Raw genomic sequence first — 72,089 nt, 5'->3', positions numbered from 1 at the left:
TGAAATAATATTTTTAAAGATTGCTTTACTACTGTAATTTGTATTTTCTTTTGTTCATTCTAGTATTTTGAAGAGGTTGTTGTGTTAAACTTTGGTTTTGATTTGTATTTTAAGAAATAAAACTTCACAAATCAACTGTTTTTGTCTTTTCATTAACATGTGTCTTTGAGCCTATTATCAATAAAAAAAATGAAATGTGGCTGTTGTTGGTTTAAAGAATGTAACTATGCCTAAATTAAATAATACACATAAGTTTGTGTATTAAAGTTGAAAGAGTCGTGTTGACAAAATAAAAAAATATTAATATTTGAGTTTTAAACAAATAATTTAAGTAAAACGAATGAGTTGTGTTGCTTCTGCAGTACCGCGCTTTGGTCAGCAGGTGGAGTAATATCTGCACATTCAACGCGCACTTTTCTGCCCTGTTTTTGATCAGCGCCTTTTAATGGGAATCAATTTAAACAAAGTTCACAGTGCAAAAAGAGGAAAAAAGAGATTTTTCATTGTGGACACGCCGCCAGGTGAGATTTAACTTTATGGATATATATTGAGGATGTCATTAGATTATGTTGGTTATTTGTGTATAACAGACATTGTCTCAAAGCAGCTTTACACAAATCAACAGTGAAGGTGAACAGTGTGTATTTATCCCTGATGAGCAGCCGTGGTGACTGTGGCAGGGAAAAACTCCCTTAGATGTTATGAGGAAGAAACCTTGAGAGGAACCAGACTCAGAAGGGAAACCCATCCTCATCTGGGTGACATCAAGAGTTTGATCATAAATCTTTCAACAATACAGAACACTGGAGAGTGAGAACTAACATGAGTACTGGAGTATAAGATTATTATTGATGTTCTTTCTGCAGTCTTAAACAGTCTATATGGTTAGTAGCTCCGAGTTTTATGAGCTCAGCATTTGTGATCACCACAGATCCAGCATCAGCTTCTCCATGCCAGAGCCTTTAAACACTCCAGGAGGTCCAATGTCAAACTTCACACATGTAGCGGGATCCAAATGGCACTGGTACGTCTCTAGATGGTTCGGGATGTTTGTGAGTTCGGCATCTACTTCTTCAAAGGTCCGTAATCATCACGAGGTGGGATGTGACTGGAGCTGGCCAAACCTCAGGGTGTCTCAGGATGGGGAGAGAAAGAGAAGCAGTGGAGAGGAATTAGCGTAGCTGCTGTTCATGATATTAACAGCACAAGTTGATTATGTGCATGTGATCAGATGTTCTGGAGCACAAAGTTATGATATGTGATGTGTGTTATGTGTAGGCTTTGCTAAAAAGATATGTTTTTAATCTACACTTAAACTGGGAGAGTGTGTCTGAGCCCCGAACACTGTCAGGAAGACTATTCCAGAGTTTAGGAGCTAAATGTGAAAATGATCTACCGCCTTTAGTGGACTTTGCTATTCTAGGAACTACTAGAAGCCCAGAGTTTTGAGATCTCAGGGAGCGTGGCGGATTGTAGCAAGTTAAAAGACTGGATAGATACATGGGAGCCAAACCATTTAGTGCTTTATAAGTGAGAAGTAATAGTTTGTAGTCTATTGAAACTTAACAGGAAGCCAGTGCAGGTATGATAAGATCGGGGTTATGTGATCATATTTTCTTGACCTTGTAAGAACTCTTGCTGCTGCATTCTGGACTAACTGAAGCTTGTTTATTAATGATGCAGGACATCCACCTAGTAACGCATTACAGTAGTCTATTCTGGAGGTCATGAACGCATGGACGAGCTTCTCTGCATCGGATATGGACAACATATTTCTTAGCTTAGAAATCTTTTCTAAGGTGAAAGAAGGCTGTTTTTGTAACCTGATTGATGTGATTTTTGAAAAACAAGTTGCTGTCTAAAATAACACCCAGGTCTTTTACCGTTGAACTAGTGGTTACAGAGCATCCGTCTAAACGCAGGTTGAGATGCTGGAGCGTCTGTATACTAGTTTTTGGTCCGATGAGCAAAATCTCAGTCTTATCGGAATTTAAAAGTAGAAAGTTATGGGTCATCCAATCTCTTATTTCCTTAACACACTCAGTTATCCGGGTTAATTGAGCTGTATCACCTGGTTTAGATGAAATATATAGCTGAGTATCATCAGCATAACAATGGAAGCTAATTCCATGCCTTCTAATAATATTTCCTAACGGAAGCATGTATATTGTGAACAGCAGGGGTCCTAGAACTGAACCTTGCACGCCATAATTTACTTGCATTAGCCTGGATAGCTCTCCATTTAAATCTACGAAATGGTAACGATCGGACAGGTAGGATTTAAACCAGCTTAATGCCTGTCCCTGAATGCCGATGTAATTTTGTAATCGATCTAGGAGGAGATCATGGTCTATAGTGTTGAATGCAGCACTAAGATCTAGTAAAACCAACAGCGAGATGAAACCTTGGTCTGAAGCTAAAAACAGGTCATTAGTTATTTTAACTAGAGCAGTTTCTGTGCTATGATGGGGCCTAAAACCTGACTGAAATTCTTCAAAGATATTGTTCTCTTGCAAGTGGGAAGATAACTGGGCAGCGACAATCTTTTCTAAAATCTTAGACAAAAATGGGAGATTTGAAATTGGTCTGTAATTTGATAACGTGTTTGGATCCAGATTAGGTTTTTTAATGAGGGGCTTAATAACTGCTAACTTGAGGGATTTAGGGACGTGACCTAAAGATAGTGAGGAGTTATTAATATTTAGAAGATGTTCACCAGTTGTATATAACACTTCCTTCAGTAATTTGGTAGGAATTGGATCTAACTGACATGTTGTCGATTTAGCTTTGGCAATAACATTATACAGCTCTTCCTGTCCTATACATGGAAAACAGTGAAGCTGTTGTGGAGTTGAAGGTAACACTGTCTCAGGAGATGCTGTCAGAGGTTGAACTGCCACAATTGTTTTTCTAATGTTGTCTATTTTTTCAGTGAAGAAAATCATAAAGTCCTCACTACTAAACTGTGATGGAACACAATTTTCAGAGCCCTGATTTGTAGTTAGTTTAGCTACAGTACTGAAAAGGAACCTGGGATTGTTTTTGTTGTTTTCTATGAGTTTGCTCAGGTGTTCAGTTCTAGCAGCTTTTAGCGCCTGTCTGTAGCTGAGCATACTGTCTTTATACACAATTCTAAATACCTCCAATTTAGTTTTCCTCCATTTTCTCTCCAGATTACAGGCTGTTCTCTTGAGGGCATGCGTATGTCTATTATACCAAGGTGCAAGTGTTTGTTCTCTAACCTTTTTTAACCGGATGGGGGCAACAGTGTCTAATGTTCTAGTGAGGATAAGGTCTATGTTGTTGGTCATTTCATCAAGATTATTAGCAGTTATGGGTTTAGTGAGAAATTGAGATAAATCAGGCAGGTTATTTATGAATCTGTCCTTAGTGGTCGGAACAATAGTCCTACCAGGTCGATAACGTGGTGAAACACGGCTAATCTGCTCTACCGGTAGTGTGTACAGTATGAGGTAATGGTCTGTGATGTCATCACTCTGAGCTAAAATATCTATATCAGTGACGTCTGCTCCGTGGGATATTATTAAGTCTAGTGTGTGGTTAAAACGGTGAGTTGGTCTGGTGACGTTTTGTTTAACCCCAAAAGAGTTTAATAAGTCGACAAATGATAATCCTAGAGCATCGTTTACATCATCTACATGAATATTAAAATCTCCTACAAGCAGCACTTTATCAAAATTGATCAAGAGGTTTGATAGAAAACAAGCAAACTCTTGAAGAAAATCAGCGTAGGGCCCTGGGGGTCTGTACACGGTGACCAGAGCGAGTTTTCTATGCATGTCTGAAAGTACAATTTTAAGAACGAGCACTTCAAATGATTTAAAACTGAATCCTAATCTCTGACTGACATTAAGAGAGGCACTAGAAATTGTACAGTGTCACGTTCCGTCTCGGGGAGAGGGGTGAAGCGGTTCTCGGTTTGAGATCTCGAAGGCCGGTGGTGGTGGCGGGGGAGACGTCTTAGACCGGGGCTTGGCTCGCGGCTTCCGCTGCTGCCACAACCAGGGTCCGTGGTGCACTGGTGCCGGAGTGGACGATACCTGGGCGGGCCGCGTTGTAGGTGTGCTGGGTCTGGGCAGAAAAACACGCGGAGTGGAGGTGCTGGGAGCGTTAGGTTCCACCCGGGAATTTACCTGGGACGAGTGCACGTCGCCCGGGATGTTTCCAGCGCCGCTTTCCGCTCTCGCAGCTCGGCATGCTTAGCGTGCAGCTCGCGAATCTGTTTCTCCAAAGCCTCCATCTCCAACTCCACCGTTTGCAACTCGAACGAGTCCTCACCTGTGCTCAAAGGCAGACACTCAGCCGGCATAGTGCTTATAATCACGAACAGAGTTAAGATACAGAGATATGAGTGAGAGGCAATGAATATAGTAAACACTAGTGATAGTCGAGTTAACTGACTACAGGCACAAGTCAGGAGATTCAGTAACGTCAGATCCGGTGTTATGCGCTAAAATCTAAGTAGGCGTGGAGGATCATACTGGTGCAGAATTTCACTTTGAAGTTAAAAAAAATACTGTTTTCATGAAGATGTCTGGAATCAAATACTATCTAAAAATAATAAGGTCCAAGATTAACTGTTTCTGATGGACTATAAAGATGGCTTTTATTTTAAGGAACATTTATTCTTTAGAGAACATCCAGATGCTTAAAGACTTCATTTATATGAAGAAGAATTTGAAATAGTTAACCCTTTAGTTCCTAAGAGAATGAAGTATAAGTTGTGTGGATTTTACTACACAGTAGGAAATTTAGGTGGAAAGTATCGATCTCATCTTAAGCACATTCATTTAGCTCTGCTGGTTTGTCATTCTCATTTAAAAGAGTTTGGTATGGATATCATATTAAAACCATTGATAGATGACCTAAAACAGCTTTCAACTGATGGCTTCACTGTGAATGTCTGTGGAACAGAACACAAAGTTTATGCTGCTTTAGCAACGTTTTCTGTCATCGCATATGATTGGTGACTTTCGCATGTGTTTCAACTCGGGTCGAATTTGTCGTTATTGTATGGCAACGCATTCAGAAATTAATAAAAATTCCAGGAAGATAGTTTTGTTCTAAGAATAAACGAAGTCCACGAATATCATCTCCAGTGTGTCCAGCATAACAAAGAAAATGCTGCTTTGTATGGTGTACGCAGCACTTGTTCATTTGATGCGCTAGGTTTTTTCGATGTTACCAAATCTTTGCCCCAGACATCATGCATGATATGTTTAAGGGAGTTTTTCCACTGACATTAAAGCATGTTATTCACGAAGCTCATAAACAAAAGTATATAACTATAACTGAGATAAATGAAGAGCTTCAAAAATTCTCTTTTGGTCAGAATGACAAGGCCAATAAGCTTGTGCTGTTGTCTGAACGACTTCTTCAAACCTCAGGGATCATAGGAACAGCTGCTCAGAAATGGTGTCTTTTCAGATTGTTGCCATTTATAATGGGTGATCGTGTTCCTCCTGGCACCAGATATTGGCACGTGTTCTTATTATGTAAAGAGATTGCAGATATTGTCATGGCAGCTAAGTTGAGGAAAGATGAACTAGCAAATCTAGCAGTACTTGTACATGCATTGCTTTCAGAGATGACAGAAGTATTTGGAAGTGTTTTAACACCTAAATGCCACTATCTTATACATTATCCCAGATTAATGTTAATGTACGGTCCTCTTCGTTCTTATCGGTTTATGAGATTCGAAGGAAAACGTCAATATTTTAAGAATCTGACTTATAACTGTCGAAGTTTTGTAAACGTAACAATGACGCTGAGCAATCGGCACCAGTTCAAACAATGCTGGGAACTTTCACCAGACAATATCTTGGGTGATTGTGAAAAGGTGCCAGGTCGAAGTATCTGCACACCCTTATTGTCTCTACCCATTGATCTTCAGACTGCTCTAAGAGAAAGTGGCAACTTCAGGGATGTAGAATTTGATGGCAGAATAATGCAACGTGTCTCTCAACTGACTGCAGACAATATCAAGTATACTGTTAGTGATGTGTTGACGTTAGACCTTTTACATGTTGAAAAAAATGTCCTGTGTTTGGCCAGATCAAGTACATTCTTAACATAGATACCACATGGGTGCTTTTGCTCAAACCTGGAGATGAGTTTGACTACACATCACTTGACACATATACAGTTGATGGTAATCTGTATGTTGGATTGAGACATTTTGTATAAATGCTTGTAGGTTTTTGGCAAGGTCATATGAAGAGGATGCTTAGTGTACAAGTATTAGAGAGAATTGTTCCCCCCTTTATACCTGCCATCACAGTCATAGTTCAACCAAAAATCTAACTTGTCATTGACTCACCCTCATGTTGTTCCAAACCTAGATGAATTCTTTCTTCAGAAGATATTTGAATTATATGAATTCTTTCTACAGAAGATATTTTGAATAATGTTGGTATCCAGACAGTTGTTGGTAGCCATTGACTTGCGTAGTATTTTTATTGTTTTCCTAATATGGAAGTCAATGGCTACCATTAACTGTCTGGCTTACCAACATTCTTCAAAATATCTTCATTTAATTAGAGGTTTGGAACTACATGAGGATGAGTAAATGACAGAATTAAGTTTTTGGGTAAACTGTCTGTTTAATGCAAGTCTTCCGTCCAGATATTATCAGATATGTGGTTTTAATGGTGGTCTAAATGTGGTCTAAAGAGGGACAAAAGTAAAAACAAGTCTGCAAAAGTGAGGATAGGATGTGTTAAAATGCTTGAGAGTTTAGTATTTAAAACTGATTAATGAACTGCTCATTGGGCCTGATGATTTCAGTTTTGTATTTAAGCTCTGAAGGAATTGAAACGCATTGTACATGTTCATTTGAAATATTTTTCACAGGTTTAATACATAATATCCAGTATATGAGTAACATTTGATTTGCTAATGTTTTGTAATTTATATTTCTACAAAAATTGTTGTATTTTGTTAAAACACTTGTAAAACATGAACTACACGTGTGTTTAGCACACAAAACTGATTAATTGTTCATTGGGCATGATATCCCGTTCTGAAGGAACTGAAACATTCTAAGTGTTAATTGAAATTAAGTTTTTGTGTGAACTGTCTGTTTAATGCAAGTATTCTGTCCAGATTGTCAGAAATGTGGTTTTAATGTTCAAAATACTTATATTATAGCGATGGCTGGTCTAAAGAGGGATAGAAGTAAAAAAAAAAGAAAAAAGCTCAAGGATAGGATGTGTTAAAAAGCTCTAGAGTTTAGTATTTAAAACTAATGAATGTGTTTATGCTCTGAAGGAATTGAAATGCATTGTACATGTTCATTTGAAATATTTTAAGCGGTTTTATACAGAACATCCAGTCTATGAGTTGAATTGCTAATGTTTTGTATTTTATTTAAGAATTGTTACATTTTGTTTAAATGCTTGTAAAACATGCACTACCTATGTTTAGCACATAAAACTGATTAATTAACTGTTCATTGGGCATGATGCTTCCATTCCTGAAGGAATTGAAATTCTATGTTAATTGAATTGTTAATGTGTGGTACAGAATATCCAGTATAAGTTATAAAACTGAATTGAGAATGTTCTGTACTTTTATACTCAGAAATGTGTTACTTTTGTGATAAAAAAAAAAAAAAATGCAAAATTATTTTTTTTGGGACAAATCAGTTCAGCTGGATATTAGTGACGGGCCTGGGAGAATACCAGGATGTAATTTTAAACTGTAATATAAAGGTACATTTCTATCACAAAATTGTTTTTTTAGAGGAACAAACAAGAAGGTACAAAAATGTACCAGTGTTCAGAGGTACAGTGAGGGTACAGAGGTACCTGCTAGGCTACAGCTGGGGGGACAAAGCATTTGTAGCTACCATTTATAGTGCCTCTCTTAATGTCAGTTAGAGATTAGGATTCAGTTTTATATCATTTGAAGTGCTCGTACTTAAAATTTTACTTTCAGACATGCATAGAAAACTCGCTCTGGTAACCGTGTACAGACCCCCAGGGTCTGTACAACTTCCTCATTACATCTAAGGGAGTTTTTCCTTGCCACAGTCACCACGGCTGCTCATCAGGGATAAATGCACACTGTTCACCTTCACTGTTGATTTCTGTAAAGCTGCTTTAGGACAATGTCTGTTGTGAAAAGAACATAAACTTGACTTGACTTGACACAACAGGGATGAAGAAGGGGGTCTTAACTGTCGTTGAAGATGACGTTGCCACCATCCATTCAAACCCAAATGTAAGGTGCCTGTCTGTATTTTTAGAGTTGTGCTGGATAATGTGCAAGACGTCCCTACAGCTGTTTCTCTCCTATATGACTTGATTTATGCCATCAAATTTGATATCCTGAAGAAAATACACCTTTGAAACTATTCAGAAAGTGTTTATTGGCTTTGACCCCCAGTGCTCTTCAAGAGTCCAATGATTTAAAAACAAATTGGTAAAGTTTAAGTAGCTGCAGTTCAAATGGCTGATCAAAAGTGCAAGTACTGATTTGTTCCTGTTTGTTTAGTCGCTGTGTAACAGTACAACATATTAAAAAGTCAGTTAAGTTTTATTGTAAGGTTTTATGACTTTTAAGTTTTGTTTATAACAGTTAATACTTCATTACTCTAAGGAATGTGTTGAAACTCTGCTTGTTTATTGCTGGAGCATTTTAAGATTATTCTGGCACTTTGAGAAAAAAATTTTTACTCCAGCACTTTAAAGGCATTACAAGATTGACTTTTTTGCCTTTTATTTTATTTCAATTTTATGTATATTTTATTTTGAATTATTTATTTTATTTTTATGACTAGAGTAAAAACTATCTGAATCCACTTCAGTTCATGTTGACAGGAAATGCGTCGCTTGGCAAAATTGTAAAAAAGAAAATTCTCAAAAAAAATGTTTGTCTTTTTTATTGTGGTTACAGTATGGTTTGCAATCTCTTTGTTTGATTTTTAATGTGAATGCCATACAGGAATTTGTGGAAGAAGTTTACTTGTTTTGCTCGACCTTAGTGCAGCTTTTGACACCATTGATCACACTATACTGCTTGCTAGACTTGAGAACATTGTTGAAATAAAGGGAACAGCTCTCTCTTGGCTCAGGTCTTATTTGACTGATCGATATCAGTTTGTTGAAGTAAATGGTGAGTTCTCCACACTCCCTGAGGTAAAGTTTGGTGTTCCTCAAGGATCTGTCTTAGGCCCACTGCTTTACTCTTTATATATGCTGCCTCTTGGTAAAATTATTCATAAACATGGTATTCGCTTCCATTGCTATGCTGATGATACACACCTGTATATTTCAGCAAAGCCAGATGAGAGAGATCAGCTTAACAATGTTGAGGAGTGTGTAAAGGACATTAGACAGTGGATGCTCGATAACTTTCTTCTGCTCAACTCAGATAAGGTGGAAGTACTTTTAATAGGACCAAATGCAGCTAGAAGCAAACTTTCCAATTACGTAGCATCTCTGGATGGTGTTTCTGTTTCAGCGTGTACGGCTTCCAAAGACCTTGGTGTTATTATTGACCCGAGTCTTTTCTTTGAGGATCACGTGAATAATATCACCAGGATCGCCTTCTTTCACCTTAGAAATATGATGTCGTTACAGGATGCAGAAAAACTAGTTCAAGCTTTTGTAACATCTAGATTAGACTACTGTAACGCTTTACTGTCTGGGAGTTTGAGTAAGTGGAGAAATAAGCTTCAGTTAGTTTAGAATGCAGCAGCAAGAGTCCTCACTGGATCTAGAAAATATGAGCACATCACCCCTGTTTTAATCATCTACACTGCTCCCAATCAAATCTCGCATTAATTATAAAATACTACTACTGACGTATAAAGCACTTAACGGTATCGCACCAGTATAATCCTCCACGCCTACTTAGATCAAAAGGTGCAGGCTATCTGTTGGTTCCTCAAATAATGAAGACTACAGCAGGGGGCAGATCTTTCTCTTCTAAAGCCCCACAGTTATGGAACAACCTTCCAATCAGTGTTCGGGACTCAGACACAGTCTCAGTGTTCAAGTCGAGGTTGAAAATGTATTTATTTAGTCGAGTCTTTTATCAGTAGATTTTTTCTTAGGTAAAGGTGCAGATCTGGAGGGATCATGGATATAGAGTGTTTGGTGAACTGGGATATTTGTATGCTGTCGTCCCCTCACTTTCACACGTTCACTCAGGTTTGATGACGGTGGTGTGGTGGGTCGTCTCTTATCCCAGAGATCCCTCATTTCTGTGTTACCTTCTGGTTCTCCCTTTTAGTTATGCTGCCATAGCGAGTCTTGCCGGAGTCCAAACTGCACAGTGACATTAACTTTCATACAACAAAATAAAGACACTTAATAATCCATATCCATCTCTTCCTGTCACCCTCTTCTCTCTCTCTCTTCTCTCTGTCTCTCTCTCTTTCTGTCGAGTTAAACATGCTCCTGAGGTTCCAGTGACCACTGTTCCTGCCCCTCTCCCCTCCGTGGATCTTCCCACTTCGTCCAGGCCTGCCTCTGGATAGTAGTGTTCTCTTCGACTGGAGGAAACTCTGTGCAGCTTGGGACTGTTTCTCATCAACGCCTTGTGTGGTTCCATGAAATTCCAGAGTAAGAACGGGAGCTTTGAGGATGGATTGGACTGTAGTTAATGTCAACAGTCTGCTACACTGACTCAGGACTACATTTCACTTCTGATCATCATCACTGAACCCTGCAACATCGTATATCTGCTATAAATGGACATTCGGTGCAACCCAGATGAGGACGGGTTCCTCTTGAGTCTGTTTCCTCTCAAGGTTTCTTCCTTATGCCGTCTCGAGGAGTTTTTCCTTCACCACAGTCGCCACCGGCTACTTCATCAGAGACAAACTTACTTATAAAGAACATCTTCACTTTTAATCACCACATTATCTGTGTAAAGCTGCTTTGAGACAATGTTCATTGTTAAAAGCGCTATACAAATAAAAATGAATTGAATTGAATTGAATTGAAAGATTTAAAGCTGTAAATTAAAAGAAGTAAATTAAGTTGAACCAACTTAAAAAATTTAGTTGATTTGCTGTAAAGCTTTTTTGAGTTTGCTGAACTTCAGGTCTGTAGTTCTCCCTACTCGTTTTTTTTAAAGTTCACTCAACCCCCTTTATAACTTTAAACAAATTTATGATGACTAGTTAGATGTACCTACTGAGGAAGGTTAGATGAACTTACTGAGGAAGTTATACCTAAATTAATTTAGCAGTTTCAATCCACTTTCTACAATGATTTGGCGTAACGTTATCCACGGAAGTTGAGTAACTCAAAATCGCTTTGCAGCAAATTTACTAAATTCTTTAACTTAACTCAACTTTTTATTTTATTACAGTGTACCGACCATGTTCATTCCTTTTAATGTTGGTTTTGCATTGTATAACTGATGCATTGTTAGCTTTTTTTTATTCAGTTTCAAGAGAGAAATATTAGAAAATAAGACTTTTGTATTATTATTTGTTTTGTATTATTTTGTAAATGCTTATAGTTTTAGTATTTTTTGTAATAAGTAAAAAGAAATGAACTTAACATTCTTGATTTAGTTTTAATATATTACGTTGATTTAACTAAACAACATTACATTAACTTTATGTAATTAAATAAAGTTTACTGAAATAAATATTGTTACTTAAATGCAGCCTCACTGAGTTACGTGGAGCCTGTTGACATAAAAAAGTTAAGTAAGGCCAACAAATAATTTTTTTGAGTCTATGTACAATACGAGTCAAATACTCAAGAACTGTTCAAATCAGATACTTGAAGACTTTTCCTAAATTCATATTGAAATTGGTGACTTTTCACTTTTAATGAAGGGAGTTTTGCAGGAAGGTATCTATACTTTTATGATGATATGATGAGTACAGACTCACACACAGTGGACAAAAAAGGCATAAAGAAGTCATAAGGTAGACTGTGTTCATCTACTGTTTATAATGATTTAGTGTTAAACACTGTGTATGTTGGTGTTAAAGTAATAAGGATAAGACGTTCACGTGTACATTTCTGTATGTGTTTATTTAGCGCTTCTGGTGAATTTCAGGAGTTTACACTGAAATTTCATCCTGTGTGATGGATAATGAACTTCATAAAACTCATCAGTAAAGCTTGAACATCACTCTGGAGGGGTCTGCTGCAGTGCCTGTTTGGAAACTTTCATTTTCCTCACATATTCTCGGCGATCTTCTTTTCTGATCTCTGTGGAAAAAAGCGAAAATATTTCCATACTATGATTTTATTCAATGCATTTCAGTAATATTTGTGAGAAGAAGAGCAGGAATAACACACACCTACTACACCTGGCATTGGTTCAGTCGGCTTTTAAAAGGAAAAAGAAAAAAATCATGTTACCAGAAACAGACAATAATGACCAGGACAAGAAATAATTATACCTGATATTTACATTATATTTACACATTATATAAAGAAGGACACATGATAAACCATACAGCTGTGTGAAAATAATCCATTTCCGGTTCTATGAGTCTCATAATAGAGGACAACATTAACATTAGAGACTGCAGGGGTCTTGGTTATATACCCGGACGATAGCTTGAGAACATTGAAAATCATAAATTGTTTAAAATTGCTAATCAGTTTTTGGGCATATGATTCATAAATATTACTCACCGGCACATACTTTTCCTTATTGTATTTCTTATTATACTCATTTTTGGAAAAGTTATTAAAGGCTTTCTCCTTCTCTATGATCAACTCTGTATTCCCGTATCTCAGAGCCAACGCCAACTCCACTAGCTCCTTTGATGGCGAGACAACTGGAATGTTGTCCATGAACGCGACCCACACCGTGTTTACGGTCTCAGTTGATGAACCAGATGCAGAGTCCATGCTGTTACACCGTCTCTGTCTCTAAAACCTGCAAATGAGCAGCACATCTAACACTTGGTATCTCATCTACTGGCAGAACAATGAAATCACATGGTTTGATCTGGTTTACACACACACACACACACACACACACACACACACACTATATACACAGAGCTCTGAAGTTTTATTTGTAGCAGCGGCCCCTCTGCACTGCCCGATTCTCTAAAGTTTATGCTTTCACTTTGACCTATTGTTCAGAATTGACCAGCACAAATGGAAATGATAGCAACTTGTGAATCTGATCAAATGCAGACAAATTCATCCAATTAAAATCAATTGTTTAATATATTTCAAATATACAAATGTATCAAAAATATCAAAGAAATTTGTCCCCAAATGAGTGAACTGAAGAGCAGAGCTCAATGTACATGTACAACACCACAGCTCTCCATGTCTGCAACAGAAATGCTTCATTCAAGCACTAATTCATAAGGATTCCATGCTACATAAGTGTTTTTATTATTATTATTATTAATAATATAACCTACAATGTTAAGAACTTTAATAAGAATGATTAAGAATGTTATTGCAATAACAGAAGCTGAAGTCTAAAGCTGTGTCATGTTACTTGGTGACTGAAGGAAGTGTCTTTGTTCTGATGACTTTTACTTTTTATAAGTCTGATCACATCTGTCACACCTTAATGTCCACATGTCTGCTTTATATTCTAAACATGGCTGAAAAGAGTATGAATGCAGTAGATTTTAAAATGAAATCATCAACAAAATCTCTTTCTCTTTCAGCTTCCATGTTGCCTAGTAACGAACGTGCTCGCAGCGGGATCACGGAATTTACCCGGAAACAACAAATCCGGATTTCTGATTGGCTGCTAGGCGGCATTTAACTCTATAGCGCTCGAGACAGCGATGAACTCGACATAGAAACTTCTCTCTGTCTGTCTGCGTCTCATCCATTCATACAACATCTCCCTCCGAACAAGTTCTCCCTCACTTCTCAGCGTGAGAAACACAAGGTGTGGTGTGTGAACCGGGTAAAATGTGTGTCTCAAGGTGAATGTGTGAGACTTGAGATTCCTGAATTATTATTATTATTATTATTGTTATTATTATTATTATTATTATTATTATTATTGAGAAATAAATCTATGGAAGCATAGAGGTCAGTAAACCTTCTGGTCATTTCAGAAAGAGAATATGAAAAAGGTCGGTATTTTCATTTTTGTAAAACTCCAGAAGCAAACCAATGTAACGGAGCGTTTTGAAAAGGGGGAAGTTTCCTAAATACTTTTCTCTAAGAATATAATAGAAACGGAAGCAGGATCCTGTGAAACAAACAGTCCGACTTTTGATTGTACTTCATGTTATGAACAGCATCACTGTGCGCATGTGCGATAATAAATCTCTCTCTTGCTTACGGCAAGTCCCGAGGGACAAAAGAAAACTATAATACAACCATAAAATGAACACAGCGCCCTCTTGAGCTATCACACACAATTACACCCAAAAACTCTTTTACACTACTAAAGAACAAGTGATTTTCCTGTTGAAACAGAGAAAACAGGAAATGACGATTTTAATTGATGACACAGAAAGTTGACTTTTTATGTAATCAGGGGAACACGCCAAAATGAGGAACAAGATACTATAGCTGGAAGATCAAAACAGGTTATTCAGTATGGAACCTCACCTTAATATGATGTTAGAATGGGGAAAATATGAATATCAGACTTCTTGTCAGACTATCAGACTATCTCAGACTATCTCTTGGTTTTTCAGCAAGAAATGCAAGACTTTGTGCTGAATGCTACTGTATATAGACAGTATAAGCTCCGCCCACTTCTGACCTGAAACCACTGTGACGTAATAGAATGAAGACTTGCTTTATACATACAAATAATAGGTTGTGCCCTGGTTGATGCAGTAGCATGCTCTACTTTATATTAATGTTTTTGCTTTACAGGAAGCCTGAAGCAGAACCCTTTGCTGAAAACTGTCAGTAAGGAAGAGATGGAGACAGCACTTGGTAAATGGTTTACAAATGCAAGCGACAGAGAAGGCAACCGTGCTTTGAGAGCGCAGCGGGACCATGATTGCAGGGCAGTACAGCCGGAAGTGTAAGTCATATAACCTTATAGCTAGTGCTGCACAATTAATCATGTTTTATCCCAATCACTTTTTGCTGCTGTTTAAACGTTTTCTAAACTTGCAGTGTCAATAATGTCCAAAAGAGGGCAGTGTTCTCATTATGAACGCTCAAAGAGAGTACATTTCTTTTCGCGCACGAGACCTCAATCATTTCCGGTCTGCATGCAAGGGAAGCGGGAAAGTCTGTTTTCACCGTGAGAGATAGAGGTGAGTCAGCGATTTATTTTATTATGTAATAAAAATGTTTTTAAAAACAATAAAATATATATAAAACATTTAGAAAATGTATTTAAAATAAGTTTGTAATATTTACATGTAAAATGATCAGTTTGAATGGCTGTTAGTAACCAGACCGCTGTTAATAAGTGACCTCTAATTAGCTCGTTAGCATTAGCATTAAAAACGAGCATTTTATGGCGGTGCAGTTTTTCCGCTTGAATTATTTCTGCTTAAGTGTGAAGGTTTGATTTTCAGTAACTTTTGACACACGGTTTTGAGGTTTCTGATGAGAATAGTGACTATATTTGAATAAATGTAGTGTTTTACACTTACAAATAGAGATTAAATAAACTGGGGGTCATGAATTATTTTTGTAAGTTTTACTAGCGAGTAAATAAAAACAGGAAGTAACGAGTAATTGTAAGTGATATCCGTGTTTTAATGAGGGTTAATGAGGGTCATCCCCACATTAACTACCTTCCACATGGAGGCTTCTGGGGTTTGTGTCTCTTCACACGTTCAAGGAACAGAAATGGTTCATTTGAGCTGATGATTATTTCTTCATCCTCATTGTACAACATTACTACTGTTATTTATGAACAACAGCAGACATCTGATGTCTTTCTGACTTTATTTTGTTTTTTAAAGTAAATTAAGATCAATTATTTTCTTTTCATAAACATTACAGACATAAATCAGAATCAGGTTTATTGACCAAGTGTGTTAACACACACAAGGAATTTAGTTCCAGCTGTTAATGACTCTCAAAAGTACACACATAAATAACACTATACATTCAGCTTGGACTATACAAGACAAAACCACACTATACAAGACAAAACCACACTATACAAGACAAAACCACACTATACAAGACAAAAACACACTATACAAGACAAAATCACACTATACAAGACAAAAACACACTATACAAGACAAAAACACACTATACAGTGGAACCCGGTTATGTCGATGTCGTAGGGGGTCGGCAAAAAGCATTGAGGTAACCGATGATCGAGATAAACGAAAATCAAAATGGCGGCAAAATGTTAACGTGCTTGAAATTTCTTTATGTACATGATGTGCGTTAATAAATGAGAATGTGCATGCACGTGTTTTTGAAGGGGTGTTTTACACAACAGCGTTGCCGCGATTTGTTTGATGAAGTCATGCTATAAAAATACATACAGTACATGTTTATCTGTCAGGAATCCACCTGCCACGCCCCCTTCAGCCCCCTTCAGCGTGGCAGGTGCTTTCTCGGCCGCTTTCTCTGAAGCTCTCGGCTTCAATCGCGCACATATGGTGCTCGTGTATCATCATCACCATCACCTATTTAACATCATCACCTATTTAAACTTCCACACTCTCACTGTCCGTTATTGTTGGTATATGTTGGTTCACGGCGGTCGTTGTTATCGCGCATGCGTATCCCGGTACGTGTCTTCCCACCGGCACTCTCTCAACGGCTGCGCTTTTCTTCCCAAAGCGCATCGCGGATTCTCCCCCGATCCTGCCGGTGTTTATTCTATGCTTTTGCTCATCACACGTTCCGCGCCGACAAGCGCGGCTTTTGCCTCCCGTTCATCGCATAACATTTAACAACAAAAGGCATATGTGCACTAACTAACAGCAGAGATTCACCAGTTGTCAGGAATTCACCTGCCACGCCTCCTTCAGAGGCTGTCATTGTTTCCGCGTGCTAACAAGCTCGCAGCGCAAATCATGCACAGCTAAAGCGCGTTACTCACTCACTCCCGGCTCCCATATAAACCGCTTACTCACCCACACTCGGGGTCCGTTATTATAGGTGTTCATGCGTGGTCGTGTGTATGCTGCACCCGATACATACCGTCTCCTCCCGGACTCCTCGCTCACTCCACGGCTGCGTTTCCTTCCCCAGCGCACCTTGGACTTTCGACGCTTCCCCGCCGCTTCCTCTACGCCGCGCTTTCTCGATAACGCACCGTTGATGTTGTTATTATTGGACTGCCGTTTGCCGGATTATCCCGATCTACGCGGGTATTTTGTGTTGGCTCTGCCTTTGTTAAATAAAGTTTCTGTTCGCCGTTACTCCGGCTTCCGCCGCCGCACCACGCCTAACACCAGTATACAATACAACACCTGTAGCAGCTGTAAGACTTGATTATTCCGCCACTTCCGCGTGCGGCTGCACCGAGATAACCGGCGTTAAATGGCAAATTTTTCCCACCTTGTGTTCGAGATACAGTGGAACCCGGTTATCTCTCCCTCGGTTACCTCGACAACCCTATTAAGTCGACGTTTTTGAAGTGGAACCGCCAAATGCTCGCTTTTTCTTAGCATTTTTTATCGGTTATGTCGACTTTTTTATGTCGCAGAACCCTAATATCTCGAGCACAAGGGGGGAAAAATTAGAAATTTTAACGTCAGTTATGTCGATCGGCGCTGTGCAGCCGCAGAAGAACTCACGAAAGTGGCGGAAAAATCAAACCTTACAGATACTACAGGTGTTGTATTGTATAGTGGTGAATCTCTGCTGTTAGTAAGTGCACATATGCATTTTTTTGTTAAATGTTATGCGATGAACGGGAGCGCAGCGCTCCCGGCTTCAACTCCTTACCGAGCCCGCGCGTGCGTCACTCCTTACCGAGCCCGCGTGCGTCACTCCTTACCGAGCGCGCGCGCGCGTCACTCCTTACCGAGCGAGCCGTGCTCCTTACCGAGCAGGGTAAGGATCACGGCTCGCTCGGTAAGGAGCACGGCTCGCTCGGTAAGGAGCACGGCTCTCGGTAAGGAGTTGAAGCCGGAGCTTCAGAGAAAGCACCTGCCACCCCCCCTTCGGACGTTTAAACGGCCGTTCACGCCGTGCCGCCGGTCACGGTATTTTTTAATTTCCATATTTTTTCCATTCACAAACTCTCTCTCTCTCTCTCTCTCTCTCTCTCTCTCTCTCTCTCTCTCTCTCTCTCTCGGCTTATCTCCCCCTCGGCATCGCGGACGTAAGTTTTTTCGGACACTTTGCTTTGTGTGTTTGTGCGGATTACTTCAGCCTGATGGTCATAAGTTTCCAGAAACTTAGTTACTGTTTATTTTTCTTTTTTTTCCACATGTGGACTAAATGTGAGACGGCACTGTGCAGCCCCTTTTTTTTTTTTTGAGCGATCTGTGTGTTTATAATGTTGGAGAATATAATAAAGGTTTGTATGGAGAATGGACGGTGGTTTGTATTGTATACTGGTGAATCTCTGCTGTTAGTAGGTGCACTTATGCCTTTTGTTGTTAACAAACGTATGTACATTTTATAGCATGCCTTCATCAAACAAATCGCGGCAACGCTGTTGTGTAAAAAACCCTCCAAAAACACGTGCATGCACATTCTCATTTATTAACGCACATCATGTACATAAAGAAATTTCAAGCACGTAATATACTGCCGCCATTTTGATTTTTGTTTATCTCGATCATCGGTTACCTCGATGCTTTTTGGCAACCCCCTACGACATCGACATAACCGGGTTCCACTGTATTAGGGTTCGGCGACATGAAAAAATCGACATAACCGATAAAAAATGCTTAGAAAAAGCGAGAATTTGCCGGTTCCACCTAAAAAACGTTGACTTAATAGGGTTGTCGAGGTAACCGAGGGCGAGATAACCGGGTTCCACTGTACAAACAAAACAGACAAGACAAAAACACACTATACAAACAAAACAGACAAGACAAAAACACACTATACAAGACAAAACCACACTTTACAAACAAAACAGACAAGACAAAAACACACTATACAAGACAAAACCACACTATACAAACAAAACAGACAAGACAAAAACACACTATACAAGACAAAACCACACTATACAAGACAAAAACACACTATACAAGACAAAACCACACTATACAAGACAAAACGGACAAGACAAAACCACACTATACAAGACAAAACGGACAAGACAAAACACACTATACAAGACAGAAACACACTATACAAGACAAAACAGACAAGACAAAACACACACTATACAAGACAAAACAGACAAGACAAAACCACACTATACAAGACAAAACGGACAAGACAAAACACACTATACAAGACAGAAACACACTATACAAGACAAAACAGACAAGACAAAACACACTATACAAGACAAAACCACACTATACAAGACAAAACAGACAAGACAAAACCACACTATACAAGACAAAACAGACAAGACAAAAACACTATACATTCAGCTTGGACTATACAAGACAAAAACACACTACACAAGAAAAACAGACAAGACAAAACACACTATACAAGACAAAACCACACTATACAAGACAAAACAGACAAGACAAAAACACTATACAAGAAAAAACAGACAAGACAAAACCACACTATACAAGACAAAACAGACAAGACAAAAACACACTATACAAGAGAAAACAGGCAAGACGAGACTAAAAAGACAGGACAAAAACACACTACAAGACAAAACAGACAAAACAAAAATACTATACAACACAAAACAGACAAGACAAAACCACACTATACAAGAAAAAACAGACAAGACAAAACCACACTATACAAGACAAAAACCCACTATACAAGACAAAACAGACAAGACAAAAACCCACTATACAAGACAAAACAGACAAGACAAAACCCACTATACAAGACAAAACAGACAAGACAAAAACACTATACAAGACAAAACAGACAAGAAAATACAAAACAGGCAAGACGAGACTAAACAGACAGGACAAAAACACACTATACAAGACAAAACAGACAAGACAAAAATACACTAGACGAGAAAATACACACAAGACAAAACACACTATACAAGACAAAAAGACAAGAAAATACGAAATAGACAAGACAAAAACACACTATACAACACAAAACATACAAGACAAAAACACACTATACAAAACAGACATGCCAAGAAAAACACTATACAAAACAGACAAGACAAACACACTATACAAAACAAAACACACTATACAAGACAAAAAAGACAAGAAAATACAAAATAGACAAGACAAAAAAACACACTATACAAGACAAAAAAGACAAAAAAATACAAAATAGACAAGACAAAAACACACTATACAAGACAAAACAGACAATAATGATAATAAAAATAAAAATGAATTGGGTTTTTGTTGAGTGAAACAGAGGATGCTGGCGTATGAAAATACATAACTGCTGAATCATCTTTGGTTGTGTTGGTTACATCAGTGTTAATGCCTGTTTGACTCAGCATAAACACACTGTACATTTTTAACTGAATGATATATTTGTAAAAAGCATTCTAAACTATTTCTCTTAAAGTATTCAAGGTATTTTAAAATGCTCACTATAACAATATTGTTTATGTTTTGTATGATACACATTCAACCCCTGATGATTTGCGGTTCAGAAAATTCGTGAGTTTTCATTTGGAATGTAACAGCAAGTTGCAGATTATCTTAAAATTCACGTGACTGTTCAGGAACGTTAAGAATAACATTTAAATTAGGGCTGGGCGATAAATCGTTTTTATCGATTAACTCGAATGTGTAGTTTTCATCCATCTGTGCAAATAAAATTGGGTTTCTCTTTAATATATAATAGGTTTGCTCATTTTATGTTATGTTACGTTCTATTTTCACAATTTACAATGGCAGGGCCGCCATCTTGTATTTTTGGCTTGTTGTTTCTGATTGCACTTTAACCCAAAGTGGGTTCTAATCCCAGAAGGGTAAATAAACTCTATTTAATAAAGTTAAAACTTTTTTTTTTTAACATTATCTTTGTCATATGCAGATTGATTTCAAGCAGGGGGAAAAAATCGATTTAAATTGAAAATCCGATTAAAAAAAAAAAAAAAAATATTTAGGCCGTATCGCCCAGCCCTAATTTTAATGTTTTTAATTATAAATTTCATAAAATTTTCAAAACACCCTTTTATTATTAATTTTAAGTGATAAATAAAGCGTTTATGTTCATTACTTCACATTTTCTGTTGAGTCCACATCAAAAAGGAACCAACTTACTGGCGTAATGTTTAGATGAATTCACTAAGGTGCCATAGGGGCTGCGGGGGTGCATCCAAAACTGAACTGAATTTTTCCATATATCTATACAGAACCCTGTTTTCTCTGTAAAACAAAAAAACCCTGTACAATTTACAATTAAACTTATTAATTCCTGATTTTGTTGATGTGTGATAATGTGAATGTATCTTGTAATTTTTTTTCTCTCTGTAGACTTGTACCAGTCTCGAACATCATCTCCAGCAACAAGAAGGAGGACAGCCATATCTCCTTGCTGTTTGCAGGAACCGCTACCAGACTGAGCACGTCTACAGAGCTCTTGAGAAGAATCTCATCCCCGTAAGTCAGACGGTTCCCTCGGCGCATTAAATTAACCGTTTAAAGCCCACTTTGTTTTTAATGTAATGCACTCCTTCACTTCTACACTTTCATTTACACAACAATTTACATGATTGATGTTGGGAAAACCAACCAAGAGTTAAGGAGCCGAGTACAAAATTACTGAATTAGCAACATAAACAAAACAGCCATTTCTGATAGTCCACATATTTTTAGAGATTTAAGTGATGGTAGCTTTTGTAAAACCCATCCACTGTTCTCCAAATTCACAAATTCATCTGCCCAAATCTGCAGAAAAAGTGTATGGCACAATAAGTCAAGTTGTAGGTGATAATTTAACAATGCACTCTATTCTGGGGTTTACAGAGTTTTAATCTCCATTATTTCTGCTGTTTGTGTTTGAAGTCATTTCCTCACATGGGTTTTCTTACCACTGCTCTGCTGATGACACTGAACTCTTCTTTTCTTTCTCTCCCTCAGATACCACAGCTTCTGCTCGGATCTCAGCATGCTTCACAGACATATTTAATGGATGAGTGCTCATCAGTAAAAACTCAACCCCAGCAAAACAGAACTGCTGGTCATCCCAGGTGATTCATCTCCATCTCAGGATCTCAGAATCTTCATGACTCTCTGCTCTTCTCTTCAGCCACTGCTCGCAACCTCGAGTCAACTATGGATAATCGACTGTCCTGTTCCTTACATGTTGCTAATGTGGCACGTTCCTGTTGATTTCTTCTCTACAACATCTGAAGGTTTCGACCATTTCTGTCCACACAGGCTGCTCAGGTGCTCGTTCAGTCTCTAGTGATTTTAGAACTATACTACTGCAGCTCTCTGCTGGCAGGTCTTCTTCTGAACGCTATTCATCCACTGCAAATGATCCAAAACGCAGCTGCATGACACGTGTTCTATCTGCTCAAGTTCTCCCACACCACCCCACTGCTGCTCCTCCACTGGCTTCCAGTAGCTGCACATATCAGATTCAAAACACTAATGATGCCTTCAAGGCCAAAAATGGACCAGCACCATTTTACCTCAGAGACCTCATCACTCCTCGCACTGCACCACGCTGTCTGAGATCCTCCAGCACTGCTCGACTGGTACCACCTCAAGGCTCTTCTCAGTTCTCTTCTCAACTTTCCCTAGATGCCCGTACAGCGGAATCCCTGGCTATATTTAAAACTAGTTTTACTAAACCTGCGCAAATTTGCACAAATTCCCTGGACCTCACACCTAGTAGCACCCCTGCTGAGATTTTCACAGGCCTGCGGCTCCATTGTTCTCCTGCTTTTGTTGTGCAAACACACCAATTACCTGTGAGGCCTGGCACATTTGCAGAGAGAGAGAGAGAGAGAGAGTGATGAGTATATGTGCTTTTTTTTCTATAGGCCTGTATAGTACACATCAGAAAACATTGTAGCACTGGTGTAAAATTATACACACATTCACATACGTTCATGTGGTTATAGTCTGTTATCGTGTAGGGTTTTGGGTTTTGGTGCATGGAACTTAGAACACACAGTCTTGTTTTTTTTTAGGTGAATAAATTGTCAAGCAGACACTGCCACTTCTAAGCACTGAAGTGGGGAATACCTCTCGCCGTGCAGTGTCTTTTGCAAGTTGAGGAAGTTCAGTCTATGCAACAGTGACAGTGAAGTAAAGAAATTGTCCGTCGTGACATTTCTCCCATCATCCAAAAATGGCTCCATCAGACTCATGACCACGTTCTCTGCCAGCCTCGCTCCCTTCTGACTACTGGGGTCCTTTCCAAAGTAAGGAGATGCATTGCAGACATATTTGGTCTCCAAATCCGTGGCCATCCAGAACTTGATTCCAAATTTGTCAGGTTTGGTTGCGATATACTGTGTGAATGGACAACGAACCTTGGTAGGGAACAGCTGTTCGTCTATGGTCATGTGTTCTCCTGGAGTGAAACTCTCAGCACAGTTCTTGTTGAAGCGTGTCCAGATGTCGGAGATCGCAGCAAATTTGTCTGTTTTCACCCGTTCTGCCCGCTTGTCCTTGTCATCAAATCGAAGATGTTGCATAATTGAAATGAATCTATCTCGGGCATTGTCTCTTTGATTACTGGCACCAGAAAGCTTTCTGACCAGCAATTCACAATGGCACCAACGGGACACATGATTGCTCTTACAAACAGAATTGAAATGAATGCCATCAGTTCATGAATTGCCAAATTCCAGTCCGGCTCTGTTCTGCGGGCTTGATGGACTCCCTGATGGTCTGCAGCATTCCCACGTCTAACAGGCAAAGGAAGCTTTGGAGCACGCTTGTAATTTTATGCTGTCGGAAGATAAACAAATAGAGAGAGGTAAATTTACATGAACCTAACTCTAAATGGGTTTATATAAATATCATATGTACTATGGCAATGACAAACCTTAGCAGACTCTGTGGGTTCAGCTTGTGCAGTGAAGCACGAGTGATTTGCTACTGCACTGGAGCCGTCTGGCTCAGACAGGGCCACGGTGAATCTTCCGTGGAGGCATGTTGGGTTCTTGTTTCGTCTCCTTTTAGGATTCTTCTAAGGAGGTATCAGTGGCCTGCTGGACAAATGAAATCTCTCCTCCATTAGAGTCTGCTTCGTCCATTTCCTGAAGCCAGGCCAAAGCCTGTTGCGCGGAGAGGTTCTTCCTGCGTGGCAGTGATACGGAGGCCATCCTGATGTGCGTTCTCAAAAATGCGAAGAAGAAATGATTCTCCCGCCTGGGTCGCTCTGCTTTTATGCACAGCACTGTGCTGTAGTCATGCAATGCCACTCTCTTACATACACAGTCACAATGGACAGAATCACGACCAATTGTTAGGAAGGTTTCCTATCCAGCTCGACGGACAAAATGTTAGGATTTTCACTATCTGGTGTGCGCTGATCAGGGGATTGTACTCGCCCCAGCGTGTCAGTCAAAACACGGTATAGGATTCAGAACACTCAACTTTACTGGGTATAGAACTGATCGTATATGAGGCGATTCTTGCTATCTTAGCTGCTGTTCAGTAGGTTGCGTGATGCAGAATGCATGCTGAAAGGCCACTGCTGAGTGACCGCTGCTGAATAGTCAGTGCTGAGTGAAAGGTTGCACGATGTCGAATGGCCACTGGTAGTTCACACTGTAGTTCACCATCTCCCTCAAAGTCTAATGAGTTCAGGAGACCCACGAGAGCTTGAATTTCGAGGGAGAACAGATCAAAACTGGCTGTATCTCCAGGCTATACTAAAGGCAGACACACAGTTTACCAAGCAATGACAAGCTGCCTATGAAATTACAGGAGATTTGGCAACTCCGTGAAGATAAGGCGGACCTTCTGGAGGATTTCCAACAACTTAGGGTCCTTTACAAGGATATGCAGAATTTAACAGTAAGGCTGAAGACAACTCTGCTAGTTCAAGCTCTAAATTCAAGCTCTTGTGGGTCTCCTGAACTCACTAGGCTCTCTCAGTCTCAGTAAACAAATGCAAATGTGCCAGGCCTCACAGGTGTTGGGTGGTTTGCACAACAAAATCAGGGGGAGAATCGAGCTGAAGAACTGTGAAAATCTCAGCGGGGGTGAATCACACCTCAGGACGTGCACCAGAAAATAAAAAGTCAGTAATTCTAGTGTTTTAAGCGACCGGTGAAGACCTTCCTCTTCCTGAAGCACTTAAATGAGCACGTTGCTAGGTAACAATCAAGAGTTATGGTCTGATTTAGATTACAGACTACGATAAATCAGACTAAACTCTTGACTCACAGCACTTTTGTACGTCGCTCTGGACACGGGCGTCTGCTAAATTCCACTAATGTAAATGATTAGTAAAGCTGATGCCCCGAGATGGATGACCCGAGAGTAGTTACTCGTGATGAAACAAGTTATAAATGCATTGCGGGATGCTGCAGTCAGACACACAACTTAAATCTGTCTATTAGGTGAAGAAAGATTTATCTCTAAACACACTGCAGTTTTTTCATTTGTGCAACAATTTTTCATTTGACATTCTGCATGACGTTCTTGAAGGAGTAGCTCAGTGTGAACTGAAATTATTTCAGTACTTATTCAAGAGTTTTATTTCAAAGCAAGACTTGCTTTCTTACATATATTCTTTTGACTACAGATACCTGCACCTCAAATATTACCCTGGAGCACAATAGCATATATCTGCTGCTTTTTTTGTTTTTTTGTTTTCCCTACCTAAAATGTACATGCTCCAATCCAAACCACAATCGGTCTCGTACATTGTTGGTGAAGGAAACTGAGGTGATGATTGTTGCTACCGGTCTTTTTTCTCTCTCTCCCTGTGATGTATTCTACTCCCAATCCACTTTTCTTTTGCAATATGGTCAACATAACTTTCTAATCTATTCATGTTATCTATCACATCATTTAGCTGTTCTTTATTTGTTACGGTCACGTCCTCTGAGTTTATGTGTCCCTTATTGTTTCCTTAAAGATAAAAAATGTTATATGTTTGTATAAAGTTTTGCAAACCTTTTAAATAAAATTTAAGCAAGTTATTATTTAAGACATGTGATCCTTCTTCGTCCTTGTCCAGTTCCTTGTCCACTTTCTCGTCCATTTGATAATCTGGTCTGATGATCAGTATTTTTTTCATACATGTTCATCTTAATTTTTTCTTTTTTCTGCTCATCTGGAGTTAATTTGAATCCCCCTGTAAAGACACATTCCTTAATGTGCTGCTTTGTGACCTCTGTGGAGAAAAGTGAAAATATTTCCTTACTATTTCCTTAAACACATTTATGAAATTGATTTCAGTTATATTAGTGAGAAGAAGAGCAGGAATAACACACACCTGTCACATTTTTAAGGCCAGAAACCTCAGGTGTTGCTGCTGCACCTGCTGCTCCTTCAGTCGACTTTTAAAAGGAAAAAATCTAAAGAATTCATGTTACCAGGAACAGACATAATGATGGACCAGGACAAGCAATAATTATAATAAATATGTCTGCTTCGAGAGTGGCTCTTAAACTCTCTCAAAGCAAAAGGGGAAACTTAAATACACAACACAAACGAGGAGCAGGTCGGAGACATTAAACAGTAAGGGGCTCGGGCAGGGCTGGGCAATTAATTTCTATAGGGGGCCACATGAAGAATCTGAACTGTGTTGGAGGACTGACCCAATGATAACGAACTTAATTCTGCTCAATATTAATTTTCTCCCATTGTAAAAAGCAGTGTAGGGTCTATACTATAGGGTCTTTACGATGTGAGTATGTGAGGTACACGGAAAATCTTTGTCTGGATTAAACTGAAGAGGATTTGTTCTGTTCTATTCTATTCTGTGTACTGTGTGATTCTTCCCTGATCAGAAAAGGCACCACAGTGAAAGTTCTAGAAGCCACAGTGCACTTCCGGGTCGGTGGCCATTTTGAGTATTTTCCAGCACCAGCCAGTATTTAAAGACATCACTGACTCTCAGTATTTCCTATAATCTTTCAGCGGCTCTTTGTGGTTGTTCTCTTTACTCTGTCAGTGTTTTTTATTTTCTATTATTTTTTTTTCCTGATCCCAATCCGGTCTCTGGTCACTGTTCTGCTCTTTCGGATTTGCTGAATTGTTCCGGACAGTCGCCTTTATTTTCTCTTTGATTACTTCCTCATTTCAAGACTGTTTGATTATGACTAGCCATTATGACTAGCTTGTTACTTTAATGTAACAATTATACTGGCTGCCTCCAGTTGTGTTTTTTTCTTAATTTTTTTTTCTTCTATTGCCAAGGTATTAAATTATACATACCCAAAGCAAGAGTAAAAGTACATAAAAAAATACAGGACAAATGTGGGGGAAGAACATATGTTTAAAATGTTAAATATAAGTAGTTACACAGTGTCCAGTAGATGGCAGCAATGTTCTACTAAACAATAGCCCTTACGTCATCACCACGCATTACACTGGAAAACAGGGCTGCTGCCCAAATGGGTGCCTTAAGCAGAAATTCCCGATCGAGCGCCGAGTCCTCGGTGTGGCCCCGCACAGCGCACGGAGCAGGTCGGTGAGGAAGTTGATTGTGTTTTAGAATAAGTGATCTGATTCGGATGGAACGAGTGACTGAGCCGGAGCATCTGGAGCATCTGTTCTGTGAGACTGTCCAAAAAAGTCAGATAAACCAGGTGAGAGTCTGCATTAAATACACTCCTATAAATACACTCCCACTCAGTGTTTAGTGTTTATTTCTATCACTTATTACAGATTTTCTCAGTCGCTTTGGAGCATTTCTTGAATCATCCTTAATATTTGCAAACCAATCAGTGCATTTTCTCAAAACAATTTGTACAAACAGCACAAAACTTTGGCTTTCTTTCAAAAGTCTGTACTTTTCTCTAAATCCTCTGTTCATCTCTCAAAAGTAAGTGTTTGTGTCAGTGAGCATCTCATTCCCATCAGAATGAAAAGTCTCTTTTTAGTCATGTTATCAGTGTGATGCTGCACAGTTTGGATCACGGTCACTAAGAATGCACATCATTTGACTTCCTTCTGTTTGGCATCTATAAATTTCAGCACAAATTCATTTATTTGATTGGATATTTGATTTATACTGATTGTATGAGATCAGACAGGATTCACACTTTTACTGTACCGTATTAGTGTTTGTTTGTTTCTTAGTTCATCTGTTTTCAGAATGTATAATTCTGTGTTTTGTCTGTATTCACTCTCCAACTGAAGCTTCACCAGATTGACCTTTGACCTGTTTTAGAGAACTGGTTGATTATTGGTTGATCTGATGTCGTTCACTCGCCTTCATTAGTGACGTTTAAGATTCATCAATTCAACACATTTACAAAAAACAGTTTAATATAAATTTTAGATAACAGATGATGACAACTGGTTTAATTATTTTACATACAGTGAACTGATGCTGAGATGTTTTGGGGGTTAAAACTATTCAGGTGAAACCAGTAGAATATATTTTGTTCAACATGAACATAAACAACTGATAATGTAGGAAACAGCAGACACTCGTACACAATCCATTAAATAATGTACAAAAGCGTTCACAATTTGATCAAAACAACAAGAAATGTTCTTATGATGAGCACGAGTGACGACATGATGTGGAGGTTGAACGAGTAGATTTGAGAAATTACATTTCTGATCTGAGAAACGCTCCAAAGCGACTGAGAACAACTGTAATCAATCATGGACAGGATCTGATTAGGAAATATTCTGCTCCTTTCAGCAGAGTTTGTCTTCAATCTTATGCAATCTGTTGTTGGTCCCACTCATAACCAAGGGCACACACTTGATTTAATTTTATCCTATGGCCCTTTAGTAAGTGAATGTTGGCATCAAAGAATTTTTTCTGTCCAATCAGAAGTCTATTATTTTTAACATAGCTGTTCCTAGTTTGGTACCACACACTGCCTCGGTGGGCTGGTATGCCCGTTCTTTTGATTCATCTACATCTAAAAAATTCTTAGATGCTTATTTTATTTCCCCTATAACTCATGAAATTGAGTCTAACTGTCCTGGTGCTAATCCTGACGAGTTAGTTAATAAGTTTAATGTGCTGTGTTCAAATATACTTGATGCTGTTGCACTTTTTAAATTAAAAAGACCTAGAAGTTGTGTACATCCTTGGTTTAATGATGAAACTAGGGTGATTAGACAGAAATAGAGGAAAGCAGAAAGAAAGTGGAAGAGGGATAAATGACAAGTATCATATGATTGCGTTAAAGAGTGTATGATTCACTATCAAAAAACTGTTAAGATTGCAAAGGCAAATAATTTCTCTGATCTCATTGCTAAGAACGCTTATAGTCCAAAAATATTATTTAATACTATCAATAGTGTTCTAAAGCCGATGTCTAATTTATATCCAGAGCCGTCTCCTATGGCCTGTGAAAACCTTCTTAAGTTTTTTACTGACAAGATCAATGTTATAAGATCATGTATTGTTTCATCCTCTCTGAACTTTCTTCAGTCCACATCAAATACTACATATTTATCTGAATGTACTTTTGTACATTTGAATTGTTTTGTATCCTATTTAAAGGATCGAACCCTCTCTGTAGAGACTGGCAAATATTCTTCATCTTGTGCACCAGTTTTGTATGGGGTCCTGCAGGGCTCAATTTTGGGTCCTGTTCTATTTACTTTTTACATGCTTCCTTTGTATGCAATATTTAGGAGGCACAATGTTTCATACCACTGTTATGTAGATGATACTTAGTGTTATGTTCCTGTGCACTCAAAGGATGTCTCCAATTTACAGTGTCTGTCCGATTGTCTAAGAGATGTTAGAGTGAATGTCTGCCAACTTCCTTCAGTTAAATGAGTCTAAGACTGAGGTCTTAATCTTTGGCTCCCCTGCTTCTACAGAGGTAGCGGCCAGTAAACTGGGACCTCTATCTGATAATCTTCATTCACATGCCAGAAACTTAGGCATTACCAGTGTTGGGCAACGTTACTTTTAAAAGTAATGCATTACAATATTGAGTTTCTCCCCAAAAAAGTAACTAATTACGTTACTCAGTTACTTATTATGGAAAGTAACTTGTTATATTACTTTTGCGTTACTTTTGTGTTACTTGTATCTCTTTCATGCCTTACAGGTGTAACAGGTGTAATATAGATAATTGCTATTAAGAAAGAAGTTTTATTAGAGCAAAAGACATTTCTTAAACATTTAAAACGATTAATAACTTCTTAGAGAACAATAAGATGATCGACTAAATTTTGACCACAAGGCTGAACACTTTCCAGTCGCTCTTCTGTGCACTGCTTTGTAATCTGCCTTCACCGTCAGGAATGTAACTATCGTTCGTGTATATAAGGTTGAGGGTGTGGGCTGCACACCGGTGATGTGGAGGGAGAACATACCTTTCACTGTCATCACGTAAAACATCGTGCAATTCCGTAAATATGACCTCGTCCTCGTCTACATCATTCTCTGCTTCATCATCAGCTTAAAACTTTCTGAACTCTTTTACAGTTCGCTTTTATCAGTGACCGTGGCAGTTTATCTTCCCACAAAGAGCAAATGAGCTGTGAATTTGTTCTCTCTCTCTGCTGCGATGGCATCGTACATGTGTCTCCCACAGAAAACTTTTATTCTGAGCAGTCCATAGAGCTGCAGTGGTGGAAAGTCGGCAAAAGTTTTCTATATTTCTGTCTCCATTTCCATATATTCAACATTATACACACACACACACACACACACACACACACACACATATACACACACACACACACACACACATCTGTAGTGCTGTGCTTTGCATGCAGATGTTTTTTTTTTTTAAGTGGTATTTTTTGCAGTTGACAAGAGCTTTTCACCAACACATAATCTACACTTAACCATTATTCCTTTCTCCTATTTCACAATAATAAGAACACTTCCATCACAGTGATGTAATTCTCTGGTTTGTCATCTCCGCTTCTGACCAGCTTCTGTTCCCGCGGCTCGCACGTATGAGTGCGCGATTCTACGTGACTACGTTCATTTTAATTCAGTATTGATTTTTTTATGCAAAATAATTAAACTGAAATGTAACTCGCATTACTTTAAAAAAAAGTAACTCAGATATTAATGTGTAAATTTATAAAGTAACGCGCTACTTTACTCGTTACTCCAGCAAAGTCATATTATTACGTAACGCACGTTACTTCTAACGCGTGACCCCCAACACTGTATGTGTGTATATATATATATATATATATATATATATATATATATATATATATATATATATAGAGAGAGAGAGAGAGAGAGAGAGAGAGAGAGAGAGAGATTTGGTCTGTAACATGTAGAAAAGCATGAATATGCAAGGCTCATTGTACAAATTGTTTTTCAAATGCATTAATTAAATTAATAATATATTTATTATATTTCAGTTGAACACAGCAGAAAAATACAAATGTAGTTTTATCAAGTGCCAAAAGATCAACAACTTGTTGATCTTTTTTTATTTTACCAGTTCATCAATAAACACAGCAGAAAACCTCAAATTCAATCTCAGTGGGAACAGTGTTGTTGAACTCCTTGTTTTGCCAGTTCATCAAAGTCTGGAGTAAGTTTTGTTGTGGCAATTCTCAGAATAGATCCGAGGTGTTGGTCAGTTAACCTGGATCTGTGAGGGGCTTTGTTGATATTCATGACGCTGAATGTCTGCTCACATACGTAGGTTGAACCAAACAAAGTCAGCATCTTCTGTGCCGTCTCCCGGAGGATTGGAAACATGGCTTTATTAAGTGAAGCATAAAAGTCATTCAGTTTAAGGGAACTGAACTTCTCCTTTAAGACAGAGTCAGACTGAAGATCGATCAGTTCCAATTGCACTACTTGAGGTGCAGTTTCAGGGTCTTGTGACAGGGGACAGGACACCAGTTGAAGTGACTTTTCAATGTTTTTAAAGTCAGAGAAGCGACGGCTGAATTCTTCGTGCAGGTCATCCAGTAATTTGCTGTATTTCTTTGCGTTTCGCGTCGCCTCTTTCTGCGTGCCGAGTGTGGCGAAATGAGTGAAAGATGTGTTTGCAATTTGTGTGAAGAATAAAGTTGCTTAGATTTGCAGGCTGTAACATGTTTGTACATGTCGTGCACAAACTGATCTTTCCCCTGTAGATTTGTTGCTTAGCTCAGGAAATTCGTCAGATTTCCCCACCGACTCAATCGCCAATCTCCTCTTTCAGGTCCCACACTCGTTGAAGCACTTTGCCCAAACTCAACCAGCAGACACGAGTGGTACAGCAACTCCTGATGATCCGCATCAGTTTCCTCGAGAAACTTGATGAACTGACGATGCTGAAGTCCCCGTGCGCGTATAAAGTTGACGGGTTTTACGACTGGATTCACGACATGATTAAGCTGCAATATAGACGTGCAAAGCGATTCCTGATGGATGATGCAGTGAAGGAAAATAACATCCTGCTCAGGGTTTTCCTCTGTTACTTTATCCTGGATTCTTTTTAGCAGCCCAACGTTTTTTGGTAATCCATCCGTTGTGACATTGGCAAGTTTACTCCAAGGTAGTTTATGTCTCTCGATGGCAGCAGACACCATGTTATATAAATCTTCTCCCCGAGTTGTTCCCTTCAGGGACTCCATGCTTAAAAACTCTTCCGTTATCTCAAAACTATCATTAATCCCTCGGATGAAAATTAGGAGCTGAGCAGTGTCTTTTATGTCGTTTATCCAGTGCTAGTGAATATAACTTGAAGGACACAAGACACCTGTCGTCTCTACCATAAATTTTTTTTAAAACTCGCCTTCGGAGAAAGGCTTGCTCGCTTTTGCTAATTTGAATGCCAGCAAAAAACTTGCCTTGGTACTCGACTCTTGAATCGCAGTTTGCCGGTGAAAGAAATGTTGCTGAGTCTGTAAATTATCTGCCAACCTCTGAGCCGTAGCCTCCCGTTCCCGTTGAAGCAGCTCACAGGGGACTACCTATTGTGACTGTCATTCCAACCTTTCCCAAAGATGTCCAGGTGAGACTTGACAGAGAACCATGTCACACAGTGCCAAAAGTACACTACAAAATAATAAGCATGATGTATGAAATGATGGCAGAATACACTTTGTAAGTATAACCATTATTACATCTTTGCTATTACAACTGTACTACTTAAGATCAATTCACAATCTATGAACACTGTTAGACACAACCAAGAGATTTAGAGTTTGTTTCTGCCTTTGTACTAGGTATCCGACTAATGCAGAGTATATTCAAGTTGCCAAGGCACTGATAGTGAAATACCCTTTCCTGAGGGATAAGGAGGGAAATGGCTTTGTAAGTTGCATTGTTTTTAAGCCATTTATCTCTGTCTACATAATTGCACAAGATAATATTTTATCTTTACTTGCTGGAATATGCCAAATAGTCAAATGTGGTTTATTATTTTTTTTGTTTGTTTGTTTGTTTGTTTACTAGCACACCTGGCACGTCTTCAAAGCGAAAATTTAAAGCAGAACGTGCACCACTTGTCAGCGACAGTGAAGTAAGAAAGCTGAAGGAGAAGTTTGGCGATACAAAGCAGTCCAGATCCACCAGTGCATCTACGAGTTTGTGTCGAAAGCCAGCTAGTGTAGCATATGTAAGCCACTGCCATATGCATATCTTATTTTCCATATTTCTTATTTTAATATTTACTTTTAATCACTTTTACATTTCACTTAGTGCAGGACAATGTAAGGCAGATATTACAGACATTTAAATATACACCTAACTCTTTCACTGACTGAACATTAGGGCCTGGTTTCACTTTTCACATATCTGTCTCTGCCATTATCTGTCACAGATTAAGCATTCTCTGTTTGTTGTTCTGACAAAGGAAACTTGTGTTGGGGAGAATTCAACGTCTGTTGAGGCCCATGTGAACGTTCTACAAAGTGAGTATCAGAAGAAACATTTAGACATCTCGACTGTCAAAGACCGCATGGCACGAACATTCTCCTGGAGACGTCGAGAAATCATGGAAGGAATGTCTGTGGAGGATGTAGTCAGAAATTACCCATACTTAAGAACGCCTGATGGAGTGAGTATTAAAAACATCTGAATGATACAGGGACGCAATTACGATTTTGGAAATTGTGAAATTGCAGACATGTCGATTGCTGTCACGGAAAATAAACATTTAATTAAATAAAACATTGAATTAAAATAAATTTGCTTTCAGTGAAGCACTAAATGTTAATCATGTCTTCACATTCTACAGTTTTTTGATGAGATTGACCGAATCCATCCCTCACCAAGCAGCTTCTGTCATCGCTTCAGAGAGGGCTTTGCTAGAGTTCTGCCAAATGTGCTGAAACTTGCCACAGCAAAACAGTACACTGAAACAAGACAGAATGCCCTGGCTGAAGATCTACCAGGTAGAGACAGTCACTTTGCTAGTGAAACTCACAATATATGTAATTTGCTTTACCACATTGCAAAATATGGGATTGAGAAAGTAGGATCTTTTTCCACATTGCAGGAATTGACTTAAGGGCTGGTCTTATCTTCTTGCCATCCATCTTCAGAGAAAAGATCGAACACTACATTACTATGAAAGAGGTAGGCTTCTGAATTATCCTGCAATGCTGGCTGGTGGACCTCATGTTAGTACATGAACAGAAAAAGATGGATTTGGGACTTTTCTGTCTCCAGTAGATGTGCTTCATTTTTGCCTTACCTTTTTTTTTAAGACGTCTTCAGATTTAGTATAAAAATTCTAGAGTAAATGTACCTGTGAAACCATTTACAATATACACAGGGAATTTAAAATATAATAAAAGGCTTAAATGACTGACTTGTTTATTTACATTTGAAAATGTTTTCTTTTGTTTTCTCTTATGCAGGAGGACCCTGCTACCCCCTTTCCAACAATTCAACTGATGGAGAATGATTGGAAGACGGCAATCATTAGAAGAGAGCACAGCGTGGTGAAGGTGGATGGCATGGTTGTGTGCCAGTGCACCAGCCTAGACGAGGCCTTCATGACTGCCTTCTGTATGTATTTTACTTTTAACATCACATATCCACCACACCTGAAGAACACTCTCACTTTCCTTCAGAGGCGCATTGGCAACATCGTGGATGAGGGAGACAAGCCACTGCCAGTCACTTTACTAAGGACGATAAACCTTTTATATTAAATGCTCATGCCTCAAATGTACCATTGCCCAAAGTGCACACGGAGGACATTCAGTCTCATTAAATTAATCCAACATGTTGGAATCGTTCATGCGCATCAATCACATTTTAATATCACCTGCAGTATAAATGAGTGCCTTTTCACAACTTTTTCACGTTATCATTCTTATTGAAAACATGTTTACCGGATGCACAGATCCTTTGTTTTTGGACAATCTGATGACAAAAATGACTGTCCCAGTGAAGAAGAGTCAGCAGTACAGCAACACAGCTTGAACCCTGATCAGCAAAATTCATCTGATCCAAATTCCTCTGAACCTCAAGTTATGCCACTTTTAGATAAACTTTTAGAAGATTTCCAAGAACATGTATTTGGATTCATTCCTAAATGCAGAGAGAAAAACCTTCTACATTTGTCAGTCCAACAAGACATTGCAGATGATGTCAAATTTGTCTTTTTTTTTTTTTTTTTTAAAGAGAACTATGATGATTTTATTTCTCATCATCTTGAAAATAGTGGTTTTGATATTTCAAAGTGCCCTGAACTTCAGCAGGTTTTGGATTCATCTGATTTCTTTGATAAAGCTTCTGAGGTGGTTCGTTCTCCGCATATGATTAAAGAACACTGTAAGGCCAAGATTTACTATACAGAACCTGTTCACCACACACTGAGAAGCCCTTCAGGGAACAAAATAGGAACCTATTCCTATGTTTTTAATTCAATTTCAATTCATTTTTATTTGTATAGAGCTTTTAACAATGAACATTGTCTCAAAGCAGCTTTACACAGATAATGTGGTGATTAAAAGTGAAGATGTTCTTTATAAGTAAGTTTGTCTCTGATGAAGTAGCCGGTGGCGACTGTGGTGAAGGAAAAACTCCTCGAGACGGCATAAGGAAGAAACCTTGAGAGGAAACAGACTCAAGAGGAACCCGTCCTCATCTGGGTTGCACCGAATGTCCATTTATAGCAGATATACGATGTTGCGGGGTTCAGTGATGATGATCAGAAGTGAAATATAGTCCTGAGTCAGTGTAGCAGACTGTTGACATTAACTACAGTCCAATCCATCCTCAAAGCTCCCGTTCTTACTCCGGAATTTCATGGAACCACCCAAGGCGTTGATGAGAAACCGTCCCAAGCTGCACAGAGTTTCCTCCAGTCGAAGAGAACACTATCCAGAGGCAGGCCTGGACGAAGTGGGAAGCTCGATGAAGGGGAGAGGGGCAGGAACAGTGGTCACTAAAACCTCAGGAGCATGTTTAACTCAACAGATAGAGAGAGAGAGAGAGAGAGAGAGAGAGAGAGGGTGACAGGTAGAAATGGATATGGATTATTAAGTTTCTTTATTTTGTTGTATGAAAGTTAATGTCACTGTGCAGTTTGGACTCGGCAAGACTCTATGGCAGCATAACTAAAAGGGAGAACCAGAAGGTAACACAGAAATGAGGGATCTCTGGGATAAGAGACGACCCACCACACCACCGTCATCAAACCTGAGTGAACGTGTGAAAGTGAGGGGACGACAGCACACAAATATCCCAGTTCACCAAACACTCTTCCGTGACGTAGCTTCCTGTGTTTGACTTGTTTGCCGCGAGTTCCGTGTTTGTATTTGTTTGTTTGTGTTTTTCTCTTTTAATAATCCTAAATTGTTTCTGTCTTCCTGACTTGTGCCTGTAGTCAGTTAAACTCGACTACCACTATATTCATTGTCTCTCACTTTATCATATTTCTGCATCTTAACTCTGTTCGTGATTATAAGCACTATGCGGAACCATTTCTAGTGCCTCTCTTAATGTCAGTCAGAGATTAGGATTCAGCTTTAAATCATTTGAAGTGCTCATTCTTAAAGTTGTACTTTCAGACAGACATAGAAATCTCGCTCTGGTCACCGTGTAAAGACCCCCAGGGCCCTACGCTGATTTTCTTCAAGAGTTTGCTTGTTTTCTATCAGATCTCTTGATCAATTTTGATAAAGTGCTGCTTGTAGGAGATTTTAATATTCATGTAGATGATGTAAACGATGCTCTTTTGGGGTTAAACAAAACGTCACCAGACCAACTCACCGTTTTAACCACACACTACACTTAATAATATCCCACGGAGCAGACGTCACTGATATAGATATTTTACCTCAGAGTGATGACATCACAGACCATTACCTCATACTGTACACACTACCGGTAGAGCAGATTAGCCGTGTTTCACCACGTTATCGACCTGGTAGGACTATTGTTCCAACCACTAAGGACAGATTCATAAATAACCTGCCTGAATAATCTCAATTTCACACTAAACCCATAACTGCTAATAATCTTGATGAAATGACCAACAACATACACCTTATCCTCACTAGAACATTAGACACTGTTGCCGCCACCCGGTTAAAAGAGGTTAGAGAACAAGCACCTGCACCTTGGTATAATAGTCATACGAATGCCCTTAAGAGAACAGCATGTAATCTGGAGAGAAAATGGAGGAAAACTAAATGAAAGGAAATAAGAGATTGGATGACCCATAACTTTCTTCTTCTTAATTCTAATAAGACTGAGATTTTGCTCATCGGCCCAAAGACTAGTATACAGAAGCTCCAGCATCTCAACCTGCATTTAGACGGATGTTCTGTAACCACTAGTTCAATGGTAAAAGATCTGGGAGTTATTTTAGACAGCGACTTGTCTTTCAATATCATATCAACCAAGTTACAAAAACAGCCTTCTTTCACGTTTCAGTTCTTACAAGGTCGAGAAAATATCACCATATAACCCCAATCTTATCATCCCTGCACTGGCTTCCTGTTACGTTTCGAATAGACTACAAACTATTACTACTCACTTATAAAGCACTAAATAGTTTGGCTCCCATGTATCTATCCAGTCTTTTAACACGCTACAATCCGTCACGCTCCCTGAGATCTCAAAACTCTGGACTTCTAGTAGTTCCTAGAATAGCAAAGTCCACTAAAGGTGGTAGATTATTTTCACATTTAGCTCCTAAACTCTGGAATAGTCTTCCTGACAGTGTTTGGGGCTCAGACACACTCACCCAGTTTAAGTGTAGATTAAAAACATATCTTTTTAGCAAAGCCTACACATAACACACATCACATCATAACCTTGTGCTCCAGAACATCTGATCACATGCACATTATCAACTTGTGCTGTTAATATCATGAACAGCAGCTACGCTAATTCCTCTCCACTGCTTCTCTTTCTCTCCCCATCCCAAGGCATCCTGAGGTTTGGCCAGCTCCAGTCACGTCCCACCTCATGAAGATTCGGAGCTACTAACCATATAGACTGTATAAGACTGCAGAAAGAACATCACTTATAATCTTATACTCCAGTACTCATGTTAGTTCTCACTCTCCAGTGTTCTGTATTGTTGAAAGATTTATGATCAAACTCTTGATGTCACCCAAATGAGGATGGGTTCCCCTTGTGAGTCTGGTTCCTTTCAAGGTTTCTTCCTCATAACATCTAAGGAAAGTTTTTCCCTGCCACAGTCGCCACGGCTGCTCATCAGGGACAAATTCACACCATTCACACTGTTGATTTGTCTAAAGCTGCTTTGAGACAATGTCTGTTGTGAAAAGCGCTATAGAAATAAATCTGACTTGACTTGACTTGATGGTGGTCTGTAGGATGGCTTTGGAGGTGAAGAAGAAGAGGAGGAGAGTAAGGACTGAAAGAAGAATAAGATGGTGGAAACTGAAGGAGGAAGACTGTAGTGTGAGGTTCAGGGAAGAGGTCAGACAGGAGCTCGGTGGTGGTGAAGAGGTGCTGGATGATTGGGTAACTACTGCAGGAGTAATGAGGGAGGCAGCACAGAGGAGGGACATGAGTTATATTGATAGGAGAATGCTGAGGATGGAGCTACCAGGAAGGAGTAAAAGAGGAAGGCCAAGGAGGAGGTTCATGGATGTGGTGAGGGAAGACATGCAGGTAGTTGGCGTGAAGAAGGCAGATGTAGAGGACAGGGTGGTATGGAGACGGATGATCTGCTGTGAAGACCCCTAATGGGAGCAGCTGAAAGAAGAAGATTTTTAATACTCTAATCAACACAGACATGGGCAAATGGATGCTTTGTGCAAATGTAGGTTTATTATTAGTGAAAATATTTTTGTAAATGTTATAAAGTAATTATGGTGACCATTATGGTGGTCATCAGGACACCAAACGTAATGTTTGCTATGTTTCCACACGGATGGTTAGTGAGGTGATACCGGAGAAACACTCTTCTAACTGTCATATGGATTACATCATCAGAGAATATTGTTTTTTCAGGTTGTTTTATTTCTGTGTCTGTAAAAAGAGATGACAGCGATGGTAAACAGTGCCCCCTGCCGGATTTCTTTATTTTACAAAAGCACAGCATTTTATTACGTGTATACAAATAAAAGTAGACCCTTTACAGATTCCAATGATGTATTGCTCTTATCTGTACGATCAAAAAAGTCATTTAAGTTTGTTTCAGGGTTATGAGGAAAAACATTCTAATTGGTCTAGTAAAATAGGAACTCGTAGTCTTGATTTTGACTTGTCGTACAAATCCTTTTTTGTCCTTAATGGTGCCCACAACTCTACCCATATTCCAGGAGCTCCTTGGTGCATTGTCATCCACTAGAAGTACAACATCTCCCAACTGAAAGTTGTGCGTTTTTACAATCCACTTACAATCGGTTATCCATCGCTTCCAAAAGAGATTTGACATGTACCGAACTTGACGCCATCTTCTACGCGTATACAAGTCCTCTTTAGTGAATGTTCCAGGAGGAAATGTCAAATTTGTCTTCAATAGGAGAAGATGATTAGGTGTTCAAACTTCTAAATCATTGGGATCAGAAGAAGCTCTTGTTATAGGTCGATTGTTAAGTATGGACTCCACTTCACAAAAGAATGTAAGGAGACCTTCTTCATCCAAACGCTGACCTTGAACAATAGCATTCAGAATTTTCCTTATTGAGTGAATAAGTCTCTCCCAGATTCCTCCATGGTGCGAAACCAGTAGGTGGATTGAAAGTCCATTTAATCTTCCTTTGAAGAAGAACGTCGTTGATTTGATTTTGGTTCCAATTTTGTATTGCGTCTCGTAATTCACGTTCAGCTCCGACAACATTTGTCCCATTATCTGAGCGTATTTCAGCCACTTGTCCACGTCGTGCAATGAAGCGTCTTAATGCATGAATAAATGAATCTGTATCTAATGATGCAGTCATTTCAATGTGAACAGCTCTAATGGCAAGACAAGTAAAGATAACCCCGTAGTGTTTTAGGGTGACTCTTCCCCGTTTTATCTCAAAGAGACCAAAACAAGTCAAGTCAAGTTTATTTCTAAACTGAACTGAAGCTTGTTTATTAATGATGCAGGACATCCACCTAGTAATGCATTACAGTAGTCCATTCTGGAGGTCATGAACGCATGGACGAGCTTCTCTGCATCAGATATAGACAACATGTTTCTTAACTTGGAAATATTTCTAAGGTGAAAGAAGGCTGTTTTTGTAAGTTGGTTAATATGATTATTAAAAGACAAGTTGCTGTTTAAACTGTGGGTTTTTGTTAAATGTGAGCCAAAATCATCATAATTAAAAGAACCAAACACTTAAACTACTTCAGTCTGTGTGCATTGAATTAATTTAATACAAGAGTTTCACAATTTAAGTTGAATTACTGAAATAAATGAACTTTTCCACCATGATCTAATTTATTGAGATGCACCTGTAAATGAAAAGGGACAAGAGTGACCATGACCACGACAAATTATATATCATTCTAAAGGTCTAAACCTCAAGCATCGATTTTAGATCACTGTTTTTCACTGGAAAACGTATAACGTGTGACTCTGGAGGCTGGAAGGGGTTTTAAATAGCAATGAATTACATTTCTGTGGTTATACTGCTATCTAGAGGAAAATAACAATTTTACATTCAATTTAAACGTTTGTTGTTATGATCAGTGAAGCGTTTGACCGATTCTTCTATGTTGTAATGTCCACCTACAGGAAACATGACAAAACTGTACGTGTGCATGGGAGGGTGGGGGGGGGGGTGTAGTCTTCATTCTATTACGTCACAGTGGTTTCAGGTCAGAAGTGGGCGGAGCTTATACTGTCTATATACAGTAGCATTCAGCACAAAGTCTTGCATTTCTTGCTGAAAAACCAAGAGATAGTCTGAGATAGTCTGATAGTCTGACAAGAAGTCTGATATTCATATTTTCCCCATTCTAACATCATATTAAGGTGAGGTTCCATACTGACTAACCTGTTTTGATCTTCCAGCTTTAGTATCTTGTTCCTCATTTTGGCGTGTTCCCCTGATTACATAAAAAGTCAACTTTCTGTGTCATCAATTAAAATCGTCATTTCCTGTTTTCTCTGTTTCAACAGGAAAATCACTTGTTCTTTAGTAGTGTAAAAGAGTTTTTGGGTGTAATTGTGTGTGATAGCTCAAGAGGGCGCTGTGTTCATTTTATGGTTGTTTATAGTTTTCTTTTGTCCCTCGGGACTTGCCGTAAGCAAGAGAGAGATTTATTATCGCACATGCGCACAGTGATGCTGTTCATAACATGAAGTACAATCAAAAGTCGGACTGTTTGTTTCACGGGATTCTGCTTCCGTTTCTATTATATTCTTAGAGAAAAGTATTTAGGAAACTTCCCCCTTTTCAAAACGCTCCGTTACATTGGTTTGCTTCTGGAGTTTTACAAAAATGAAAATACCGACCTTTTTCATATTCTCTTTCTGAAATGACCAGAAGGTTTACTGACCTCTATGCTTCCTTAGATTTATTTCTCAATAATAATAATAATAATAATAATAATAATAATAATAATAATTCAGGAATCTCAAGTCTCACACATTCACCTTGAGACACACATTTTACCCGGTTCACACACACCACACCTTGTGTTTCTCACGCTGAGAAGTGAGGGAGAACTTGTTCGGAGGGAGATGTTGTATGAATGGATGAGACGCAGACAGACAGAGAGAAGTTTCTATGTCGAGTTCATCGCTGTCTCGAGCGCTATAGAGTTAAATGCCGCCTAGCAGCCAATCAGAAATCCGGATTTGTTGTTTCCGGGTAAATTCCGTGATCCCGCTGCGAGCACGTTCGTTACTAGGCAACATGGAAGCTGAAAGAGAAAGAGATTTTGTTGATGATTTCATTTTAAAATCTACTGCATTCATACTCTTTTCAGCCATGTTTAGAATATAAAGCAGACATGTGGACATTAAGGTGTGACAGATGTGATCAGACTTATAAAAAGTAAAAGTCATCAGAACAAAGACACTTCCTTCAGTCACCAAGTAACATGACACAGCTTTAGACTTCAGCTTCTGTTATTGCAATAACATTCTTAATCATTCTTATTAAAGTTCTTAACATTGTAGGTTATATTATTAATAATAATAATAATAAAAACACTTATGTAGCATGGAATCCTTATGAATTAGTGCTTGAATGAAGCATTTCTGTTGCAGACATGGAGAGCTGTGGTGTTGTACATGTACATTGAGCTCTGCTCTTCAGTTCACTCATTTGGGGACAAATTTCTTTGATATTTTTGATACATTTGTATATTTGAAATATATTAAACAATTGATTTTAATTGGATGAATTTGTCTGCATTTGATCAGATTCACAAGTTGCTATCATTTCTATTTGTGCTGGTCAATTCTGAACAATAGGTCAAAGTGAAAGCATAAACTTTAGAGAATCGGGCGGTGCAGAGGGGCCGCTGCTACAAATAAAACTTCAGAGCTCTGTGCATATAGTGTGTGTGTGTGTGTGTGTGTGTGTGTGTGTGTGTGTGTGTATAAACCAGATCAAACCATGTGATTTCATTGTTCTGCCAGTAGATGAGATACCAAGTGTTAGATGTGCTGCTCATTTGCAGGTTTTAGAGACAGAGACGGTGTAACAGCATGGACACTGCATCTGGTTCGTCAACTGAGACCGTAAACACGGTGTGGGTCGCGTTCGTGGACAACATTCCAGTTGTCGGGGCGATAAAGGAGGTAGTGGAGTTGGCGTTGGCTCTGAGATACGGGAATACAGAGTTGATCATAAAGAAGGAGAAAGCCTTTAATAACCATGTGAAAAATGAGTTTAATAAGAAATACAATAAGGAAAAGTATGTGCCGGTGAGTAATATTTATGAATCATATGCCCAAAAACTAACAGATTAAGCAATTTATGATTTTCAATGTTCTCAAGCTATCGTCTGGGTATATAACCAAGACCCCTGCAGTCTCTAATGTTAATGTTGTCCTCTATTATGAGACTGATAGAACCGGAAATGGATTATTTTCACACAGCTGTATGGTTTATCATGTGTCCTTCTTTATATAATGTGTAAATATAATGTAAATATCAGGTAGAATTATTGCTTGTCCTGGTCATTATTGTCTGTTTCTGGCAACATGATTTTTTTCTTTTTCCTTTTAAAAGCCGACTGAACCAATGCCAGGTGTAGTAGGTGTGTGTTATTCCTGCTCTTCTTCTCACAAATATTACTGAAATGCATTGAATAAAATCATAGTATGGAAATATTTTTGCTTTTTTCCACAGAGATCAGAAAAGAAGATCTCCTTGAATATGTGAGGAAAATGAAAGGTTCCAAACAGGCACTGCAGCAGACCCCTCCAGAGTGATGGTCAAGCTTTACTGATGAGTTTTATGAAGTTCATTATCCATCACACAGGATGAAATTTCAGTGTAAACTCCTGAAATTCACCAGAAGCGCTAAATAAACACATACAGAAATGTACACGTGAACGTCTTATCCTTATTACTTTAACACCAACATACACAGTGTTTAACACTAAATCATTATAAACAGTAGATGAACACAGTCTACCTTATGACTTCTTTATGCCTTTTTTGTCCACTGTGTGTGAGTCTGTACTCATCATATCATCATAAAAGTATAGATACCTTCCTGCAAAACTCCCTTCATTAAAAGTGAAAAGTCACCAATTTCAATATGAATTTAGGAAAAGTCTTCAAGTATCTGATTTGAACAGTTCTTGAGTATTTGACTCGTATTGTACATAGACTCAAAAAAATTATTTGTTGGCCTTACTTAACTTTTTTATGTCAACAGGCTCCACGTAACTCAGTGAGGCTGCATTTAAGTAACAATATTTATTTCAGTAAACTTTATTTAATTACATAAAGTTAATGTAATGTTGTTTAGTTAAATCAACGTAATATATTAAAACTAAATCAAGAATGTTAAGTTCATTTATTTTTACTTATTACAAAAAATACTAAAACTATAAGCAATTACAAAATAATACAAAACAAATAATAATACAAAAGTCTTATTTTCTAATATTTCCCTCTTGAAACTGAAAAAAAAAAGCTAACAATGCATCAGTTATACAATGCAAAACCAACATTAAAAGGAATGAACATGGTCGGTACACTGTAATAAAATAAAAAGTTGAGTTAAGTTAAAGAATTTAGTAAATTTGCTGCAAAGCGATTTTGAGTTACTCAACTTCCGTGGTTAAAGTTACGCCAAATCATTGTAGAAAGTGGATTGAAACTGCTAGATTAATTTAGGTATAACTTCCTCAGTAAGTTCATCTAACCTTCCTCAGTAGGTACATCTAACTAGTCATCATGAGTTTGTTTAAAGTTATAAAGGGGGTTGAGTGAACTTTAAAAAAAACGAGTAGGGAGAACTACAGACCTGAAGTTCAGCAAACTCAAAAAAGCTTTGAAGCAAATCTACTAAATTTTTTAAGTTGGTTCAACTTAAATTACTTCTTTTAATTTACAGCTTTAAATCTTTCAATTCAATTCAATTCATTTTAATTTGTATTGCGCTTTTAACAATGAACATTTTCTCAAAGCAGCTTTACACAGATAATGTGGTGATTAAAAGTGAAGATGTTCTTTATAAGTAAGTTTGTCTCTGATGAAGTAGACGGTGGCGACTGTGGTGAAGGAAAAACTCCTCGAGACGGCATAAGGAAGAAACCTTGAGAGGAAACAGACTCAAGAGGAACCCATCCTCATCTGGGTTGCACCGAATGTCCATTTATAGCAGATATACGATGTTGCGGGGTTCAGTGATGATGATCAGAAGTGAAATGTAGTCCCGAGTCAGTGTAGCAGACTGTTGACATTAACTACAGTCCAATCCATCCTCAAAGCTCCCGTTCTTACTCCGGAATTTCATGGAACCACACAAGGCGTTGATGAGAAACAGTCCCAAGCTGCACAGAGTTTCCTCCAGTCGAAGAGAACACTATCCAGAGGCAGGCCTGGACGAAGTGGGAAGATCCACGGAGGGGAGAGGGGCAGGAACAGTGGTCACTGGAACCTCAGGAGCATGTTTAACTCGACAGAGAGAGAGAGAAAAGAGAGAGAGAGAAGAGAGCGAGAGAAGAGGGTGACAGGAAGAGATGGATATGGATTATTAAGTGTCTTTATTTTGTTGTATGAAAGTTAATGTCACTGTGCAGTTTGGACTCTGGCAAGACTCGCTATGACAGCATAACTAAAAGGGAGAACCAGAAGGTAACACAGAAATGAGGGATCTCTGGGATAAGAGACGACCCACCACACCACCGTCAGCAAACCTGAGTGAACGTGTGAAAGTGAGGGGACGACAACATACAAATATCCCAGTTCACCAAACACTCTATATCCATGTTCCCTCCAGATCTGCACCTTTACCTAAGAAAAAATCTACTGATAAAAGACTCGACTAAATAAATACGTTTTCAACCTCGACTTGAACACTGAGACTGTGTCTGAGTCCCGAACATTGATTGGAAGGTTGTTCCATAACTGTGGGGCTTTAGAAGAGAAAGATCTGCCCCCTGCTGTAGTCTTCATTATTTGAGGAACCAACAGATAGCCTGCACCTTTTGATCTAAGTAGGCGTGGAGGATTATACTGGTGCGAGACCGTTAAGTGCTTTATACGTCAGTAGTAGTATTTTATAATCAATGCGAGATTTGATTGGGAGCCAGTGTAGGCTGATTAAAACAGGGGTGATGTGCTCATATTTCCTAGATCTAGTGAGGACCCTTGCTGCTGCATTCTGGACTAACTGAAGCTTATTTATGCACTTACTCAAACACCCAGACAGTGAAGCGTTACAGTAGTCTAATCTAGAAGTAACAAAAGCATGAACTAGTTTTTCTGCATCCTGTAACGACATCATTTTTCTAATTTTAGCAATATTTCTAAGGTGAAAGAAGGCGATGATATTATTCACGTGATCCTCAAAGAAAAGACTAGGGTCAATAATAACACCAAGGTCTTTGGAAGCCGTTCACGCTGAAACAGAAACACCATCCAGAGATGCTACATAATTGGAAAGTTTGCTTCTAGCTGCATGTGGTCCTAGTAAAAGTTCTTCCATCTTATCTGAGTTGAGCAGAAGAAAGTTATCGAGCATCCACTGTCTAATGTCCTTTACACACTCCTCAACATTGTTAAGCTGATCTCTCTCATCTGGCTTTGCTGAAATATACAGCTGTGTATCATCAGCATAGCAATGGAAGCGAATACCATGTTTATGTATAATTTCACCCAGAGGCAGCATATATAAATAGAAAAGCAGTGGGCCTAAGACAGATCCTTGAGGAACACCAAACTTTACCTCAGAGAGTGTGGAGAACTCACCATTTACTTCAACAAACTCATATCGATCAGTCAAATAAGACCTGAGCCAAGAGAGAGCTGTTTCCTTTATTCCAACAACGTTCTCAACTCTAGCAAGCAGTATAGTGTGATCAATGGTGTCAAAAGCTGCACTAAGGTCGAGCAAAACAAGTAAACTTCTTCCACAAATTCCTGTATGGCATTCACATTAAAAATCAAACAAAGAAATTGCAAACCATACTGTAAACACAATAAAAAAGACAGAAACATTTTTTTTTAGAGAAAAATATTTATTTTACAATTTTGCCAAGCGACACATTTCCTGTCAACATGAACTGAAGTGGATTCAGATAGTTTTTACTCTAGTCATCAAAATAAAATAAATAATTCAAAATAAAATATATATAAAATTGTAATAAAATAAAAGTCAAGTCAAGTCAAGTTTATTTCTATAGCGCTTTTCACAACAGACATTGTCTCAAAGCAGCTTTACACAAATCAACAGTGAAGGTGAACAGTGTGCATTTATCCCTGATGAGCAGCCGTGGTGACTGTGGCAGGGAAAAACTCCCTTAGATGTAATAAGGAAGAAACCTTGAGAGGAACCAGACTCAGAAGTGGAACCCATCCTCATTTGGGTGACATCAAGAGTTTGATCATAAATCTTTCAACAATACAGAACACTGGAGAGTGAGAACTAACATGAGTACTGGAGTGTGTGATTATAAGTAATGTTCTTTTTACAGTCTTATACAGTCTTTATGGTTATAAAAGTAGGTGCTACTGAGCTCAACATTTGTGATCATCACAGATCCAGCATCAGCTTCTCCATGCCAGAGCCTTTAAACACTCCAGGAGGTCCAATGTCAAAACTCCACACATGTAGTGGGATCCAATTGGCACTGGTACGTCTCTAGATGGTTTGGGATGTTTGCGAGTTTGGCATCTACTGCTTTAAAGTCCATAATCTTCATGAGGTGGGACGTGACTGGAGCTGGCCAAACCTCAGGATGTCTCGGGATGGGGAGAGAAAGAGAAGCAGTGGAGAGGAATTAGCGTAGCTGCTGTTCATTATATTAACAGCACAAGTTGATAACATGCATGTGATCAGATGTTCTGGAGCACAAGGTTATGATGTGATGTGTGTTATGTGTAGGCTTTGCTAAAAAGATATGTTTTTAATCTACACTTAAACTGGGAGAATGTGTCTGAGCCACGAACACTGTCAGGAAGACTATTCCAGAGTTTAGGAGCTAAATGTAATAACATTATACAGCTCTTCCTGTCCTATACATGTAAAACAGTGGAGCTGTGGTGCTGTAGGCGAGATTGTGTCAGGAGATGATGTCAGAGGTTAAACTGCCACAATTGTTTTTCTAATGTTATCTATTTTTTTCACTAAAGAAATTCATAAAGTCCTCACTACTAAACTGTGATGGAACACAATTTTCAGATCCCTGATTTGTAGTAATGTAGCCTGGGATTGTAGTAAAAAGGAACCTGGGATTGTTTTTGTTGTTTTCTATGAGTTTGCTCAGGTGTTCAGTTCTAGCAGCTTTTAGCGCCTGTCTGTAGCTGAGCATACTGTCTTTATACACAATTCTAAATACCTCCAATTTAGTTTTCCTCCATTTTCTCTCCAGATTACTTCTCTTGAGGGCATGTGTATGACTATTATACCAAGGTGCAGGTGCTTGTTCTCGAACCTTTTTTAACCCTCTGGAGTCTGAGGGTGTTTTTGGCCCCTTGAGAGATTTTGACGTGCTCTTACATTTGGTTCTTTTTAGTTGCTTTTAAAATTTATTATTGACAAAAGACTTATTACACTGTATTCATCACAAACTGGGCTACCATAATATGTAAACAACTTATATGTGTTTGTTTGTATTTTTGACAAAATAAGGTTTATGCGTGGTTTTTGAAAAAGCAAAAAAAAAAAAAAACCTCACTGAAATAAGGCCACAAAACCGATAGTAAACATGTTTCCCCAAGACTTTTTGAGAACAGATCTTCTAATGTAGGTTTTTTATTTTTAATCATGTGAAAATCATCCTGCCTGCTCATTTACATTAAACAATACTTTGATTTAAAATTTAAAAAACACTTTTTACTTTGAAAGGCCATATGCGAAGAGGCGTCGACATGCTGTGACTGACAGCTTCGTAGACAATGGGTCGCATAATGAGCTGTGGATTACATAATGAGCTGTGGATCACTGAGTCAGGATCACAGTGAGAAGTACAGTACTACAACAAGAAATGTGTTTCCTTTGTGTTTATTAAAAATACACATTAGCAAGGACAGCATTAAAAAGGGAATTGTGTAACAATAAAACAATACAGTACAGTATGTATAAAAAAATAAAGAGTGCAACAAAAACTAACACAATACAGTACAGTAGGGTTCTGCAAATCCCAGCCTGTAGGGCTACAATACTATGCATTAAATAATAATAGTGTATCCATTTGAGGAATCGGCAACAACAAACAACTTGAACCCCCACTTAGTTGGCTTGGCTTTCATGTACTGTGTCCTCCCAGTGTTAGCTTTGCATGCTACCATCCTCTCACCCACGGCTAAATGTCTTCTAGGATGATAAATTGCTTTGCATGTCTTACGGATTGTGTCCATAAGCAGTTTCACTCTGAACAGACGGTCATGTTCAGATGTGCCCCTCTTTCTGTCATTTTCTTTGTCTGCATCTGGGTGACTCATGTGTACATTCCACAAAATGTTCCTGTGTCTGTCCCTTGACATAATTGTTGCTGGAAAGGGAACTGTGAAAATACTGCTCTGTCTCCAGTAGTCTATGATGGAGGGCAACTTTACCATTACCATGTAAAATAAGAGCCCAATGTAGCGATACATCTCACTCACGGTTACATCTCTCCATTTGTATTTGCGTCACTTGGCTATTGACTTGGCAGCTTGAGCATTTGTGTTGTGGCACAGAGTTGACACAACACTGTCAGGGGAAAAACATTTTATATAGACTACATGGAGAATGAGAGTCAGAAGACCTCAGTTGAGGTTCAGGTTCACGTGCGGGCAGGAATCTCAGAGTCTGTGGAACTGTGTCGTTATCTGTCTGATCCTTCCATGACATGGTGGACTGTGTGTGCTGCCGTTACCCTTTTTTGGAGCAGGTGCTTGATCACATCTGTTTATGAAACACACACACACACACATCACTAATTGTGTCATTGGTAAAGTTGTTTGCATATGTCATACAATGCAATAATGATTCAAACTAAATATATTTAAGGAAAATATAAAATATGTACTTACTCAGGATGATTCTCGGTCGAACTCAAAATGGAGCGACACCTGCGTGGCCTGGTGTGAGTTTCCAGTGAAGGCAGGGGTGATGCAGCCACACTCCTAAAAATAATCAAACAATATATTTTAGGATGATGAATAAACTTGAACAAAATATATTTGTTAGCATGCATTGTACAGCCTATAGGCCTATTTGTTGATGGGCAATAGGACAGATAAATGTTTGTTGATGGGCCATAGACCATAATGCATCTCAGACATTTACACCATCACCATTTACAGCTAAGCAAATAATATTGTCATTGATAAAGTTGTTTGCATGTGTCATACAATGCAATAATGATTCAAACTAAATATATTTTAGGAAAATATAAAATATGTACTTACTCAGGATGATTCTCGGTCGAACTCAAAATGGAGCGACACCTGCGTGGCCTGGTGTGAGTTTCCAGTGAAGGCAGGGGTGATGCAGCCACACTCCTAAAAATAATCAAACAATATATTTTTTCAGTATTTTTGATGAATATATATTTGATAAATATAGTATTCTTGAACAATATATATTTGTTAGCATGCATTGTACATATAGCATTTACACCTCAGCATTTGGGAACATCTCTGCTAGCTAACACTACATAACAGCCTTTCAGGATGATCAGTGACACCAACCAAAACTGAACTGAGGCTAAAATATAACTATATAACGTCAACAATATTTAGAGCATACAATCACAAACAGTTCATGTTACAAATCAGCAGATATTGGTGGATATTTGTTGTAACATTAAAAGGCAATGCTGACAAAAGCTAGGCAGAGATGTCTACAAACAATATGAGTTTATATGATCAGAATGTAAGACTAAATAACTTACTCATCATAGCAACTTGCTGGAAAGTCCTCGCTCTTCAAAATGCAAACGCTCCTCATCAGAATCGCAATCTTCTTCAGATGAAAAGGTAAATTCTCTGCCATTGTTTTATGCCACTGTCCGGGGGGGCGTGTGTGTGTGTGTGTGAGAGACTCAACGTGTGAACTGTTTTACCTGTGAATAGCGGGGGGGCGTGTCCGCTCGCAGCTCATTATCAGATAATGAGCTGCGGTGGAAAATCTGTGCCTCTACTTGGTTTTACATGATTTACATTCATTGAAAACATATGATTCTAAAACTACACACTTTAAGCTGTCTAAAGATATATTTTTTATTTCCGTGTGTCAGCTATTGGCCGAGTTTCAGCGCTTTTTGATGATGCGTTTCTAAACAAAGTTTACGCAGACAAAGGCGACAGATGGCGCACCCTGAATATTATATTCATTTAAAAAAAATACAACGTTTTGTTAATGTAGTGAGCATACACAAATAAAAGTAGACCCTTTACAGATTTAAATGATGTATTACTTTGACATTTTTGATCAAATATGACCGAGCAGTTTCAGCTCTTTTTGCTGGCATCTGAAAAAAAAGCATGTTTGGGCGCCGGCGGCAATTCAGACTCCAGAGGGTTAATAACTGCTAACTGACATGTTGTTGATTTAGCTTTGGTAATAACATTATACAGCTCTTCCTGTCCTATACATGTAAAACAGTGGAGCTGTGGTGCTGTAGGCGAGATTGTGTCAGGAGGTGATGTCAGAGGTTGAACTGCCACAGTTGTTTTTCTAATGTTATCTATTTTTTTCAGTGAAGAAATTCATAAAGTCCTCACTACTAAACTGTGATGGAACACAATTTTCAGATCCCTGATTTGTAGTTAGTTTAGCTACTGTAGTAAAAAGGAATCTGGGATTGTTTTTGTTGTTTTCTATGAGTTTGCTCAGGTGTTCAGTTCTAGCAGCTTTTAGCGGCTGTCTGTAGCTGAGCATACTGACTTTATACGCAATTCTAAATATCTCCAATTTAGTTTTCCTCCATTTTCTCTCCAGATTACAGGCTGTTCTCTTGAGGGCATGCGTATGACTATTATACCAAGGTGCAGGTGCTTGTTCTCTAACCTCTTTTAACCGGGTGGAGGCAACAGTGTCTAATGTTCTAGTGAGGATAAGGTCTATGTTGTTAGTTATTTCATCAAGATTATTAGCAGTTATGGGTTTAGTGTGAAATTGAGATAAATCAGGCAGGTTATTTATGAATCTGTCCTTAGTGGTTGGAACAATAGTCCTACCAGGTCGATAACGTGGTGAAACACGGCTAATCTGCTCTACCGGTAGTGTGTACAGTATGAGGTAATGGTCTGTGATGTCATCACTCTAAGGGTAAAATATCTATATCAGTGACGTCTGCTCCGTGGGATATTATTAAGTCTAGTGTGTGGTTAAAGCGATGAGTTGGTCTGGTGACGTTTTGTTTAACCCCAAAAGAGTTTAATAAGTCGACAAATGATAATCCTAGAGCATCGTTTACATCATCTACATGAATATTAAAATCTCCTACAAGCAGCACTTTATCAAAATTGATCAAGAGGTCTGATAGAAAACAAGCAAACTCTTGAAGAAAATCAGCGTAGGGCCCTGGGGGTCTGTACACGGTGACCAGAGCGAGTTTTCTATGCATGTCTGAAAGTACAACTTTAAGAACGAGCACTTCAAATGATTTAAAGCTGAATCCTAATCTCTGACTGGCATTAAGAGAGGCACTAGAAATGGTTCCTACCTAAATGGCTCCGTTTGCATCAGCCGGGGGTTCGTTCGTTCCGGCATGAAGAACAACCGCTCCGAAGTTCTCCTTCAGGATCGCGGGTACCTGCGCAGCGACATCGAGAACACGAGCACCAGGAAAACAGCGAGTGTGCACCTTACCTGTAGCTCCGGTAGCGCGGACATGCCGGACGATGGAATCTCCGAGAATCACAGTGTCACGATCCGTCTCGCGGAGAGGGACGAAGCGGTTCTCGGTCGAGATCTCGAAGGCCCGTAGTGGTGGCGGGGGAGACGTCTTCGTCCGGGGCTTGGCTTGTCTCTTCCGCCGCTGCCACATCCAGGGTCCGTGTTGCACCTTTGCCAGAGTTGTAGGTGTGCTGGGTCTGGGCAGAAAAACACGCGGAGTGGAGGTGCTGGGAGCGTTGGGTTCAACCCGGGAATTTACCTGGGACGAGTGCGCGTCCGCCCGGGATGTTTCCAGCGCTGCTTTCCGCTCTCGCAGCCGGGCATGCTTTTCATGCAGCTCGCAAATCTGTTTCTCCAAAACCTCCATCTCCAACGCCACCGTTTGCAAATCGAACGAGTCCTCACCTGTGCTCAAAGTCAGACACTCAGCCGGCATAGTGCTTATAATCACGAACAGAGTTAAGATGCAGAAATATGATAAAGTGAGAGACAATGAATATAGTGGTAGTCGAGTTTAACTGACTACAGGCACAAGTCAGGAAGACAGAAACAATTTAGGATTATTAAAAGAGAAAAACACAAACAAACAAATACAAACACGGAACTCGCGGCAAACAAGTCAAACACAGGAAGCTACGTCACCGGAAGAGTGTTTGGTGAACTGGGATATTTGTGTGCTGTCGTCCCCTCACTTTCACACGTTCACTCAGGTTTGTTGACGGTGGTGTGGTGGGTCGTCTCTTATCCCAGAGATCCCTCATTTCTGTGTTACCTTCTGGTTCTCCCTTTTAGTTATGCTGTCGTAGCGAGTCTTGCCGGAGTCCAAACTGCACAGTGACATTAACTTCCATACAACAAAATAAAGACACTTAATTATCCATATCCATCTCTTCCTGTCACCCTCTTCTCTCTCTCTCTCTCTCTCTCTCTCTCTCTCTCTGTCGAGTTAAACATGCTCCTGAGGTTTTAGTGACCACTGTTCCTGCCCCTCCTCCCTCCGTGGATCTTCCCACTTCGTCCAGGCCTGCCTCTGGATAGTGTTCTCTTCGACTGGAGGAAACTCTGTGCAGCTTGGGACGGTTTCTCATCAACGCCTTGTGTGGTTCCATGAAATTCCGGAGTAAGAACGGGAGCTTTGAGGATGGATTGGACTGTAGTTTCACTTTGTTATTGCACGGACTGTTTACACAAACCTTGCTCATTTGCACACTGCTGTTTTTTTTTTTTTTTTTTTATTGCTGCTCACCATAAACTTATCACCACTGTACATATACCCGTTCTCTGTTTATAGCTATAGCAATATTATGTTCACCGCTCACATCCTTCTGTAAATCTCTGTGTATAGTAATAGGCATCTGTATAGCATGTTCATAATACATATATATATTCATCTGTATATTATTGTTCATAGTACATATATATTCATCTGTAATTATATTTATAGTACATATATATATATACACTACTCTGTATATTGTGTTTTACATATATAACATATATTCATCTGTATACTACATTTATAGTACATATTCATCTTTAAATTACTGTTTATAGTCTTATTTTATTTAACTATGTAAATTCATGTTAAATCTATATATCCTGCACTTGCTGTTATTGCACTCTGGTTAGACCCAAACTGCATTTCGTTGCCTTGTACTTGTACATGTGTAATGACAATAAAGTTGAATCTAATCTAATCTAATCTAGTTGATGTCAACAGTCTGCTACACTGACTCAGGACTACATTTCACTTCTGATCATCATCACTGAACCCCGCAACATCGTATACCTGCTATAAATGGACATTCGGTGCAACCCAGATGAGGATGGGTTCCTCTTGAGTCTGTTTCCTCTCAAGGTTTCTTCCTTATGCCGTCTCGAGGAGTTTTTCCTTCACCACAGTCGCCACCGGCTACTTCATCAGAGACAAACTTACTTATAAAGAACATCTTCACTTTTAATCACCACATTATCTGTGTAAAGCTGCTTTGAGACAATGTTCATTGTTAAAAGCGCAATACAAATTAAAATGAATTAAAATTGAATTGAAAGATTTAAAGCTGTAAATTAAAAGAAGTAAATTAAGTTGAACAAACTTAAAAAATTTAGTTGATTTGCTGTAAAGCTTTTTTGAGTTTGCTGAACTTCAGGTCTGTAGTTCTCCCTACTCGTTTTTTTTAAAGTTCACTCAACCCCCTTTATAACTTTAAACAAACTCATGATGACTAGTTAGATGTACCTACTGAGGAAGGTTAGATGAACTTACTGAGGAAGTTATACCTAAATTAATTTAGCAGTTTCAATCCACTTTCTACAATGATTTGGCGTAACTTTAACCACGGAAGTTGAGTAACTCAAAATCGCTTTGCAGCAAATTTACTAAATTCTTTAACTTAACTCAACTTTTTATTTTATTACAGTGTACCGACCATGTTCATTCCTTTTAATTTTGGTTTTGCATTGTATTACTGTCAGCGAGCTACCTGCTCCTTCTCCTGTGCGGGCCACGCCCACTCGTAGCTCATCCCCAGCATACTAGGCACACACACCTGAACCTCGTTTATCACTCAATCACCTAACCCATATAAGCCCCTCACCTCCACTCACACCTTGTCAGTTATTGTTCATGGTTCTGCTGCCCGTCACACGCTTTCCCGTGGACTGTTCAGTACCGCGCTTCTTCCAAGCGCACCGTGGATCTATACACCGACTACTAGTTTGTTGTGTTTCATGCACCGTGGACCGCGCCGCCACTGCACCCCCCGGATTATTCACCCTTTTCGGCGAGTGTGTTTGGTTATTGCCCTGTGTCTCAAATAAACTGTCATTTGCTTTCACTTCGGCTTTGCCTCCAGATTCCTCGCATAACAATTACTAATGCATTGTTAGCTTTTTTTTTTAGTTTCAAGAGGGAAATATTAGAAAATAAGACTTTTGTATTATTATTTGTTTTGTATTATTTTGTAAATGCTTATAGTTTTAGTATTTTTTGTAATAAGTAAAAAGAAATGAACTTAACATTCTTGATTTAGTTTTAATATATTACGTTGATTTAACTAAACAACATTACATTAACTTTATGTAATTAAATAAAGTTTACTGAAATAAATATTGTTACTTAAATGCAGCCTCACTGAGTTACGTGGAGCCTGTTGACATAAAAAAGTTAAGTAAGGCCAACAAATAATTTTTTTGAGTCTATGTACAATACGAGTCAAATACTCAAGAACTGTTCAAATCAGATACTTGAAGACTTTTCCTAAATTCATATTGAAATTGGTGACTTTTCACTTTTAATGAAGGGAGTTTTGCAGGAAGGTATCTATACTTTTATGATGATATGATGAGTACAGACTCACACACAGTGGACAAAAAAGGCATAAAGAAGTCATAAGGTAGACTGTGTTCATCTACTGTTTATAATGATTTAGTGTTAAACACTGTGTATGTTGGTGTTAAAGTAATAAGGATAAGACGTTCACGTGTACATTTCTGTATGTGTTTATTTAGCGCTTCTGGTGAATTTCAGGAGTTTACACTGAAATTTCATCCTGTGTGATGGATAATGAACTTCATAAAACTCATCAGTAAAGCTTGACCATCACTCTGGAGGGGTCTGCTGCAGTGCCTGTTTGGAACCTTTCATTTTCCTCACATATTCCCGAAGATCTTCTTTTCTGATCTCTGTGGAAAAAAAGCAAAAATATTTCCATACTATGATTTTATTCAATGCATTTCAGTAATATTTGTGAGAAGAAGAGCAGGAATAACACACACCTACTACACCTGGCATTGGTTCAGTCGGCTTTTAAAAGGAAAAAGAAAAAAATCATGTTGCCAGAAACAGACAATAATGACCAGGACAAGCAATAATTATACCTGATATTTACATTATATTTACACATTATATAAAGAAGGACACATGATAAACCATACAGCTGTGTGAAAATAATCCATTTCCGGTTCTATGAGTCTCATAATAGAGGACAACATTGACATTAGAGACTGCAGGGGTCTTGGTTATATACCCAGACGATAGCTTGAGAACACTGAAAATCATAAATTGTTTAATCTGATGTCTATGATTCATAAATATTACTCACCGGCACATACTTTTCCCTATTGTATTTCTTATTTATCTCATTGTTTAGATGGTTTTTAACAGCTTTCTCCTTCTATTTGATCAACTCTGTATCCCCGTATCTCAGAGCCAACGCCAACTCCACTACCTCCTTTATCGCCCCGACAACTGGAATGTTGTCCACGAACACGACCCACACCGTGTTTACGGTCTCAGTTGACGAACCAGATGCAGTGTCCATGCTGTTACACCGTCTCTGTCTCTAAAACCTGCAAATGAGCAGCACATCTAACACTTGGTATCTCATCTACTGGCAGAACAATGAAATCACATGGTTTGATCTGGTTTATACACACACACACACACACACACACACACACACACACACACACACACTATATGCACAGAGCTCTGAAGTTTTATTTGTAGCAGCGGCCCCTCTGCACCGCCCGATTCTCTAAAGTTTATGCTTTCACTTTGACCTATTGTTCAGAATTGACCAGCACAAATAGAAATGATAGCAACTTGTGAATCTGATCAAATGCAGACAAATTCATCCAATTAAAATCAATTGTTTAATATATTTCAAATATACAAATGTATCAAAAATATCAAAGAAATTTGTCCCCAAATGAGTGAACTGAAGAGCAGAGCTCAATGTACATGTACAACACCACAGCTCTCCATGTCTGCAACAGAAATGCTTCATTCAAGCACTAATTCATAAGGATTCCATGCTACATAAGTGTTTTTATTATTATTATTAATAATATAACCTACAATGTTAAGAACTTTAATAAGAATGATTAAGAATGTTATTGCAATAACAGAAGCTGAAGTCTAAAGCTGTGTCATGTTACTTGGTGACTGAAGGAAGTGTCTTTGTTCTGATGACTTTTACTTTTTATAAGTCTGATCACATCTGTCACACCTTAATGTCCACATGTCTGCTTTATATTCTAAACATGGCTGAAAAGAGTATGAATGCAGTAGATTTTAAAATGAAATCATCAACAAAATCTCTTTCTTTCAGCTTCCATGTTGCCTAGTAACGAACGTGCTCGCAGCGGATCACGGAATTTACCCGGAAACAACAAATCCGGATTTCTGATTGGCTGCTAGGCGGCATTTAACTCTATAGCGCTCGAGACAGCGATGAACTCGACATAGAAACTTCTCTCTGTCTGTCTGCGTCTCATCCATTCATACAACATCTCCCTCCGAACAAGTTCTCCCTCACTTCTCAGTGTGAGAAACACAAGGTGTGGTGTGTGTGAACCGGGTAAAATGTGTGTCTCAAGGTGAAGGTGTGAGACTTGAGATTCCTGAATTATTATTATTATTATTATTATTATTATTATTATTATTATTGAGAAACAAATCTATGGAAGCATAGAGGTCAGTAAATCTTCTGGTCATTTCAGAAAGAGAATATGAAAAAGGTCTGTATTTTCATTTTTGTAAAACTCCAGAAGCAAACCAATGTAACGGAGCGTTTTGAAAAGGGGGAAGTTTCCTAAATACTTTTCTCTAAGAATATAATAGAAACGGAAGCAGAATCCCGTGAAACAAACAGTCCGACTTTTGATTGTACTTCATGTTATGAACAGCATCACTGTGCGCATGTGCGATAATAAATCTCTCTCTTGCTTACGGCAAGTCCCGAGGGACAAAAGAAAACTATAAACAACCATAAAATGAACACAGCGCCCTCTTGAGCTATCACACACAATTACACCCAAAAACTCTTTTACACTACTAAAGAACAAGTGATTTTCCTGTTGAAACAGAGAAAACAGGAAATGACGATTTTAATTGATGACACAGAAAGTTGACTTTTTATGTAATCAGGGGAACACGCCAAAATGAGGAACAAGATACTAAAGCTGGAAGATCAAAACAGGTTAGTCAGTATGGAACCTCACCTTAATATGATGTTAGAATGGGGAAAATATGAATATCAGACTTCTTGTCAGACTATCAGACTATCTCAGACTATCTCAGACTATCTCTTGGTTTTTCAGCAAGAAATGCAAGATTTTGTGCTGAATGCTACTGTATATAGACAGTATAAGCTCCGCCCACTTCTGACCTGAAACCACTGTGACGTAATAGAATGAAGACTACTTTTCTAAGTTTAGAAACATGTTGTCTGTATCTGATGCAGAGAAGCTCGTCTATGCGTTCATGACCTCCAGAATGGACTACTGTAATGCATTTCTAGGTGGATGTCCTGCATCATTAATAAACAAGCTTCAGTTCAGTTTAGAAATAAACTTGACTTGACTTGTTTTGGTCCCTTTGAGATAAAACAGGGAAGAGTCACCCTAAAACACTACGGGGTTATCTTTACTTGTCTTGCCATTAGAGCTGTTCACATTGAAATGACTGCATCATTAGATACAGATTCATTTATTCATGCATTAAGACGCTTCATTGCACGACGTGGACAAGTGGCTGAAATACGCTCAGATAATGGGACAAATTTTGTCGGAGCTGAACGTGAATTACGAGACGCAATACAAAATTGGAACCGAAATCAACTCAATGACGTTCTTCTTCAAAGGAAGATTAAATGAACTTTCAATCCACCTACTGGTTTCGCACCATGGAGGAATCTGGGAGAGACTTATTCACTCAATAAGGAAAATTCTGAATGCTATTGTTCAAGGTCAGCGTTTGGATGAAGAAGGTCTCCTTACATTCTTTTGTGAAGTGGAGTCCATACTTAACAATCGACCTATAACAAGAGCTTCTTCTGATCCTAATGATTTAGAAGTTTGAACACCTAATCATCTTCTCCTATTGAAGACAAATTTGACATTTCCTCCTGGAACATTCACTAAAGAGGACTTGTATACGTGTAGAAGATGGCGTCAAGTTCAGTACATGTCAAATCTCTTTTGGAAGCGATGGATAACCGATTGTAAGTGGATTGTAAAAACGCGCAACTTTCAGTTGGGAGATGTTCTGCTTCTAGTGGACGACAATGCACCAAGGAGCTCCTGGAATATGGGTAGAGTTGTGGGCACCATTAAGGACAAAAAAGGATTTGTACGACAAGTCAAAATCAAGACTACGACTTCCCTTTTTACTAGACCAATTACAAAAATTAGTTGTGTTCTTGAAGCGGAGGAACATAAAGAATCTACGGACTAACTTCTTATAGTGACATTTGAGAGCTCTTAACGGATATGACATAATTCTTACGTTATTGAAGACAAACCTTGTAGCTACGAAGATGAACTAAACAGACTCTTATTGACTAAAAAACTCAATGAGAATGCAGTGTAAATGTTTGTATTAATTCTTAATTATATTTGATGATTATTACAGATTTCTTGTGTAATAATCAGGGGCTGGAATGTAAGTGCACTATATGTTTGACTTTTTGTTAGATTTTTATCATGCCCAAACGAAACTTAATTCGTGGAGAGGTTTTCCATACGATCTGCGATACCCGTAGGCCTTTCTGATCAGGGAAGAATCACACCGCACACAGCAAATGCTTCCTCTTCCGTTTATTGCAGGTAGCAGAACGTATATATACACATACAATGAAAAGGCTGTTTTAAACTTGTTTCCTGTTTAGACAAGAGGATATACTAGACCGAGATGTGTGAGTCCAGATAAGACTCCCTGTTTACCTTACAGACTAACATCGTACACATTCTATAGACACTGAGCAGACAAAGGAATGTGTGTGAAACAGCGTGAAAACCATCCTAACACTAACAATGGCCACTTTAAATCATTTATGATTTAGCATCACACACCAAAACATAGGATGGTCATCCTGGGAACAGAATCGGTGACACAAACTGCGAATGAAAAGATAAAGACAAACAAAAACATAGAGATTCCATTTCATTCTTTCCCTACATGCATATAATCATTCATCATCACCACTCCAATCGAGGCCTTTATGGCCTGTCTTACCATCGTCATCAAACATGGCAACATACAAAGTACAATTCCAACAATCACTACAAGAATCAATCCTAAAACAAAATAGTGTTCAACACTTGTAAACAAACTCTTAATCTTTTCAAAAAAACTTTGTTCAGCAGTTGTTTCACGTTCTCCAAGACATCATGAGACATTTGTTTCTCAGTGCTTATTCAATATGTCTATTAGCAGTATTATAAGGTATACAGGTACAGTCACTTCTCACTGAATAATGTGTTCAAAGAGAATAAGGAGTGTAATTACAACTATGCACATATAGTTATAGAATTTAGACCTAGAGCAGGTATCAGGGTGAGCTAAACAAACAGTCGCGTGAGTCAGATCTTCACCCCGGAGGTGGCCCCCTTTCTACTATAAAGAAAGGATCTTTCCATGGGCTCTCAACTGTTTCAGCCCCGAATACTCACTTAGGTAGGATTCTTGGGCCAACAGACCAATTAGTGCACAGATTAAGTGAGTGCTGTTTTGATCCTGCTTGCGTGTATCCACTGTGGCTGATAATCAGTCAGATCTCCAGTTCTGGTTACAGCTAGAACAGTCGCTGGACCCAGATACTTCGGCTCACCGACCTTGGTAGGCTTCAGACTTCTTATCAGGACCTGCTGATTAGACACAAAAGGGTGTGTTGTCTTATCTGTAGGCAGAGGAAGAGTTAGTGAGACATCAGCACTGATAGAATTCAATTTCTCAACCAGGGCAGAAACGTAGTCGTCCACCATCACTTCCAGGTTACCTAAGGAAGAAATGCCAGTGCGTCCGCTGACCCATGGGGTCGGGAAAGGTTAGAACATAAAACTTTCAAAAGGTTAGTTTTGTTGAAGATAGGGTCATTCTCATTTCTGTGAGTACTGCCGGGAGAACAACAGTCCAATTTCGGCCTGTTTTTAGCGTTCTATGTCGCACATCCAAATGCTTCTGGCCACTTACTGAATCTGTCAACTATAACCAAGAGATATCTTAAATTTCCTACAGGTGGCATATGTGTGAAATACAGTGTACAGGTCGATGTACGTTAGTTTTGGCACAAGTCAAACATGAATCCAACACTAGCTTGGTTGTTTTAGCTACATCAGCAATACAGTATAATGCATTTATAGCCAGGATGACTTTAGCTATGCTAATGTGTGACATCCCATGATAATGCTTCACCAACACTATTAAGGCTAGTTTAGGAAGAGCAATTTTGCCATCTACATCTCTAATGATACCAGCAGAATCTGATTTACATTGTTTGTAAGACCAATACTTGATGTCCTCCTCAGTAGGCTGACTTTAAAGTATTTTTAGGTCAATGTCTGGTATATTGGAGATATGTGACATCATCGAGATCTCAGGATTTGTATGTACTGTGTCCAAATCTACTGGTTGTTTTGCTGCTTCCTTAGCTACTTTATCCGCTAATGTATTTCCCTGAATTTCCTCTGAATCACCTACGGCATGTCCTTTAACCTTCACTATGGCCACTTTGGCAGGGAGCTGAACAGCTTTTAAAAGGTCGCCTATGAGATTAAAATGTGCTATGGGCTTTCCATCAGCTGTTTTAAAGTCTCTTTGCTTCCATGTTTCGGCAATATCATGCACAACACCATAAGCATACTTAGAATCAGTGTATATAGTCACTACTTTACCTTCAGACAACTGATATGCTCTTGTGAGTGCGACCAACTCTGCAGCTTGTGCTGATGTGTATGGTAATGATTTAGCTTCAACTATTACATCAGGTAATCTTACAACTGCATATCCACATAAATACACATCATCAGAAGGTTTTAAACATGAACATCTACATATAGACAATCCCCCTCTTCCAGGGCCGTATCCAAAAGATCGGGCCTACAAGAGGTCTCTTGTTCAATGTGTTTAAGGCAATCATGTGTGTCGTCAAAACCATCTAAATCAATATCGTCTAGCAGATCACGCAGCACTACTACAGCTGAATGCGGCTGAGAAGAGGCTCAATAGTTACGTTTTCTGTTGCTAAGAGTGTGGTTTCATAACCAGATCTATGTTGTGCTGTCATATGTTGTGTGTTGAGGTTGTGTAAAATAGCTGTTACCTGATGTGAGGTGTTCAGTATCAAAGGATGTGACAGCACCGTTTTCTCAGCATCCCGGACCATCAGAGCCGCAGCAGCCACTGCACGCAAGCACGAGGGCAACCCTTGTGCTATGTTGTCTAAAGATTCGGAAAGATACGCAACAGGGCGATATCTGTCACCGTGTTCCTGGGCTAGGATCCACGCAGCTGTACCACCACGTTCGTGCACATATAGGTGAAAAGGTTTAGTATAATCCGGCTGATGAGTCAACAAAACCCTGAGGAAGACGGGTCCAGGTGAATTGACGTCCCCTATAGGTAAATGCGAAAAGCGGCTGCGTCTCTGAGGCCAAAGGGACGCTGAAAAAAGCAGAACAAAGATCAATCACAGTAAAAAATCTGTGAGTCGCTGGTATAGAGTTAATAATGGTAGCTACATCGGGCACCAAAGGAGCTAACGGAATAACTAATTTATTAATCTCACGTAAATCTTGTGCTAACCTCCAGCATTTCTTATCTGCCTTCAAGATGGGATTAATCGGTGTGTTATACGGTGAATGTGTCTCGATCAAAACACCTTGTGACAATAAATTGTCAATAACTGGAGCAATGCCAACATTCTTCTCTTTCAACAATGGATATTGTTTAACAAAAATTGGATGGTGTGTTTTCATGAGTGCATGATACGGTTTTACCTGGATTAAACCTGCCTCATCTTTGTGAGAGGCCCATCATTTAGGGTTAACTTCACCTAAATTTGGTTCATCAGGCAGGACCTCTGTACTACCTTGGAAAAAATCTTCCGGATGTGGCTGTGGCTCGGTTGAAAGCATGAGGACAGAAGGAAAAGACAGTGAGGCCTTGCTTTCAAAAAACAGAATCTCCATTCCCATTTTATGCATCATATCTCTTCCTAAAAGGTTTAAAGGCGAGTTTGGAATTATTGTAAAGCTATGATAAAAATTAGTACCAGTTGGTGTCACTACAGGCAAAAGGTGAGTTACAGGACATGAAATTGGAATCTATCTATTCCCTAATAGAAGAACTTCCCCTTTTTCCTAGGACCTCCTCCTTGAGTTTTGTGCTGAGGCTGGAATGCACCACTTCCTGTTGCAGTGCAGAGCTTAACGGGTTAACTTAACCTGGAGCATAGTAGAAACCTCTAGCAGCATCTAAATCTCTAGGAAAAAGTATCTAGATGTAATACAATTTCACTCCATAATGCCAAATGATCTAAATAAGGATTAGTTCAATAACCGGCACAATTCCTATACATTTAATCTTTGGGATTTTCTTCCGGCAATAAGCGAGAAATGTCATGACCCATCTTCTTAACACAGAACAAAGAACAGACACACAACACTTAACACTCAGACAATACACACAACACTAGGCACCAGGGGGATCGCAGTCTTCAAACAAAAAAGTAATCCAATCTCTCCAAGTGGATCACAAATTTTGTTAGGTAGGAGAAAAAAATAGACTATAAAGCCAAAACAAGATTGAAGTCTTTTGAAAAATTTTAAAGTCTTTTCAAAATGTCTGTTTTTCTTAAGTTCCTTTTCTATTTTCTCTCACTTTTTTTTTTTTTTTTTTTTCTTAAAAACAATTCATTTTTCATTCATCTATTTTTTCGGGCATATAAATTATCGTGGATTCTTTTGGATACTTCAGACAATATCACCTATATTAGACAGACCGTAAAAAACGTCTTCTAATCTTGCATCTTACATCTAAGGTGAGGAAACCAATGTCGCGACGAAATCATCCCACCAAAGGAAATTATCATTAAACAGTTAATGCATAACCAAGACACGAAAACATATGCAGCCCTATTGGCTGGCATACGGGACAATCCCCGCCAACAAGGAAGTACATTAAACTTACCTTGATGCGTGATTTCCCTTTTTGAATATTGCTGAAAGTATCTCGCTTCTGACACCAAAACTGTTGATTTTTATCATGCTCAAACGAAACTTAATTCGTGGAGAGGTTTTCCATACGATCTGCGATACCCGTAGGCCTTTCTGATCAGGGAAGAATCACACCGCACACAGCAAATGCTTCCTCTTCCGTTTATTGCAGGCGGCAGAACGTATATATACACATACAATGAAAAGGCTGTTTTAAACTTGTTTCCTGTTTAGACAAGAGGATATACTAGCTGGAGATGTGTGAGTCCAGATAAGACTCCCTGTTTACCTTACAGACTAACATCGTACACATTCTATAGACACTGAGCAGACAAAGGAATGTGTGTGAAACAGCGTGAAAACCATCCTAACACTAACAATTTTATTTTGTATTTTTGGGAATGCAGTTCCAGGTCATGGTCTTTCACTGGGTTTAACTGCATAAGTATCTCACTCCATTTCCTGTTTGGTAGTGTGTCTGGGAAGAGGGGGGAAGTAAGCGGGAAGGTTTACTTTCTGTTGATCGTAAACTTCATTGGTGTATTTTAATGTGGCTTTACATGGACTTCAGCAGAATCAAGCAACAAGTGTGTCTTTAATGTTTTGCATCATCGTATGCGTTTTGTTTGAGTTTGTGTTTTTTCGTCCGTCTGTACAACATGAACGTCTCGTCAATAAATCGGATCAGAGAACAAGTGGAACGCGTTCTTCAGCGTCGTGCCTGTGTGTACGATATCCCATTGTTCAGAGGTGTTAATGTTTAACAATAGATTCAATGAAAAGGGAGAAGAGTAACCATGACTAACTATATATCATTCCAAAGGTCTACGTCTCAAGCATCAATTTTAGATCAGTGTTTTTCACTGAAAACAAATGTATTTGCTGAATTTGTGTAAGCAGTACACACAAGAGGTGGAATTAATGAAGTACAAATATTTTGTTACTGTACTCAAGTAGATTTTTGTTATCAATCAACTTTTGACTTTCACTTATTACATTTTTACACAAATATCTGTACTTTCTACTTCTTACATTTTCAAAACAACCCGTTACTTTAATTTTAATCCATTTGGTGAAATAACAATATTTTTTCATCTCATTGCGTGTTTTTAGCACATCAACATGTTTCCTGAGAACAGAGACATTCCTGATCACCTGATCATCATCATCTTGTGTTCTATATGGTGGATCTTCAGCCTGCATACATTCATTAGGTTACAAAATTTCTAATTCATTTTGTATTAATATATTAATTAGGTCTGTCAAAGTGAACCCATTACCACAAATTCATTTTAATGGCATTAATTTAATTATCGTGTGCATTTCTGTTTGACCAGTTTTATTAAAACTATAAATAAATGCATATAAAAGAGGCAAAATTAAATCCTTCAACGCGACACACGTTTCTTTATGACGGCCTTTCTTTAATCAGATGTAAAATAAATAAAAAAATTAGTTTTATTGACGCGCCAAGTCTCAAATCCGCACCAAAATCTGCCATGGTGCACACATTTAACTCTTTCGGGTCGACAAATGCGCCGACGTGTTTTGTAGAATTTTTTTTTCTCATAACCCTGAAACAAACTTAAATGACTTTTTTGATCGTACAGATAAGAGCAATACATCATTGGAATCTGTAAAGGGTCTACTTTTATTTGTATACACGTAATAAAATGCTGTGCTTTTGTAAAATAAAGAAATCCGGCAGGGGGCACTGTTTACCATCGCTGTCATCTCTTTTTACAGACACAGAAATAAAACAACCTGAAAAAACAATATTCTCTGATGATGTAATCCATATGACAGTTAGAAGAGTGTTTCTCCGGTATCACCTCACTAACCATCCGTGTGGAAACATACAAACATTACGTTTAGTGTCCTGATGACCACCATAATGGTCACCATAATTACTTTATAACATTTACAAAAATATTTTCAGTTTGTTTTCACTAATAATAAACATACATTTGCACAAAGCATCCATTTGCCCATGTCTGTGTTGATTAGAGTATTAAAAATCTTCTTTCAGCTGCTCCCATTAGGGGTCTTCACAGCAGATCATCCGTCTCCATACCACCCTGTCCTCTACATCTGCCTTCTTCACGCCAACTACCTGCATGTCTTCCCTCACCACATCCATGAACCTCCTCCTTTGACTTCCTCTTTTCCTCCTTCCTGGTAGCTCCATCCTCAGCATTCTCCTACCAATATAACTCATGTCCCTCCTCTGTGCTGCCTCCCTCATTACTCCTGCAGTAGTTACCCAATCATCCAGCACCTCTTCACCACCACCGAGCTCCTGTCTGACCTCTTCCCTGAACCTCACAATACACTCTTCCTCCTTCAGTTTTCACCATCTTATTCTTCTTTCAGTCCTTACTCTCCTCCTCTTCTTCTTCTCCTCCAAAACCATCCTACAGACCACCATCCGATGCTGTCTAGCTACACTGTCCCCTGCCAACACCTTACAATCTCCAATCTCCTTCAGGTTGCATCTCCTACACAGAACATAATCCACCTGTGTGCACCTTCCTTCACTCTTATATGTCACCCTATGATCCTCCTTCATCTTAAAATACGTGTTCACCACTGCCATTTCCATTCTTTTAACAAAATCCACCACCATCTGCTCTTCCACATTCCTCTGCTTAAGACCATACCTACCCATCACCTCCTCATCACCTCTGTTCCCTTCACCTACATGCCCATTAAAGTCTGCCCCAATCACCAATCATTCTTTTCTAGGTACACCATCTACCACTTCATCTAATTCACTCCAGAATCTTTCTTCTCTTCCATCTCACAGCCGACTTGTGGAGCATAGGCACTGATGACATTTATCATCATCCCCTCAACTTCCACCTTCACGATCATCACCCTATCAGAAACTCTCTTCACCTCTACTACACTCTTACTGTACTCTTCCTTCAGAATCCCCCCTACACCATTTCTCTTTCCACCCAGAACAGTTTAAACCCACCTCCAATGTTCCTGGCCTTACTCCCTTTCCACTTGGTCTCCTGAACACACAACATATCTACCTTTCTCCTCTCCATCATATCAGCTATCTCTCTCCCTTTACCAGTCATAGTACCAACATTTAAAGTACCAACCCAAACCTCCACTCTTCTACACTTCTCCTTTTCCTGCTGTCTCTGTAGACGTCTTCCTCCTCTCCTTCTCCTCCTTCGGCCAACAGTAGCCCAATTTCCACCGGTACCCTGTCGGCTAACAATACCTGTGGCGGTCGTTGGTAACCCGGGCCTCGACCGATCCGGTATGAAATTCTTATATGTGATCTGCATATTTGATTTGGCACATGTTTTACGCTGGATGCCCTTCCTAACGCAACCCTCCCCATTTAACCGGGCTTGGGACCGGCACTAAGAGTCATATTTTATATGAAGAGGGCGTAACGTGGGAAATATACAAAACAATTTCCATACAGTTTCAGAGAGAGAAATTTAATTTAGAAAAATACAGTGACTGAAGCAGGAAATTAATTATAAAAACTCGAACACTTACAACAACACTATAAACAGGAACTAAAATTACTGTCTTTGTCCAAACAAAGGTGCAACCCTACCCAAAATCTCCAGGCTCCAATCCAAACCACGATCAGTCTCGTACATTGTTGCTACCTGGTGTTTTACCACATCAAACCGAGTCTTTTTTGCTCTTTACCTGTGATTCATTTGAGTCCCAATCCACTTTTCTTTTGCAATTTGGTCAACATAAATTTCTAATCTGTTCATGTAATTTATCACATCATTTAGCCGTTCTTTATCTGCTTCTGTCACGTCCTCAGGGTTTATGTGTCCCAGCACATTCAATAATGCGTCACATAGCTCTTCCTGAAATGTGCCATACAATACTCCATTAGTGTTTATGTACAGATCCTCATGGTCAAAGTGCACTACCATGTTTCTCTGTATCTCCATTGTTGTTTCCTGGGAAAGTGTGTGGCTGCTGAATTCTTCTATTTCCTCTTTATTGTATCCTTGAAGATTAAAAATTTGATATTTTTATAAACTTTTGCAGAACTTTGTGATGAAATTTCAGTAAGTCATTATTAAAGACATGCGCTCCTCTCTTAGTCCTTCGCTCGTCCTTGTACAGTTCCTTGTCCACTTTCTTGTCCATTTGATAATCTGTATCGATGAGCCGTATTTTTTCACACATGTCCAATAATTTTTTTTCACTTTCTTTCTGTTCTTCTGGAGTTAATTTTAATTCTCCTTCAGACTCTTTCAAGACACATTCCTTAATGTGCTGCTTTGTGACATCTGTGGAGAAAAGTGAAAATATTTCCTTACTATTTCCTTAAACACATTCATGAAATTGATTTCAGTTATATTGGTGAGAAGAAGAGCAGGAATAACACACACCTGTCACATTTTTAAGGCCAGAAACCTCAGGTGTTGCTGCTGCACCTGCTGCTCCTTCAGTCGACTAAAAGGAAAAAAATCAAAAGAATTCATGTTACCAGGAACAGACATAATGATGGACCAGGACAAGCAATAATTATAATAAATATGTCCACTTCGAGAGTGGCTCTTAACCTTAAATACACAACACTTAAATACACAACACAAACGAGGAGCAGGTGGGAGACATTAAACCGTAAGGGGCTCGGGAGTATGGAATAGGGAGTAGGGGTCCAGTGGCGGCATCTGGTGGCCAAATCACAAACCGCCCCAAAATGTCCAGACCATGACATATTTACACTTTGTATAATGTACATATACATTATATAAAGAAGGACACATGATGAACCATGCAACTGTGTGAAAATAATTCACTACCAGAGACTCATAATTATGATGGTGTTTTAATGCCACATAAAAACGTATACAAAATTTACAAGAATAAAGTTGAAATCGCGAGAATAAAGTAGGTAATAAAGTCAAGGTTTTTTTGTGTGTGTGGCACTAAAACGGCATCGTAAAAAAGAGAGGGGAACATGTGCAGGGGTCTTGATTAAATACCCATTATTATATATTTAGAGAACTCTGATAAGAACTGGAGTGTGCTATAGGGGCTTTAACTGCTTTTCTTTTTGGGATATTAGAAGCATTTACTTAATAATCTGTCAGTTTTTAGATACATGATGTATAAATATCACTGAGCAGCACATACTTTTCTTTCTTGTGTTTTTGACTCACCTGAATTCCCACACTGTTTTTAATCACTTCCTTTTTCTCCTTCACTACGGCTTCATTCCCTTCATACAGAGTGAACACCAACTCCACTGCTTCCTTTACCGTCCCGATGACTGGAATATTATCAATGAATCTGAACCACACAGTATTCACTCCAGGACTAGTGCCATTGAGCCTAGTGGCCATGGACCGAGTCAATTCCCCAGAGGCAGTGTCCATGCTGTTACCCCGTCTCTCAGATGTCTCAATGATTCTCTCAGATCCTGACTCGGCTTCTGCTTTTCCCTGTTATGGCCCTGAAATGTAAGAATAGTGAGAGGAGATGTTTTACCGCGTATGGAACATTAAAAAGTCAAGTCAAGTTCAAGTTTATTTCTATTGTAGTTTTCACAGCGGACATTGTTTCAAAGCAGCTTTACAGAATTTAAGAGTTAAGATGAATGATGTGTATTTATCCCTGATGAGCAGCCACACTTAAACTGGGAGAGTGTGTCTGAGCCCCGAACACTGTCAGGAAGACTATTCCAGAGTTTAGGAGCTAAATGTGAAAATGTTCTACCACCTTTAGTGGACTTTGCTATTCTAGGAACTACTAGAAGTCCAGAGTTTTGAGATCTCAGGGAGGGTGACGGATTGAAGCGTGTTAAAAGACTGGAGAGATACATGGGAGTTAAACCATTTAGTGTTTTATAAGTAAGAAGCAGTAGTTTGAAGTCTATTTGAATCTTAACAGGAAGCCAGTGCAGGGATGATAAGATTGGGGTTATATGGTGATATTTTCTCGACCTTGTAAGAACTCTTGCTGCCGCATTCTGAATAAACTGAAGCTTGTTTATTAATGATGCAGGACATCCACCTAGTAATGCATTACAGTAGTCTATTCTGGAGGTCATGAACGCATGAACGAGCTTCTCTGCATCAGATATAGACGTTTTTTCAGCTTAGAAATATTTCTCAGGTGGAAGAATCCATTTCTGTTACATGGATAATATGATTTTTAAAAGACAAGTTGCTGTCTAAAATTATGGATCACATTGTTTGATCTGTTAATACACACACACACAAACACACACACACACACACACACACACTATATACACAGAGGTCTCCGAACAAGTTCTCTCTCACTTCTCAGCGTGAGAAACACAAGGTGTGGTGTGTGTGAACCGGGTAAAATGTGTGTCTCAAGGTGAATGTGTGAGACTTGAGATTCCTGAATTATTATTATTATTATTATTATTATTATTATTGTGTGTTAAGTGTATTATTATTGTCTATGTGTTAAGTGCTATGTGTGTATTGTCTGTGTATTGTCTGTGTGTTATTATTATTATTATTGTCTATTAATATTAAGTGCTATTATTATTGTCTATTAATATTAAGTGCTATTATTATTGTCTGTGTGTTAAATTATATTATTATTATTAAGTGCTGTGTGTATTGTCTATTATTAAGTGCTGTGTATTGTCTGTGTTAAGTGTGTGTATTGTCTATTATGTTAAGTGCTGTGTATTATTGTCTATTAATATTAAGTGCTATTATTATTATATTGTCTGTGTTAAGTGCTATTATTATTGTCTGTGTGTTATTGTCTGTGTGTGTTAAGTGCTATTATTATTATTATGTGTGTATTGTCTGTGTGTTAAATTATATTATTATTATTGTCTGTGTATTGTCTGTGTATTATTATTGTCTATTATTATTATATTATCTGTGTGTTAAGTGGTGTGTATTGTCTATTATGTTAAGTGCTGTGTATTATTATGTGTGTATTGTCTGTGTTAAGTGCTATGTGTGTATTGTCTATTATTAAGTGCTGTGTATTGTCTGTGTATTGTCTGTGTATTAAGTGCTGTGTGTGTATTATTATTATTATTATATTGTCTGTGTGTGTATTGTCTATTATTATTATTGTCTGTGTATTGTCTGTGTATTAAGTGCTGTGTGTGTATTATTATTATTATTATATTGTCTGTGTGTGTATTGTCTATTATTATTATTGTCTGTGTATTGTCTGTGTATTAAGTGCTGT

General features: G+C 38.7%; 1 protein-coding gene and 2 long non-coding RNA genes across 5 annotated transcripts; 2 read left to right on the top strand and 1 right to left on the bottom strand.

The window, feature by feature from the left end:
* The first annotated feature begins 14,724 nt into the window (after window positions 1–14,724).
* Window positions 14,725–22,110, top strand: LOC124382164. The gene is made up of 4 exons (XR_006924992.1): window positions 14,725–14,973; window positions 15,069–15,211; window positions 21,443–21,568; window positions 22,049–22,110. It is a non-coding gene; the product is annotated as an uncharacterized LOC124382164 (long non-coding RNA).
* Window positions 22,111–27,523: 5,413 nt separating this feature from the next.
* Window positions 27,524–38,446, top strand: LOC124383284. Of its 2 annotated transcripts, none has more exons than XM_046845805.1 (7): window positions 27,524–27,696; window positions 33,227–33,314; window positions 33,456–33,618; window positions 33,856–34,059; window positions 34,240–34,396; window positions 34,501–34,580; window positions 34,865–35,796. In XM_046845805.1, the coding sequence occupies exons 2-7, from the start codon at window positions 33,307–33,309 to the stop codon at window positions 35,159–35,161; spliced, it is 909 nt and encodes a 302-aa protein (XP_046701761.1). In that variant the 5' UTR covers window positions 27,524–27,696; window positions 33,227–33,306; the 3' UTR covers window positions 35,162–35,796. The 2 variants fall into 2 exon arrangements, with proteins under 2 accessions (XP_046701761.1, XP_046701762.1); XM_046845806.1 differs by lacking the exon at window positions 27,524–27,696 and adding an exon at window positions 38,393–38,446 and having other exon boundaries at window positions 32,289–33,314; window positions 34,865–35,015.
* Window positions 38,447–56,380: 17,934 nt separating this feature from the next.
* On the bottom strand, window positions 56,381–59,044 carry LOC124383285. 2 transcript variants are annotated; one of them, XR_006925247.1, is made up of 4 exons: window positions 58,902–59,044; window positions 56,999–57,245; window positions 56,673–56,700; window positions 56,381–56,579 (listed from the first exon to the last, which is right to left on the bottom strand). It is a non-coding gene; the product is annotated as an uncharacterized LOC124383285 (long non-coding RNA). The 2 variants fall into 2 exon arrangements; XR_006925248.1 differs by having other exon boundaries at window positions 56,381–56,700; window positions 58,902–59,042.
* Between the last annotated feature and the right edge of the window lie 13,045 nt (window positions 59,045–72,089).

Source organism: Silurus meridionalis, chromosome 3, assembly GCF_014805685.1.
Source record: "Silurus meridionalis isolate SWU-2019-XX chromosome 3, ASM1480568v1, whole genome shotgun sequence".
NCBI classification, from domain to species: Eukaryota; Metazoa; Chordata; class Actinopteri; order Siluriformes; family Siluridae; genus Silurus; species Silurus meridionalis.
This window is presented reverse-complemented; position numbering and strand designations above follow the sequence as displayed.

What these genes read in the sequence shown, in the direction of transcription:
- LOC124383284 (XM_046845805.1), top strand. An exon ending in AGCCAGCTAGTGTAGCATAT is followed by an intron (nt 33,619 to 33,855) that starts GTAAGCCACTGC and finishes GTTCTGACAAAG; the next exon opens with GAAACTTGTGTTGGGGAGAA. An exon ending in ACTACATTACTATGAAAGAG is followed by an intron (nt 34,581 to 34,864) that starts GTAGGCTTCTGA and finishes TCTCTTATGCAG; the next exon opens with GAGGACCCTGCTACCCCCTT.